The sequence below is a fragment of the Perna viridis genome, chromosome 11 (assembly GCF_037379345.1).
Source record: "Perna viridis isolate PV_CMFRI_1.1 ecotype Kerala chromosome 11, ASM3737934v1, whole genome shotgun sequence".
Lineage (NCBI taxonomy): Eukaryota > Metazoa > Mollusca > Bivalvia > Mytilida > Mytilidae > Perna > Perna viridis.
Genome location: NC_142455.1, coordinates 30,622,331 through 30,694,419, shown reverse-complemented (window position 1 = coordinate 30,694,419; position 72,089 = coordinate 30,622,331). Strand labels below are relative to the sequence as shown.

General features: G+C 32.8%; 3 protein-coding genes across 4 annotated transcripts; 2 read left to right on the top strand and 1 right to left on the bottom strand.

The window, feature by feature from the left end:
* The first annotated feature begins 29,317 nt into the window (after window positions 1-29,317).
* Window positions 29,318-31,619, top strand: LOC148603697 (uncharacterized). Its single transcript, XM_088553798.1, has 3 exons — window positions 29,318-29,402; window positions 30,387-30,521; window positions 31,400-31,619. The coding sequence occupies exons 1-3, from the start codon at window positions 29,348-29,350 to the stop codon at window positions 31,525-31,527; spliced, it is 318 nt and encodes a 105-aa protein (XP_088409924.1). The 5' UTR covers window positions 29,318-29,347; the 3' UTR covers window positions 31,528-31,619.
* Window positions 31,620-46,694: 15,075 nt separating this feature from the next.
* Window positions 46,695-49,031, bottom strand: LOC148603696 (uncharacterized). Its single transcript, XM_088552886.1, has 3 exons — window positions 48,932-49,031; window positions 47,954-48,238; window positions 46,695-47,524 (listed from the first exon to the last, which is right to left on the bottom strand). The coding sequence occupies exons 2-3, from the start codon at window positions 48,225-48,227 to the stop codon at window positions 47,280-47,282; spliced, it is 519 nt and encodes a 172-aa protein (XP_088409012.1). The 5' UTR covers window positions 48,228-48,238; window positions 48,932-49,031; the 3' UTR covers window positions 46,695-47,279.
* Window positions 48,610-51,469, top strand: LOC148603695 (uncharacterized). Of its 2 annotated transcripts, none has more exons than XM_088552884.1 (3): window positions 48,610-48,766; window positions 50,046-50,312; window positions 50,937-51,469. In XM_088552884.1, exons 2-3 carry the CDS (start codon window positions 50,048-50,050, stop codon window positions 51,203-51,205), a joined length of 534 nt encoding a protein of 177 aa, XP_088409010.1. In that variant the 5' UTR covers window positions 48,610-48,766; window positions 50,046-50,047; the 3' UTR covers window positions 51,206-51,469. The 2 variants fall into 2 exon arrangements, with proteins under 2 accessions (XP_088409010.1, XP_088409011.1); XM_088552885.1 differs by lacking the exon at window positions 48,610-48,766 and adding an exon at window positions 48,921-49,059.
* The last annotated feature ends 20,620 nt before the right edge of the window (window positions 51,470-72,089 follow it).

The window sequence follows — 72,089 nt, the reverse complement described above, 5'->3', positions numbered from 1 at the left end:
TTGCACAGTCTTATCATTAGAAATTAGGTATTATTCATTTTTTCTTTTTTTTTTTTTTTTTTTGTTAGTTGTAATAATGAGGAAAAAGATGGAGAATGGACTTTTTTTTCTTAAATTGGCATATATTCCATTGACATTAAGTGGAACTACTGTTGTTATTCAATTTTCATATTTTTCCAACATGGAAAATTTGCAAATTTCAAACCACTGCCGTTACCATGGAAACCAAACACCAATTGAAAATTTTATTGCATATATCTTAACAGTTATGTGTACTTGACATATATGCATTATATCAATGAAATTTGTAACATGACCGTGGCCGACATTTTAGGATCTTTTTGATGATTACAGAGAATTGATATTAACATGTTTACATCTTTATCGTTAAATCGCACTAAATATTCTTTATTATTGTTTCAGTGCCCTTTTCATTGTAAATTTCAACTAGTTTTAATGAAATAAAAGAATCCAATTCACAGACTTAGTCATAATAAGCCATATTACACATTTAGGTTTCGAATATTTCTAATTGTGAAAACGATGAAAAGCAATGAAATTTGCTACATGTTACTAGAATTTTGTGAAATCGATACCACGAGTGCAATAGATTTCTATGAAGAATTTACTGCGTTCATTAAAATCTGACACCTTATTACAAATACAGGTAAAACGGACCGGTTAATAAAAGCAAATATCATAAGGGTAGCTGCAGGAATTTTACCATCTATGAATGGGAAATTAACAATAGGAAAATTAAAATCATAGTTTTTGAATTTGTACTGAGATTCATTATAGGAGAAACAAGTCGAATAACTATCAACAGAATTATACAAATCTTGGAATGTTATGAAGTGTGTCTAATAACTTAAATGATTTTTATAAACTAAAAAAAAACTTATAAACTAAAAAAAAAGTTTAGGTAGCTTTGTCTTTGACAAAATCTGTTATGTTATTGTTATCTTTAAGCATATACCTATTGATTTATTTGTTGTGATTTGATTAATTTTGATTTTATGTGTATTTGTATTCGTTCGGTCTTTGTAAACGTTTTTTTTTTTAATAATAATATAATATATAATGAATTATTCGTAATATCCTTAAAATAATCCTTCCACACATTTCAGTAAAGTGAGGTATATAAGGGAAGGTATTTTTATGTAGTAGTATCTGTAAGAATCATGCAAATTCTGTATTGTGTGATACACCACAAAAAGGGCTACACATTTTTATTTTTGTTATTGTGTTTCTTTATAATTCTATATGATCTAATGTATAATTATACATTCCAATATGTCTGCTCTTATGCAATAATTCACATTGGAAATAGTTTCTATTATACTATAATTTAGGTTACAGACCACCAATTCAACCAATGAGCATTTGGAACGTACGCAAAAATAGTCCTACGCAGAAATTACCCCTGTTCCTCATAGTGCTGTGAAAAAAGTTCTCATCTTATTTTAAAAATTTAAACAGTTTCTGAAAGGAAACACATTTCTGTACATTTTATAGGTGCATTTTTCTTCTTGTGATGTGAAGCCTAATCTCCATAATGATTTTTAAATATACCCCTATCTTGTGAAAACACTGGGATTTCCCATGCTATTTATAGACCCTTCACTTCCGGTGACCAGTACTGCACTGCAAGTCTGCTAACCCCACATGCCATTCTGAGGATTGTGAGCTGACATATGTAGAATCATGCTGATATATAGTCATCTGCAGGTTAAAGTTAAGGTAAAGTCCAGAGAAGCCATTGAATATTGTGAAATTAGCATAGAAGCCTATGGGAAGTGGAATTAGTGGTTTTTAGCCTAATGTCATTTACAGTCCATTCTACATATTTTTTATCTCATAAGATCAAGGGTTGTATTGAAAAAACACATGTAAATTCCTGTTTAGTATATTTTTATTTTAACCAGTATATCATAAATAAAGAATAAGTAGGCTTTCTAATTATGAACTTCATTTTGCATGATTCTTATCTGGAGTGCTACTTAAAGAGGTAGACCTAGGGTAAGGGACATAACTTATAAAATCAGTGATATGTTTAAATCATACACAATTTCACTTAAGCCTCTCGAGCTTTCATTTGAAGCAGAATAAAATGAATCCAAGTTAATTAGATGCTTACATAAGATTGATGTAAAATGCTCAATACAAACGTTCAAATAATTTTTAAGGGTTGTTTCCCTTACCCTAGGTCTACCTCCTTTAAGTCTGTTGAAATTATCATTTGATTGATCTCTCTAATAATAGTCATAAAGAATATATTACACGCGTTTCAACAAATATTATAGTAATTATGTACTTTGAAGCTTTAACATTTTTGCTTACAAGAGAAGTATCAACTAAATGCTTGACACTGATTCGATACGTCTTTGTGATCGGCTCCCAAAATTTGTATTAAGGTCATCTTCAGCAATTAATGATTTCTCTCTCTTTTCTTTTATCACTTTTCAATTCCATCGTATTGTAAACCTTTTTTAGATTTTGCATGCTGAGTATATGTTAGTAAGATGATTTTAAAGCTTTTTCTTTTGAAATACCTGGACAATCTTGACAATTTAAAACGGAAGTGGACAAACTTTCCTTCGACTTTGATACCCCAAAATCTGTCGCGTGACCTCTTATTTGAAATTGTCACTATGTAGTAATGAACTCTACAATACACTGTAATATTTGTACCACGAGCCTCCACGTTTCTTTTTTATAACTTTTCATTTGAGAATTTTCACACAGTACAGCTGCATATGTGCAATTGTTAATTTGAATTGAGTACCAACCAAAAGCAAATTTACACAATTATGTAAATTTTCAGAATAGAATAGTCTTTAAAACGTACAAGTGAATTTTATATTCTTTCTACCGTATTTCGAAAGTAATTATTTTATCCTGATATTTAAAAACACATAAAAACTTCCTGTCTCTCACTCTCCTCTCCCTATCTCGTTATAAATGCCAATATCAATTCAAATATTGTCCGCATCTTGATTAAGAACTGCGATGCCACTGCGGTTATCACAATACCGTTTTTTTTTATAAATAATACTTACAGTCTATGGAACATTTCCGAAGAAGAAAAAAGTGCCAAACGTCAACAATAGATCCCTTGGCAACACTTTTGATGTTTCTGATGCTACATTTTCACTTACGTCAGGACACGAGGTCTTTGATCTTTTTGCATGTAAATAAAACCTTTTATTGTTTGAGGTTTAGGCATTTGACTCGTAAAAGTTCGGGATGTCTTTAAACGTTTTTGTAAATGACATAGATAGTATTTACGACGACACAAGAGGGCTAAAAACGTCGCATACTTACTCCAACAGGGTCTAATGAGTTTTAATTGTTGATCATTTTCTCTGTAAGGCTAAAAACCACTAATTCCACTTTCCATAGGCTTCTATGCTAATTTCACAATATTCAATGGCTTCTCTGGACTTTACCTTAACTTTAACCTGCAGAGGACTATATATCAGCATGATTCTACATATGTCAGCTCACAATCCTCAGAATGGCATGTGGGGTTAGCAGACTTGCAGTGCAGTACTGGTCACCGGAAATGAAGTGTCTATAAATAGCATGGGAAATCCCAGTGTTTTCACAAGATAGGGGTATATTTAAAAATCATTATGGAGATTAGGCTTCACATCACAAGAAGCAAAATGCACCTATAAAATGTACAGAAATGTGTTTCCTTTCAGAAACTGTTTAATTTTTTTAAATAAGATGAGAACTTTTTTCACAGCACTATGAGGAACAGGGGTAATTTCTGCGTAGGACTATTTTTGCATACGTTCCAAATGCTCATTGGTTGAATTGGTGGTCTGTAACCTATAACAACTTGCGTAAAATGAAAAGAAATAAAACAAGTGGAATATATCGACAAGAAATAAACCGATGAATCGAAGTAGAATAGCAATTCCGAGAAAACAAAATCCAAGCACATGGCCAAAACGTGAAAACGAAAAAACAACGAGTTACATACATATTGTAGCTATTAAGTTAGAATATAATAAAAACTAAAGTGCCTGCAGTATGAATTATCAAACAAACATCAGTTGATCCAGTGTGGCAAACACATTGCTATGAATTAAATCCGGTGTCACGGTCGTGGGTTTAAAGAGTAATCAAGGTAACCAAGGTTATAGCGGTAATCAAAAGAATGTAATCCAGAGACAAAGACCAGACATGGAAAACAGACATACACAACAAAGAACATAAAGTAACTAAAATCATACATACAAAGTAACAAAAGTAAATGAGCAACTCGGACCCCACTAAAAACTGGGATATATTTCAAAGGCTGGAGATAATGGTATATTGTAACTAAAAAGAGGTAAGTCAAAATCATTATGTTTGTCATACAGTTTCGATTTTCAAAATACAACAAAATATACAAAATCGTCCACATCTGAATAATTCAAACACGTCAAAATCCACGTACATTGTGCGTTAAAACAAGATACAGACACAATAAAACTGAATAGAATAGAAAAAATAAATTACAAGATTGAAGATAAGGAAAATAAGACGTAACACCAACACTGAATCGTAAGCAATATCACCTCCAACCAAAAACCGGTAGTGACATCAGGTGCCTTGGAAGAGTAAGCATGCCATGCTCTACCAGCGGCAAACGTCCTGCATAATCTATATATACTTTTGTTGTAGAAAGGAAGTAGAAAATGTAACGTAAGGCCATCAACTTCAATATGGACTTATTTCAAGACCTTTTGTATTTCATACAATTCATTTTGTCTTCCAAGTTTGCGTAAAAAAAGTTTAAAACATTTCGTTCCTGACAATACCACCAAAAGTAACAAAGTAGTTTGGAAATCTTTACCTTAAAATTTTGATATTTTCACAGGCAAAATAATTTAATAAAAATACATACTTACGTTGGTAAAAAGTTGAAACTTATGCATGACCCTACGTTTTATTTTTTCATTTTTCCATTTTCATGCTGTTGCATGAACCCATAATTTAATATTCAGAGCAGTTTGTTCATCAGTTTTATACTATGTAAATTCAGTATGGTTATCGTGATATTGGTCAATTTTTGATCGGAATGAAATTAAATTTACATGTAGTATTAACATTATACACAATCTTATAACTTCGTGTATTACATAGAGTCTGAGAGTAAAATTGAATTTTGAAAATTTACAAGATGTTGAGAAAGTTTGTGTGATGTCATTTTGTCAAGGCAATTTAATGCTGCGGGATAAAAAATCTGTCGTTTTTTACCGTTTATAATGAAAGAAGTATAAAAACAGAAACGAAACTGTGATTTTAGAGTCGACCTATAAACAGAGATTCAATTAAATGCGCGTTATTTGCCCCTTATTACGGTGAATATCATAAATTTATCGACAATATTCACAAAATGTATATCATGTTCGTCTTGCCGAGCACGCCAGGTTAACTACCATTTATTTATATAACATAATATAAGATTAAGCGTTAAAACAAAGAACTAAGTATATACTAGTATAATCTTGAAAGGTAATGCTGATTATTTATAATGTTTCGTGCAACCTCGATTGTTATATGAACAATGAATCATTCATTTCGGAGTTTCTTGTGATAATGGAAAAAACATACTGTTTAATTAATATTTTAATTTGATTTGTTTAATTATACAAAATGTAATAAAATACATTCAGTAAATCAGCAGTGATTACAAAATTGTTTCAGTAAAAATTGCTTATACCAAACTCCTTTTGGACTGTAAAATACGTGATTTTGATATTTGTTTGGTATATCTAGGTTCAAAATATATATAACCGATACGAAAGAGTATTTGTTTCTTTTTTTGTCAGGTTTCGGTTGCGACAGGTTACAATGTGTTTGCAAATATTCGGCAGTTTGATGAATACTTCTCTTTCAGTTATTCATTATCATAACAATTTAAAGCATGTCTTTGTAACAGCAGACACTTCGCTCACTTCCACATCGACAAAGGCCGCTGTCTGCCTTATAATACGGTTGACAAGTATCTGAACAAAATCCGTTCCTGTACTTCATGCATCTAATTGTGCCTATTGATAAAAAAAATATGTTTAGATTTTAAAATGCGTACATAAGTATCAAAGAAATCACTCAATTGAATATCAATGATACAAAACATGAAAAGACAATAATGGGCTATTAATATTTATTTTACTTAAGGTATTATAATGTTAACATCACAGTAACACATGGTGGGGTGGGTGTTCAGAACAGTTATATACGCACTATTGTCTCACATACGTATACACGTGAAAAATATATCTGAGAATCAATTGAGTTGAATGTATTCCGTGTGCTTCCGTTTTATGTATTCCTTTAACCTATTAAATAGTTTTTTATATATCTCTTTCTCATACTCACCTGCGATATAAACAATATAAACAATGTTTCTTTTTTTCCTTTTCATAGTAATGTTCATGTTACTGTGATTTAAGAAATAATTCATGGAGGGGGTAGATTTGTACTCATTTTATATGGGTATGACATTTATATTCGATTATTTAACACCGAGCGACAGGGAGGTGTTAAATGGGAATATAAATGCCAAAATCCATGTAAAAATGAAAACAAATCTATCACCGGAAGGAATTATTTCTTTTCTGACATGACAAAAATTTCACTAGACATAGCCAAAATAACAGCTTTTCCGTTACACTCACTTGTATGGAAGTTGGATTAAATGTGTATATTAATGTCATCGTATGTGTTAAATGTGTGTATTTATATAATTGATTTCAATTAGATAACCTATCAGCCGTAAATCATCGTGTAAACGGTTTTAAATGAGTGTTTTGTCTTTAAGTGACAGCGAAAGAAAAGAGACAGTGCGCAGGTGCTGAAGGTGGGGTTGTAACGACATATACTGTTTGACTATATGAACACGTCATACTATGATATCAAATTATTTTGATGTGCATTACTTACATTCTACGAAACAATTTTCGTGGAAGAAAACAATCTGAATGCCATAACTCGACAATGGTCCCCTTGGCAATTGTTTTAATGTCTCTAGCGCTACATTCTCCATTAACTGCAGCACATGACTTAAAACCTGCATCACCTTGGGTAAAAAACAATAAGCGTCCGTGCATTTTTGGGGGATAGACTATCAATACGTTAACTTCAGGGGGTCATTTTGGTTCATGACACACGAAATATGTACGATGATTATATGAAAATAAAAGAAATTCATCGACTTTTTGTCATTGTCACATCATTGACATGCTACTAAAAAGACAAAATTCCGTACATAATTAAAAACATCGGCAAAACATATGATGAAGTATCGAAACAACAGAACAATTTAGAGATATCAAAATCTAAGAAAATGGCTTAAACGTTAAGTCAGGAGAAAGAGACTCTGAACGAGTGAAACACTATGACACGTGACTTTTAATCAATAGATATTATGTCTCATTTGAAACTGCTTTTTGAAACTGCTTCTATTTTTATGTTAAGAGGCTGTTCATGTAAAAATCAGGCAGATCCTATGATATAAGTAGCACAGGGCGAAGTTTATCCCACTGAATTGTTTGGTCCAATGTCATATATATACCATATGTATATCAAAAGAGTTTTGAATCGACAATGGGTGGCTTGGTCAGACAATGATTTTAAGTGACCTAAAAAGCAAACAAATGGCTCAGATAATGCTTTTAAGTTACCTAACAAAGCAAGCAGATTTTCTCAAATTACAGTAAAGAGTTAATTTCAATGTTTTCTTTGTAATTTATTACTCTTCTTATCGTTACGTTTTTAATTTAAAACCAATAATAAAAATTAAGAAAGGATGCATTTGTGATATGAAATTGGTGAAAAAGTTTTGAAAACATTTTTTTTTTCATATGCCTCCCAGTGCCTAGTTTTTGCATGGACACCCTCTTAAAGTCTAGGCATAAAAATTACGATGGAAAAAGTCTTCATTATTGAATCAAAGGATGACATTTTGCTTATTACAATTCATTGTTGTGTACTTAATACGAAACCTTACCGTTCTGGATAAAACAAAAAAGGATCAATAAACCATAAAGTCTAGACATCCTTCCTTCTAGTCTTGATGTTTGTTCCCATATGAGTATGTTAGTTATATTTAATAAACATCGATGCACTATTTTTCAATGTTTTGCATTTTTTATTGTGTTACGGAACAAAAACGTCAAGAAGAACAAGGGATAAATAAATATTCATTAGTGAAGCAGTCATAAGAAATTGTGTAATGTTTGAGGTAATATTTAAGACAATTTCCATTATCATGCTACTGCATATATTATAAGTAAGTCATCTATACGCAAAGTTTATTCATTAGATATAGATACTGTTATATCGGTCATCTTGTAATCCAATTTGTTTAGTTAACAAGGTTTGTAAGTCCTACTACTACCTTTCATTCTACCTAAATGGTATATAGAAACCTACGATATTTGGGGAAGGTATTTGTTAAAGACTGTTGAATTGATCTCAGTAATAGTAATAATAAAGAATATATTACACACGTTTCAACTAATATCATAGTAATTATGTACTTTATAGCTTCAGTTTAGCCACTGTCAGTATTTATGCTTGCACGATTAGTATCCGTTTAAAGTTCGACATTGATTCGATACTTCTTAGTGATCGGCGTCCAACATTTGTATTTTAAGGTCCTTTTTCAGAATTAATGGTTTCTCCCACTTTTATGATATTTCCCATTCAGTGCTTGTAAGCCTGTTGAATTATGCATACTGAGTAAACATCGGTCAGATAGTTTTTCAAAGTATTTTTCGGCAAACTCGTGTGAAATACTTGGACAATCCAGACACTTTAAAACAGTTCTTCGATTTTGATACCCTGGAATTGACAATAGAAATAACGTCTTATTACCTGACTGTGGAAACAACTTATTTGCAATTGTCCCTCTTTAGTAATGAACTCTACAAAATATTTTTACCGCGAGTCTCGACGTTTTGTTTATTTTCCTTAACACAAATACTTACACAGTACACTGTAAATTTGACTTTAGTTCCATATAAAATCATATTATTTCCATTCCCGTATACATGCGTTTACATTGAAGTATTATCCATCTGACAATTTACTTGTATGCAAAACAATTTCCATATCCTCAAATTCGGGCATGGAAATGAACCTTATATTGAAGAAAAAATAATTGTCTAAAAAAAAGTAAATTAAATAATTCAATAGAACGGGTCGGGTACCCCTTTTTCAGAAAGAAAGTTTTTCTTGGTTCCTCCAAGCAAAAACTGTATACAACAACAGGCCATGGATATTGTCCGATTTTCTTTCATTTCGAGTTTCGTCAGTTAAATATAAATTAATATGCGGAAGAAGTGGTGATCATTACGATTAGTAACATGCCTTTGTAACAGCAAACACCATGCCATTTTCCACAACGGGAAAAAACACTGTGTAATTTATAATACAAAAGACAAAAATTAGAACAAAATTCGTTTCTATACTTTTGACTGTGTATAAAAACCAAAAAAGAGACCATAGTTAAAACATGCAGCGAGTTTCATATTCTAAGGGGAAAACCATTAGATTCTTAGTGGGGGGTGGCAGATTTTGAAAATAAATAATCTGTCTCTGATTACTTAGGAAATAAATAATTTGGCTTCATCATATCAGAAAATAAATATTCTAACTTTGCAATTGCTAAACAAATATAGGTATCATCATGTAGAGCCCAATGCCTCAACTTACTTTACAATGCTACAAGGAAAGTTGCGGTAACCCTTTGGGTTCTGTGATAAAATGAAAAAATACGCTACTAACCCACCGAAAAGTCGCTCATTTTTTTCATGTCAAAACCCCTAGAGTAATGACTCTCCAGTAAAAATGGCTAGTATGGCATTTTTTGTTTAGTATGATTAGAGTTAAAACTTCTGAGACCAGCTTTTTAGGGGTAGGGGTAATGATTTTAACAATTTTTGAAAATTCATCCTTGAAAATAAGTTCAAACGTATTGTGGTTTTTATGTGGAAAATTAAATTATCTGTAGAATGATACCAGATTTGAGACGTTTTAACTGAGAAATAACTTGTAGAGTCGGATTTGTGTGACGTTTTACCGGAAAATCGAAAATCCAATGTTTCGCTTTTTTGGGATAAATTCTAACTACAGAATCACCAAAAATCATCAAAAGAACCCCAGAAGTATTAATTTCGATAATACTAAACAGAAAATACCAAATACGCCATACTTTACTGAAGCATAAATACTTAAGGAATTATGACATAGAAAATATATCAATTTGAGCGATTTTTCGGTGGGGAAGGGATTCATTGTTTACATCTTACCCCAACACCCTCGCTGTTACTGCAACTTTCATGGTACCATTGAAAATCTGAGACATTGGGCAATATGCTGATATATATGTATATCAGTTTATTTCATTTTGTTGAAAGAAGTTCGAAGAATAAAAAAAAATCTTTAAAATGAATTTTGCCTCAACAAGATATAATTTTAGTTGATAAGTAGTGTACATTGGGGGGGGGGGGTCATCTCAGCCCAAGTACTACAGTTGAATATTGCAATTGTAGATTTCATTCATATACATAGAAATGCAAATCTGTGCCCTAAAAAGTCCCTCACAAAATTCTGTTCATACAGTGTTTGATTTTCCTTCATATTGCAGTATAAAATTTATATAAACACACTGCGGAACCAACATGTCTAGATAATAACTTTGGGTACATTGGATAAAATGTATGAAATGAATTTCGTCAGCATTTTGAAGGTATTTATTCTATCCTATTTAGTTCTTTACTTTAAAAGCATACAATACTCTCTTTCCCCCTCTCAGGTAATTTAATTCAAATATTGTCATTATATTTTGATAAGTGATGCCACTATGATTACCAAACATTCGTTTTGATGGATATTCTACATTTCCGTGGAATATGACAGTCCGAAGGCCATAATTCGAAAATAGTTTCCTTGGGAACACCTTTGATGTGTCAGATGATACATTCCCCATACAGCAGCGCAAGCCCTGAAACCTGAAATCTGCATTATCTTTTGTAAACAAATGTGTTTATTGAATAAATTTTAGCCAATGATGCCGGGATTGTTTAACATTTTTCTAATGACACAAGACGTTTTTACCACGTAACTAGGGGATTCAAATGTCTTAAGGACTAATCGGTAACAGTAACGAGCTACATACATAACGTAGTTAATAGATTAAAACATATCACGTATAAAAACTGAAAATTCGGAAACAAGAAAACACAATCAAAAAAGCAGTTGCGGTATGAACTCTCACCAAAAAAAAACGAAAAAAATCAGTCGATCAAAAGGAGCAAACACATTGCAAGTAAATTAAATCCGGTTTTAAGTTCGTTGGATTTAATACGATAAGACCTGATTTCAACCTGATGATATATTATTGTCTCAACTGTGATTAGAATCATTACTTCATTCCTATATTGTTATGACGACCGTTATACTTCTAAGTGGCGATATCCGATATCATCAAAGGCTTAACATACCCCTGAATTAAAAGCTTAATTGACATTATTATCTTTCTACAAGAAAAAGTCCATTTATACACCACAAGTAAGATAGTAACGAATCAACTGTTAAAATATACATCAAAGGCTGAATATCAAGGTATGTTGCTACTAAAAGGGATAATTTTACAATTGATAAGTACAAATCCGTATGTTTGTCATACAGTTTCTTTTTTTAATAAACGACACAATATATCAAATCGTCCTAATCAGGATAATTCAAACACGTCAAAATCCACGTATATGGCCTGAATTAAAACAAGAAACAGAGATGATTTACATACACAATATAGCACAATGAATAGAAAAGAAAGATTACATTACAAGATTGGAGATACGGAAAATAAGACGTAACATGAACACTGAAGCATAAGCAATATGAACTCCAACAAAAAAAACCGATAGGGACAGAAGGTGCTCTTGAAAGTTAAGCATGCCCTGCTCAACGTTAAAACGAAAAACAAAGCAAACGTTTTGTATTATATATATTTGGTTTGTTTGAAGAATGAAGCAGAGGAAGAAAAGTAAGGCCTTCAACTGCAATATGGAGTTATTTTAAGACCTTTTGTTTTCCGTACAATTCATTCTGTCTACCAAGTTTCCATAAAAAGTTTTAAAAAAAACTTACCGTTCTGGACAAAACATCCAAAATCAACAAACAGGTAGTTCGGACATCTTTACATTTTTACATTCTACACAATCTTATAACTAGGTGTACTATATAGAGTTTGACAGTCAAATAGAATTTTGCAAATTTGCGAGATGTTTTTTTTTTTTTTTTTTTGTGATGTCTTTGCTTTCTTGTCAAGACAGTTTAATGCTGTGGATAAAAATGTGTCGTTTTTTTCTGCACACAATTATAGAAGTATAAAAAACAGAAAAAAAACTGTTATCTTCACAGTCGACCTTTTAGCAGGGGTTTAATGAAATGCGCGTTATTTGTCCTCTTATTATTGTAAATATTATGATCAAGATCTTATCAAAAATATTCACAAAAATTTACATCACTTCTCCTTTTGTCTAGTCTAACACGCCGGGTTAAGTACTGTGTTTGTCTAAAAAATCATTTTAGTAAAACCGGTTTATACAAAACTCTTTTTGACTGTTATATACGTGTGTTTTTGATATTTGTTTGGTATATCTAGGTTCAAAATACATTTTACTGATACGAAAGTGCATTTCTTTTTGTTCAGGTTTCGGTTAAGACAGGTTACACTGTTATTACAATTATTCGTCAGTTCGATGAATATTTCTCCTTCAGTTTCTCATGACCATTACAATTCAATGTACGTCTTTGTAACAGCAGACACCTCGCTCACTTCTACGTCGACAAAGACCCCTATCTCATTTATAATCCGTTGGACAAGTATCTGAACAAAATTAGTTCCTGTACTTCTTGCATCTAATTGTGCCTATTCATATAAAAGACATATGTTTATACTTTCAAATGAGTTGCTCATTTGCTTTTGTTACTTTGTCTGTATAATTATAGTTACGTTATGTTCTTTGTTGTGTATGTCTGTTTTTCATGTCTGGTCTTTGTCCCTGGATTATATTCCTTTGATTACCGTTATAACCTTGATTCACTTGATTACTCTTTTAAATGATAAATAAGTATCGTTTCAAAGAAAGCACTCCATTGAATATCAATGATACAAAACGTGAAAAAAACAATAATGAGCTATTAATATTGCATCCTCCCAAGTCATGGTTTTTAGTCCACCTCCGCTCCCTCAAACCCCTAATATCACTCATTCATATTTAGCGGGTATCGTCCTGCCAATTCTGATCGGTTGCTTCTCCGGGAGCGAAGCACCAATACAAATTGATTTAACATATAATGTCAGTGGAAAGGTAAATAATAAGAGGTAATGGACGATTTGATATAGTAACTGACACTAGTAAGATGTCACAATTGATTCAATAGGAGCAAATATGATAACTGCATATTATGTTTAGAATCTTTAAAGAAAAAAATAGACGTTATGTGTACCCATTTTTGAAGTTATTATTTTTCTATTACGAGTGATTTGATTGGATGTTGGATCCGGGTTAAATTTATGTAGCTCACTAGATGGCGCTGGACGGTACCCACTAAATATAAATGAGTGATGTCATGGGTTTGATGGAGCGAATGTGGACTCTCAAAACCCTGACTAATATGGTATCTTATTTCACTTAAGTTTTATAATGTTAACATCATAGTAACACAAGGTGGGTACGTGGTCAGAACAGTATTTTTTCCGTATTTTTAAGGTATTTTTTCTATCCAATAATGTTGGTCACTACATAAGCATATATTCTTTCTCTCTTTTGCCCCCCTCCTCTCTCTCTCTCTCTCTCTCTCTCTCTCTCTCTCTCTCTCTCTCTCTCTCTCTCTCTCTCTCTCTCAAAAAAGTAAAATGACCTCCCGAAGTTTAAGTTTTTATATTCTATCTCATAAAGTACTCAAGGATTTCTTGCCAAAGGTGATGCAGGTATAAAGTCTTGTGCTGCCGTTAATAGGGAATGTAGTGCCAGAGACATCAAAACCATTGCCAAGGGGACCTTTGTCGAATTATGGCATTCAGATTGTTTTCTTCAACGAAAATGTTGACTGTAAGTACTGAACATCAAAATAATTTGATAATCACACTGGCATCAACATTACTATGAAAAGAAAAAAAACAATGCTATGGTATTGTTTATATTAGATAAACATTGGCAGATATTGCAGTAGCTACGAGAAAATAAGAAAAATTACCAACTTATTTAATAGGATAAAGGAATACATAAAACGGAAGTACACGGAATACGTTCAAGTCAATTGATTATCATGTCAATTGTTTATAGTTCTTGGTAGAAATTCCTCATACTTTGTAAGAAATAATTCCAAATCATCTTCCAAATATACAGAGGAAGATGTTTAAAAAATGCTGGAATTTTTAATCGACAACATATTTGTCCAGTGTGGTGGACGTGTTTTTCAACAAACGGTCGGCATTCCAATTGTGCTCCTTTACTTGATGACCTATTCCTTCAACATGAATTCTTTGATTCGCGGATTGATATCAAAGTTTAGTCTTACTGCCGGAAGAAATTAATTTCATAATGTGAATTATTGAAATTTATTACACTGGGAATATTCAAAGTCGATCTAACTACAAAGTGCAATTAACAGAATAAAATACATTATATTAAACATATTAAGATGAGGAAGACTAGACTGCAAGAAAAGAAACTACTTCTATTTATATGTTAAAAGGCCATTCATGTATAAAAATCAGGCAGATCCCATGATATGAGTAGCACAGGGTGAATGTTATCCCACTGAATTTTTTTTTTTGTTCTAATGTAATGTATAGACCAAATGTATGTCAAAAAGTGTAAAGTTCGTTTTGAATCGACAATGGATGGCTCAGAAAACGATTTTAAGTTTCCTTACAAAGCAAGTAAATTTGTTCAAAATAAGTAGTTTTTTCTGTGAGTAATACAGGAAACCAAGGTTATAGCGGTAATCAAAAGAATGTAATCCAGGGACAAATACCAGACACGGAAAACAGACATACACAACAAAGAACATAAAGTAACTTAAGTCATACAATCAAAGTAACAAAAGCAAATGAGCAACTTGGACTCCACTTAAAACTGGGAGCATGGACCAGGTGCACTCGCCGAGTTGTTCATAAAAGTCAAGTCCGGGGTAACCGAAAGGTGAAAGGTGAAAAACTATGACACATTGAACATGAAATTCAGTGCTTTCTACGTAATTTATTTCTCTTTTTGTCGTTGCATTTTATTACTGTGTGTAAAGAATAACAACATTGCCATAGCATATTTCACCCAAATCTCATATTTACATGTACATATTATACATATATAAATATGAACACACAAAGCACCTAAAGTTTTAAATACTGTATTTCGCCATTGTAAGCAAACTTATGTTTTTCAACAATGCTCTTTGTTTTGTAGTGAATAAATGACCGAACAGAGTGTACCTTCAACATAATACCTGAAACTAAACCAACCCCATAACTTTTTCTCATATACATGTATGAACCTTGATATTCAATGAAATTCATGACACTATATTTATAGAAAGACAAACCAGATTAAATAAACTATTTACAAAATTTACATTTTGGCAAATGGGGAGTTGCACAACTGCAGCTGAAAATACAATGTATATTTTTAATATCTCTCGTGAAAGGGAGACAACTTAACTATGAAACTTGGAAATGAGAGCAATTTTTTTAATAGTTACCAAAATTTTGAATCGACATAGACAAACTAATATATCAAAGCATGTTAAAAAAAACAAGGCAAGAATGGTAATAAAATAGGCAGGCATTAAAACATACGTAGCATGGTATGAAAACAGGAAAAAACATTTAAACATACGTAAGGTTGGTATCAAATCGGGAAAATATTTAACCATACGTAAGCAAGGTATCAAAAAGGAAAATATTTAACCATACGTAAGCATTATATCAAAAGGGGAAAACATTTAACCATACGTAAGCATGGTATCAAAACGGGAAAACATTTAACCATAAGTAAGCATGGTATCAAAAAGAAAAGCATTAAACCATACATAAGCATGGTATCAAAAAGGAAAGCATTAAACCATACGTAAGCATGGTATCAAAATGGGAAGGTAATTAGCTATATGAAGGCATAGTACAAAACGAGAAAATAAACCATACGTAAGCACGATATCGAAATAGAAAGGCATAAATCCATACGTGAGCATGGCATCAAAAAAGAGAAAAGGAATCCATTTTTTTTTTAAATCATTAAGCAAGGTTTCAAAAAGAAAAATATACAACATGAGTACACATGGAAACAAAAACATTAAAGCATAGATAAAAATCAAAATAAAGATTATTAGTCGGTAACTACATGGAAATAATAAACAATATAAGTCCCCTAAGGCACTGAGAACATGGTAAGTGGTGGGGAGGATGACGGAAAATTAAAAGAAAACACTAGTTAGGATGACCTCAATATATAGCCTGTTAACTCGAGAAGAAACTGCAAAACTGATGACGTATCCCTAACTTGACCCACTTGACCTATTACCTAATTACGAAACAGCCTCTGGGGTTATTGAATAAACAACTGGTTGTAGATAAGACACCATCAAGTTCGGTGTATTAGAGAAATAATTAATAAACTCCAATTATCAACATAATTGTTATTTTATTACTCTATTTCTGTGTAAAGACCAACAAAGTTGCCATAGCATATTTCACCCAAATTTCATATTTACATGTACATATTATACATATATAAATATGAACACACAAAGCACCTAAAGTTTCAAATACTGTATTTCGCCATTGTAAGCAAACTTATGTTTTTCAACAATAATCTTTGTTTTGTAGTGAATAAATGACCGGACACAGTGTACCTTCAACATAATACATGAAACTAAACCAAGCCCATAATTTTTTCTCATGTACATGTATGAAACTTTATATTCAATGAAATTCATGACACTATACTTATAGAATAACAAACCAGATTAAACTAACTTACATTTTGACAAATGGGGACTTACACAACTGCAGCTGAAAATACAATGTATATAATGTTTCTCTTGAAAGGGAAACAACTCAACTAACTATAAAACTTGAAAATGAGAGAACATTTTTTTAATAATTACCCAAATTTTGAATCGACATAGCCCAATACAGATGCTTGCAGCTGTAGCCCCAAGTTTAAGTTAAAGGAAAAGGACCTTTGACCATCACCTGTTGTCAGTACAATAATTTATCTTTTAACTGTTGCTACAGGTTGAGTTTGTGCTTGTTTTAAGACATCTGGAGAAGTGTGTATACATCGTGTATAGCAATCTGAGGACCATCGTCTTAAGGTCTGTACCAAATGATCCTCTAAACGAGCTTCATGGGCTGAGGTAGCAGCCCCAATTCTAAAAGAGTGACCATGAGGTAGCAGCCCCAATTCTAAAAGAGTGACCATGAGGTAGCAGCCCCAATTCTAGAAGTGTGACCATTGTAATTGAAACTTTTCAAACCAAGTTTTTCTAGAATTAATTTGACAGGGAAAATGAAACAATGTCTTGATAAAGAATTTCCTGAATCTGTAACAAATAAATGATTGAGTGCAGCAATTTTTGTACTATTTGAACAAATTTCTGAACCATTCTTAAAAATGGAATTGTTATGCCAAATCTAAAAGGATCAGTTGTAGATTTCTTTAACAAAATCTGTACACATTCAGTAGTGAAAGTGATGTCATTAAGGCATAAATTTGTTTCTGGATAAAAACTATCCAACACAGTAAATGCGCCACATCTAAGGAACCCAAAAAATGCAGTTTCTAACAATATATCTACAAAATAATTGAATACACCTTTACGTGACAATAAGGACATTTGCTATAAAATGTCAAAAATCACAGGTAAACGTTCACGCCTAGTTAAGTGAGTCTGTTTTTTTCTTTAAACCAATTAAAATAGTTCTCAAGTTTATTAATGGCGTTCCATAGACATTTTCTAAAGGATTGAAACCTCTTATTTGTAAATAGAAAAATTTTATACCACACAAGTATGATTTAATTGTGGAATATCTCAGATGCTTAGAAACATCACAAACAGCTATAAATCTGGATAACACTGTTTTTGATATAGGTGGTACATTAGACAACCATGTAATTCCCTGAAGTAATAGGAACTTGATATACTGGTCATATCCAGTCCTGTACAAAGATTTGGTCGTGCTGGCAACTGCACTAGCTTTTATATTGTCTACTGCGACATCCAGATAATCTCTTGAATGCACGGACATGGAGTGGGGGTTTTGTCCGCATCTACAACTAGCCGACGAAATTTCTTTAACTGATCACGAGAAAGACTATCAGCAATAACATTGATTTTCCCAGGTACATGTTCACTATATATCGCAAAGTTATAAGTGGCAGCACAATTACAAGTCTGCGAATAAACCTCATAATGTTTGGCTCATTAGAGCGTCCTTTCTGTAGAATTTGTACTGTGGTTTCATTGTTACAGTGAAATAAAATACGTTTACCTAACCAGTGTTTCCCCCATAAAACTGCAACAACAATTATCGGATATGGTTCAAGTAATGCCATTGATAAAGCCTTGTCTGTAATATTGTTTTAAATTTTCAGGCCAAGTATCATAAAAGAAATGTCCTTGATAGAAACCACCAAAACCTTTCGTTGACGAAGCATCTGTAAATAGATGCATGTCAGCGTCTGATGTTAATTCTAGTTCATAAAACATACTTATTCCGGTCCAGTTTGATAAGAACTGAAGCCACATTTTAAGGCCTGATCTACATTCTTTATATAACTGTACATAATGAAAGCTTTCCGTCACAGAGGACATGAGTTTGTATAAGTAGGTAACAAAGGCACCTCCAGGAAGAATAACACGAGATGCAAAATTCAAATGTCCAAGTAATTGTTCTAACTCCTATCTAGTGCAAGATTTTTTAGAATTTTAGAAAGTATCATAGAAATGTAGTCTGTTATTCTTTCAACTTTATCTACAGGCAATCGTGCCTCCATTCTAACCGTATCTAGAATAATTCCAAGATACTCCAACACACATACTATACCAATGGTCTTTTTTATCCGAGAGAGGAATTCGTAGTTTGTTAAATATCAAACATATTAAAGCTATAGTGCGTTCTCCAGTGTCTGTTGGTCTATCAGTGGTACGAAAGTCATCAAGCAAATAAAAAATAACCTCAATATCATAATTGTCTTGAGCAATCCAACAAATGGAGACGTCACAATTTGAGAAGATAATGTATATTAAACGGGTACAATAGTTTAGTTTGAGGAAAATTATGTTTTGACCTAAATATTAATTTATTCGTCTTTATCTCGTTATGTTCAGTTATAATTAATAATATTTTGTTTTGTATGTGTTCTAGTCAGAAAATGATTATAAAAATTACAAAACAAATATTTTGTGCGTTTTCTATATTTTGGTCTTATACTTAAAATGTTTACTGTACAGATATTTTTTTATATTCATCAAATTAAAAATACCTATCATACAGATATTTCAAATTTCAGAATGCGATACAAGTTTTCAAGGAGCACACTCTCATCATATAAGTATTCACTTGTTACCCTGATTCCTCCCCTGCGTATGCCAAATTGTTTGCAGCTGTTGTAGTGTACTCTACGCTGGTCAGACTATTTTACATAAACGTTTCAGCACACTCGTTTGAAATATTTTTTAAATCATATCCCCATAAAAATAGATATGAGACAGTCGGTAATTTATAGTTGAGGTCATTAGTACCTGTAAGATTTAATTTACATATATCTAAAATAATTTACAAAACTTCAGATATTGTCAAAGGAATGAGTAATAAATCAGAACAGAAAACAAATCTTTCTCACTAATATTGATTGTCGACTTGTGAATTACTTTTTGAAAGCAAATGAAGTTTTGCTGTTTTGTTTTGTTTTGTTTGCTTTTTTTTTCTTTTTTTCATTTGAGCATGAAAATAATGATACACAAATATTATTCTTTAAAAAATCCATACGTTTAATTATGTTTAAAACGATAAGATACATTGACATATGTTTTGCAGTAATGACAACTAAAATGATATTCAGTTCATTTCAGTTCTCCATGGTCATCATAACTTATGCCATGTTTTTGTAACAACAGACACTACGTCCATTCCCACAACGACAAAGTCCTCTATCTGCTTTATAATCCGATGGGCAAACTCCAGAACAATATCCGTTCCTATACTTCTTTCATCTGATTGTACCTATGGACAGAAAAAATAACCCATACTCAAAATTGCAGAAGTAAGTGTCATATTTTTCGCAGACGAGCACTTTATTGAATATCATAACGTCACAAAACATCAATCCACCGTTTACAAAATGAGAATTTTTTGTTGCAAATAACATCAAATAAGTACGAACATTTATATAATAAATAGGATAATCAATAGTATATCGTGATAAACTAAAATATAATTACTGGTGCCAAGACCAAGTTCCGCACACTCGTTAAATCTAGGCGTTCTTTGGCACACTTGTGATCATATTTTTGGTAATTTACTCTTTCCGATCACATATCCTATTATTATAAAAAAATATTTTTTTTAAATCAATACTTCCAGTCTGCAAAACATTTGCGTGGAAGAAAACAATCTGAATGCCATAATTCGACAATGGTTCTCTTGGCAATTGTTTTGACCTGAAAGCGGCATCAACTTTGGAACAAAAGTCGTAATTGAAATAAAACATCGCTATTAGATCTCTTTAGTTTGGTTTTGTTAAAAAATTGATTTGTTAAAACTAAACCATATTTTTCTAACAGGTCATACTAAATGATCAGTTTATCCTTTTCATAACTCTTGAAACTTTTGTAATAAAGGTATTTCGCTTAACTTTTCCTGTTCAAAAATTAGACACAAATTCCTTAAATGAAATTGGATGATATAGAAAACGAAACAGTTCATAAAAAACGAAAACAATTGCAAAATGAATTCCTATAAAAACAAACGTACTAACATCAAGTGGAAGGGCCCATATATACTACAAGTTATATATTTTAGATAGAATTTTGTTGAAATAAACAACCCCCGTATCCCGGATTCTTTTCATATAAATGCGTTTCACCAAATGCCTTGTAAAAAAATCATGGCTTATATTTCGGTCATCATGCTTAACAATATATTTTTTGCAAAACATCTTAAGACATTTGAATAAAAATGATTCAAGATTGAACAGAAACATTTCGGTAAAACGGAACAAATACAAAAACTGTTGCATCATAAAGACAATCCAAGTAAAAGAATGGCAATATCATTCAGTTATATTTTCTCCTATTCTATTGTTCCTTTTCAGTCTAAATTTTTTTTTAATTTAAAAAGTGAGGTACAATTACAAGTTTAGACTGACAATGTGGCCAATATGGTATCCTTGTTTTATTTTATCTGCGTAGAATTTTCACTTTATTTGTCAAAAAATCAGGACTTTCTCAATTGAAATCAGTTTCGACAAAAAATAACCCAAATAAGTTGAACACTAAAATTGAGTAAATGCGTTCACGTGGACGAATTAACATATTTGCAAATAACTAAAATGCATGAGAACGGGGCTTTAGTCTCACTTTTACATTTTTTTTTTTTTTTTTTTTTTTTGTTTTGTTTTGTTTTGTTTTGTTTTTTTTTTTTTGTTTTGATTTTTTTTTTTTTTGTATTTGTCGATGTTATAATTATATATACGGTTATAGATGAAAGTTTTTTCACGTAAATTTTGTTCTCTCTGTTTGAAAAGGGGTTTTTAACAGATAAATTAAGAGAAGATTTAAATAATGCTTTGTTTGACAAAATTAGAAAAGAATACAGAAAAAATATTTTAATATATATAAAACTCTTATTTTTCGTACTTTTCATTTTGTTGGGTAAGTTTGATTAAACGTATAGAAAGCCTTACCATTCTGGACAACACAAAACAAAAGCAATACACACAGAAGTCTAGACATTTTTAACTGTTATATTTAAGATTGTTCACTCATACATACCTTATTGAATTATTAATGACCATGTTCAGCTAACTTGCATTGGATGCATTAATTACTATGCAAACGATATATCACGTTGTGCAACTAAAACGTGATGAAGCAATTTGGTTACTAGATATGAATTACAAAAGCTTTTTTTATTTAAAAACCAGGAACTTATGCAATGTTTGGGTATAGGAAAGTGAGCATGCATTCTAATTTGGTACGATGAATATTCATTTCATTTCCAAACCTTACGGTGGTGTCTTACGTTCCGTTTTTTTTTCCCTAATAAAGCCATTTTTTTACTTTTCCTTTAGATAATAACATAACATAAATTGCCTCACAATTTTGTTTTCTACTCATTAATATGCCCTGATCTTTCAGCTGATTCATAGGTTTTCATTTTGTCATCCTGAATTGAGCTTATTTCCTTACTTGTTTACTGTAAACATTGTTATCAGCATTGTTCAGCTGTTCAGCGTTTGTCGTCATTAACAAATGTGTGTATTACAAAAATATATTTAATGTTTCTTTTTACATATATACTGCAATATAAGACTAGCAACTAAATGGAAATCGGTTCCAAGCAGAAGACCCTTATATCTGAAATATTTAAACTCTCCATGAACATTAAACAAATGAAAAAGACAAAACTTAGACTTTTATGGTATTTTCTATAGTGTGTGTGTGTGTGTGTGTGTGTGTGTGTGTGTGTGTGTGTGTGTGTTTTAAACAAAAGACCAAAAGGCTTTGGTCGGGAACTAGCTCTGTAAATGACACATAACAATTCGTTATATACTTTTTATTGCAAACCGTAAGTTAGTGTATAGATAATAACAATACTCCTTAAATGGATTTATTAGAATCTCTAGATTACATTGATTTGTTTTAATGTAGTTTGATCAATTGACCTAACGTTTAATCATAAATTCCACATGTTTTTTGAATGTGCTTACGGCTTATTTGATTTGCGATTATCTAGCTACTAACGAGAATTTAAGTATAAGTTTTTTTCGAAAAATTTTAAATGACTAAGCAGAATTGCAGTTGAACACTAGTTTTGAATAATGTTTGGAAAACGTATTTCGACGAAATTTTCAAGACTCCAAATCATTCGAAAATGACTTCGAACTAATAGGCTTCTGGAACAGGGTTATGGTGCTACAAGATTGAAGTCATCGAAAGAGAATCTCTGCGTAATATCCTTTCTAAAGGTCCCAAGTACCGTGAACCACGCGCCATAAATTGGAATTATAACTTTAAAGTTCTTATGGATGCCGTCGAGGACTATGCAAGAAAATGGATAAAACGAGAACAAGAAGACATTGATTCTCTGTCAGAGTGGTTAAAGGCCGTGTTTTTGTCTACAAAACGTTTTACCGTCTATGTACTGGATTCCTTAACTCCACAAGAATCCATACAAACAACGTTTCATAGCTGGATCTGCAAAATGTACCACCAAACCGCTTTCAAAACTTTTAACTTCTATACTCAAAACTGTCAAAGAAGGTCTACAGTCCTACCACAACACTTGTTACTCCCGTAGTAGTATTAATTCAATGTGGATCCTGAAAAATTCGAAAGATTTTTTGGAGACAATCATTTCAAGACTAATATCTGAATATAATAGCATTAAAACCTATGATTTTTCAACACTGTATACTTCTATTCCCCATACTCAGTTAAAATCCCGACTTAAAAACATTATACATCGTTGTTTTTTCCAAAAAAAGATGGTATACCTAGATACAAATATATAGTTCTTGGTAGAGATTCCTCATACTTTGTAAGAAATAATTCCGAATCATCTTCCAAATATACAGAGGAAGATGTTTACAAAATACTGGAATTTTTAATCGACAATATATTTGTCCAGTGTGGGGACGTGTTTTTCAAGAAACAGTCGGCATTCCAATGGGAACAAATTCTGCTCCTTTACTTGCTGACCTATTCCTTCACTCTTATGAGGCTGACTTTATAGCTGATCTGATCAGAAAGAAAGAAAGAATATCGTTTGGCTAGATCCTTCAATCTTGGTTTCCGCTGTATAGATGACGTATTATCTTTAAACAATCTTAATTTCGGGGATCTGATACATCGCATCTACCCAAAAGAACTTAAGATAAAGGATACTACAAACATTGTGAAGTCAGCCTCATATCTTGACCTACACTTAGAAATCGATGATAAAGGAAAACTATTGACCAAACTTTACGACAAACGTGATGACTTTTCATTCAGAATTGTCAACTTTCCTTTCATCTGTGGCAACATCCCTTCGGCTCCTGCGTATGGAGTGTTCATATCACAACTCAAACGTTATGCCAGAGCTTGCCGAAACTACGCAGACTTTTTGTATCGCGCTAGAACTCTAACAAATAGGCTTCTGGAACAGGGTTATGTTGCTACAAGATTGAAGTCATCACTACAGAAGTTTTATGGTCGTTATCATGAACTCGTGGATCGTTATGGTGTATCCATCAGCACCATGAAGACTGATTAAATCAACGGGTCATAGTTTTCCTTTCCTCGTTTGTCTACCACGGACTTGACTTTTTATGAGAAACTCGACGGGTGTTTCTAGAAACATAGGACGCATACCCTACCGGAGTACTTGGTTCATGCTCCCAGTTTTTAGTGGAGTCCGAGTTGCTCATTTACTTTTGTTACTTTGTATGTATGATTTTAATTACTTTAGGTTCTTTGTTGTGTATGTCTGTTTTCCATGTCTGGTCTTTGTCCCTGGATTACATTCTTTTGATTACCCCTATAAACTTGGTTACCTTGATTACTCTTTGTGCATGTACATATATATGTAGTACAATACATACAATGTAACAAATTTTTTTGTATATCTGTAGTTGTATAGAGAGTATTCAGCTGTGACCTTAGGTAGTTAAATGCATTGTTCATTTACATGTACATGTACTAGAATCTGCCCCAGTGCTTTTATATGAGATTTTGAACCAGGAGTAATGGGACTTTGATGTACTTTTACATAGTACAGTTGCTATCAAACACTTATTAAAGACAACTACTCAGAAACTGGTCAATGAATTTTGTTGAATATTGTTTGTACTCACCATAAGTAGTTGCTATAATTTATAATTGTGACCCCTATTCATCTCTTCTTTTCAAATATTCAATGATGAACTGTTTTCTAAGATTTTATCTACAAGTATTCCAAAGGCAATAAGGCCATTGAAGTATATTTTGCTCAAGAAAATCAACAATTAGACATGTGCAATGTACATGTATTCCACCTAATGCAGTGTTAAATTGACAGCAACATACATTTTTTGCAACTACATGTAAACCTTTCTTTTCTTATACCCTCTCCTCCTCAAACCAAGTTAAGTGATGTACAGGAGAAATGTACATACATGTAAGAATCAACACATCTGTCTGTCTATTAATCACATTCCTTATTAGCACAACTCCTTCTTGCTTTCAGAGAATTTCGTTGAAATTTTGTAAGAATGTTAGGCATAATATATAAATGTGCATGAAGAAATACATTTTTAATGTAGGACGACTCAAGCGGGAGGTAAATTAATTTCAAGGTTTCAGGTCTCACATACCTTTATACTACATTTAGTTTCTAGTCACTAAGACACCAAACTCATAATACAATGAAAACCAACTATGCAAAGACTAAACATGTAATAGACTTAGTCCAAGGCCTAATCCCTTTTGGGATTCAGCGCTCGAGATATTTTTTTTTGTTTTAACGGTGGTGGTAAAAAAAATATCTCAAGTGCCAAATCCCAAAAGGGATTATCCACGACCAAGAGCACACTCATGGCATGGGTGTTTTATTTCTAAATAGGATAAAAAAAAAAAGAACATCTTTGGCTTAGTTTCTTCATTTTTTTCTGAAAGACAATCGGCAGTCTTTTTAATTATATTTTCTTTTCAAAACCATAAAAAAACTTTTTTGGGAAGGGGGTCTGAAGGAGGGTCTGTAGGGTGACCGAAAACGTAATTGGATGGTCAATTGATTATTCCAGCACTATTCTTTGTTGTGTTTGTCAGTTTTCAATGTCTGGTCTTTGACCCTGAATTACATTCCTTTGATTTCCGCTAGAATTTAGGTTCCCTTGATTAATCTTTCAGGACAAAACGTATACATGTATGTTCAAATTTGCTCTTAAGTGAATACGAGTCTGCGTCCATACTTGCCACTCGGGCAATGCGAGTCTGTGTCCACACTTGTTAAAAAAATTCAAACCACAAAAGAAGACTGGTACATGTTTCTATTTTGTAGGCTATGACACAATTGTTTTAGATTAAGGGACCAAAATGGATCCAAAAGCAAACATTTCAGAAAATTCATCTACATGCATGTACCTCCAGTAAAAGTACAGAAAAGTCTTGGACATTGTTCCTCAATATTCTTTGCCACAATGGTCAGACTAGTACTGGGATTGAGTTAAGACTTGCACAATTTACAAATGACTGGCCACAAAAAGGAGCAGAAACATGCATTTTCATGTTGATAGATGTCCAGATAATAACTTGGCTATTTGTGAACGGATATCTTTGATATCATATCACAATTTGCTGTACTACAAAAAGAAGACAGGGATTTATTTTGGGGGATGAGATTTTGACCTCAATTGTACTTGGAATACGGGTAAAAAAGGTGCATGAAACAAGCATTTTCCTTATGTTCGGACAATGACTTGAGTAAAAGTCAATGGGTCTCATATAAAAATTACAACAATCTGCCATACAACAAAAGGAAGACTAGGATTCTTTTTTTTGGGGGGGGGGGATTTGACTTGAGCCAATTAAGAATAAGAGGCCACAAACGGGTCAGAAAAAGGAATGTTTGTTTTATTCGTAGTTGATACCTTGAATAAAAAAGGGAATGAATCTCTTTAAAATTGTATTACAAGATGCCATACCCTCAAAAAAAGTTTGGATTGATGTTGGAGGTTTTGACTGGAACCCTTGAGGAAAAATTGAACAAACAGTGACCACTTCTATTCTGATCAAATTCTTATCCTGTGTCAAATATCTAAAACTAATCAAAATCTGAAGCTGTACATATTAACTTTGAATGGTGTGTAATACTTGCCTTAAATACTCAGGGTTTGACATCTGCAGTTGTATCAAGCTGCGCTCTGCAAAGCATTTTGTTTATTTTGGAGTTATGGGACATTATTGATAAAGAGGTTTCCCATATTTGCACAATAACATGTATGATAATGCTCTAACATTTTTTCTTGAAACTGTTAAATAGTTTATTTTTATTACCATAAGATCGCTTTTGATTTTTTATACAGTTTTTATTTTATCTATTTATTTTTTTTAGTTCATTTATATAAATATCGGGCAATTTCCCATTTTTGGACGTTGACTCAAAAGCGTTTTAACCAAAGGCCATGACTTTGTGAATTGTTAATTTCTTTTGATCTATCCTTTTGATACTTTTGTATATTTTTTTCATACCCGGCAGATCCAGAAGTAAAATTCTGGGACCAATTTTATACACCCGTCTAAGAAGGGACTTATTATGGTATACCGTTGTCCTACCATCCGTCTGTCATCAATACTTCGGACAATAACTCAAAAACACTTTCACCAACTTTATGAAACTTTGATAAATTGTATTGATGTAAGCTTCCTTTCAATATTTATAAATTTCAGATTTATTGTTTCGTGTTATGAATTTTTAAACATAAAAATGGGGATTTTCAGGTTTTGGGACATTACCTCAGAAACACTTTCACCAACTTTTATGAAACTTTGATGAATTGTTCATATCTGTTGAAGTAAGCTCCCTCCCGATTTGTATAAATGTCAAATTTTACGTTTCTGTGTTTACTCTTTAAAAAAGAGGCGGAAACGGCCAAGTAAATTTATTCGTTGAAAAACAGACAATATGTTAAGATGATCGACTAATAAATAAAAAAGGAACTTAGTAACCTTGTCAGAAAAGTGTGTTTTGAACAAGATAGAAATGTATGGGTGAAAAATGAAGACAACAAACTTAGTTAAACTTGAGGTAGCCTTTTTTTGGGGGGAGGAGGGGGTAAAGCGCAGCTCTTTATTTCTAATGTATGTACATGTATTTTTTGTTTCATTATTTTTTTAATCACTCACAGAAGGAACAGCTAGCAAAAAATGTATGTTAAACCCCAGTTGAAGTGGAACCTAATAGACTCAAAGTGAGTTGTGTTAACATTGATCTCATTCACACTTTGTGTAATTGTTTAAACTTCCTAAGTCCAATAATTCCTCTTTTTTAAAATGTTTGTTCTCTTTTTAGGTCATCATGCGTGGCATGTGTGAAATTGATATAAAGAAACCCAGACATGCAGAGAATTTCCTCAGGATAATGCAAGTGCTGGTAATAATCCAACCACCAATCAGGGACTGATAACTTCAAAACAGGACAAATTATATGTGTGTAAATGTTAGTATTTAGAATATCAGTGTAATGGTGAAGCAAATACTTTGAGGATTTGTTCTGTTTGACGGCTAGTTTTAGTAAATTTTTAATCCTGATTAGTCACAGAATGCAGAATCATTTAAATGAATTAGAGTCAATCTTGTCTTAAAACTTTTTATTCTTTTTTAACTAGCCTAATATAGAACTCCTTTGAGTTAACACTATTGATGTGTTGTAAAGTAACAATTATTGACAATTTCTTTAGGATAGCTACTTACTCATGTTACTGTTAAATGTACTATAAACATCACTTAAATGAGAGGCAATAACCCCAACATCATGATATTGAATATATGATAACGTTAGGTATCTGTTAAATTTTAACGCTAAATTAACAATAAAAAAGACTCAATGATAATTGATGTTAATTTAACTCTATTTGCTGCACTGCTCCGCTGAATAATTTTTTTATACAAGAAAATTAATTATTTAACTAAGCATTATCCTAGAAGAACCATAGAAGACTAAGCACAATATATGTAGTTAAGTAGTCTGGACAATAGATCTAAATAAATATAGACCATGAAGTTAACATTTATATACCGTTCGGAATTCTTTTTTAAGAATCTGAATGATTTTATCTTGATACTGGCTCTCACGAAAAATACAATTTGATCTCATCTTCCCAGTTTGTTGCGGGAATAAATTAACAGGAATCCAATACTTCCCTTTATGCAAAGACATAAATTTTAATATTGTTAATCTATTTTTAAGGAATCGTGGTAAATTATGCTTTGATTATGACGCTTCGTCATGCGTCTAAGTGTTATTTATTGGAATATCAAATGTCACTTCTGTATAAATGGTTCGGGTGATAGCACATGTTAATCATACTTCATGATGTCAGCTGGACTCTTGTGTTTTTTCTTTTTGATTGGGAATTTGCATTACGGTAAGCTTGTCACTTACATGATAATTTCATAATAATGTTACTTTTAAATAATGTAACGTTTCGGTGGCTGTTTAAAAATGTAGAGGACGCTTACCCTACCGGTGCACCAGGTCCATGCTCTCAGTTTTGAATGGAATCCGAGTTGCTCATTTACTTGTGACCGTGCAGGTCTGGGTGTCAAAAGAATAGGCATGCAGCAGCGCTAAGCTTGTCATAAAAGGCGACTAAATAGTGCTCAGAACCCTAGCCGGGGGCTAGGGCGGTCTGCCCACAGAGCAACTGGGTTGTGTTCCCCAGGTGGTGGAATGGGGTATCCCTGGTATGTTACATGCTGGGGTTGTCAGGCTATAATACGGAAACCCTGACCGCAAACCATAGTGGTGCACCGTGTTGGGAATGATGTCACGTTCCTCGCACGTTAAAGAACCCTACTGTGGTATTCTCCCGGAGTAGGAGCCATAGGGCTCCGCCACAGGAGGCTAAATTGCCCGACCCTACCCACCTTTCCCTTTTTCCAGAGGCAATCAAAATTTGTCGACCCCATTAAGTGCACGGTGATGCGTGCGTATTTCCCTTTCTGGTCTTTGTCCCTGAATTGCTTTCTTTTGAAGAAGGATTCGAATTATTTCCTGGTGTCAGATTTTCTCCAATGATACATGGGGCGATATTGGCCATTGATAGTGCAATTTTCTAAAGTTAAATGTTGATTGATATGATAATGATAACCATGCAGTGACGATCATCCAACATTTATTGAATTAGTAATTTGAAAACAGGGGTTTTCTGCAGTATTCTTCAATTTTTTTTCGGGTTTTAATAGAGCTTATACTGGCAATAGCTGTAACAACGGACACTTTACATGTCAAGAACTTAGCGTAACTTTGGTTTTCCCATCTACTATAAAAGTGATAACATTCGATAATGCAGTATGAATATAAGAAACAAAAGAAACAGTTTCATACTTTTGTTATTCTCCATTAATAGGAAACGCTGGTCCGAGGTCATGCACAGCCATTAACGGCGAATGTAGTTATAGGGATGAGACGGACATAGCTGATGGAATCGTTGTTGAAATGTTTCACTCTGATTGTTTGCTTCCAAAGAAATGTTTTGTAGAATGTAAGTTTCGATCGAATTGTTCTTAACCTTTACCATTGTTACCAAATGTTCGATTTAAATATCTCAGCATAATTGTTAGATATACATTTCAAATAGCATAAATTTTGTTTTTGATTTCTTTATTTTTTTTTGTGTATTTTGCTGGTATGTTTGTTGTTTTTCTTTTTGTTTTTACTTTTTTTTCCCTATTGTTTTTTTTTAATTTTGTTTTGGTTTGGGTCTTAATTAATACCTTTGCCATGTAATCAAATTACGTTCTACCTCAACTTTTTTCAAAACAGAGTACTAGTTATTACAACTGACTGAATTTTGTTATAAAGTTTTATATATGTATGTCATGTGCAGAGAATTTGACTTCAGACAAAAGTGTTATCACTTCCAGGTAGACGACCTTGTTATTATATTGATCATAAGGTTAGTGGGGCTGGGAGTGGGTCAATATTTTTACCACATCGTAAGTGTGGTCGGGAATGGGTTTATTTTTACCACAGTGTAAGTGGGGGTGAAAGTGGGTTAATATTTTGACAATATGGTTAGTAGGGTGGGTTGGGAATGGGTTAATATTTTAAACGCAGTGTAAGTGTGGATGGGAAATGGGTTAATTTTTTACCACAGGGTAAGTAAGGTTGTAAGTGGGTAAATATTCTGACAATATGGTTAGTAGGGTTTGAAGTGGGTTAATAGTTTGACTACATGGTTAGTGGGACTGTGAGAAGGCTGATATTTTGATTACAGGGTTAGTGGAGTAGGGAGTGGGTTAATAATTTGGGTCTGGGAATTTTGATAGTTTTGCTGCCAGTATTTTCTAATAATCTATTTATTTCCTCAAATAACTAGGTTTATGTATGTCACAATTTGTTTTAATTTTATTTCAATAGGCTCCGTCCGATGTACAAAGTATAAAAATGGTTTCTGTGCTGATATTTGCCCTCCTGAGTATAAAGAAGAGAGGGATCTTTGTCGTTGTGGGAAAGGACGCAGTGTGTGCTGTTACAAAGATGAATAGAAAACTGAAACACAGCAGACAGTTGGAAATAATAACAAAATCACAAAGGCATAAATTATGGTTGTAATTTGTATGAAGATAATAAATAAGTATTTTTCTCCAGTTTTGTGTTTACTTTTTCTCTCTTAAATGACCAAACCAATCTCCGTAATTAAAAAAAAAACAAAAACAAAAACAAAAAACATATTGAATTGGACTTAATTATTACAGTTGCATGCTACAAAACCTTTAGTACTATTTGTAATAAACAGTTGAACTGTAATTGGCTGGAAAACAAAATCAAGATGATTTTCGTGATTTTTCTATGTCTGTTGATATTCTTGCAGTTAACAAATATAAATATATATTCATTTGTCGTTTCTGCTTTTTCGAAAAAAATATCAAGGTTTTGATGGTAATAATTTATACGAAAATTATGTGTCTTCTATACGAGAGTTCGTTTATTCTTGCGCCCTTTATGAACATCATTATATGGTGGTATTTGTAGGGAAGGGGAAAACTTTTCTATTTTCAAATCGTGTGAAAATTTGATAACCGAACAGTACTTACCATAGAATAGGATTCGGAAAACATAGCAAATGCTAGTCGGCCACTGGCAAAAAATCAATATATGATTCTTTGTAAATTTCTCAAACATTATCTAACCAAAATGAAAATAACGTTCAATCAGAACTTGTATAGGATAAAAAAAACAAACTTAATTTTTCAAAATAACGAACGCGATGCATATTCAAGTCGAGTCCAAAATAAATCTGACAAAATAGATATTACATCACCGTAATAGCTGGTACCGCAATTTTCCTGACTTGATGGAATTTCATATTCAAACTCATACGTTACACCAGTGCTTGCTGTAACTACGCAGACGTTTTGTATCGCGCTAGAATTCTTACAATTAGGCTTCTGAAACAGGGTTATATTGCTACCTGATTGAAGTCATCAATACACAAGTTCGTCATGGATCGTTACGGTGTATCCATCTGCACCATGAAAACTAATTTGTTCAACGTATCATGGTTTTCTTTCCTCTTTCGTCTACCCCGGACTTGACTTTTTAAAGCAACTCGGCGGGTGTTTCTAGAAAAGCAGAGGACGCTTACCCTACCGGTTCACCTGGTCCATGCTGCCAGTTTTTAGTGGAGTCCGAGTTGCTCATTTACTTTTGCTACTTTGTATGTATGATTTTAGTTTCTTCATTTTCTTTGTTGTGTATGTCTGTTTTTTTTATGTTTGGTCGTTGTCCCTGGATTACATTCTTTTGATTTCCCCTATATTATATTCTGATAATAATCTTGAATTGAGGGTCTCTAAAAGATCTTTCGATTTTTTCAGGATGCTGATTTTCCAGATTTTTGACACTTTCTTGCAAGGAAGGTAGAAACGGTATTATTTTAATACTAAACTTTAAAATTAATTAATTCGAAGTATTTTATTTGATTTGCCCATGCACAATGCACGTTCGCGCCAGCTACAGGCACCAAAACAATTTTTAAAAGAAGGGCTTGGTCGTGCATGTTCATATATTCATTTTGTAATTTACTATATTTTCAGTTACTTTATTGTTTTTATGCTTAGTCGGTGTGTTAAAGCATTGACCGTCATTCATTTTAGACACCAACGATTCGATAAAGAGTGCAACGGTCAACGTTTTCAATTATAAAGACATTTCTGGCGAAAATTGCTCCTTGTGGAACGAGAACACGAGTTACTCGTGCCTGTATGTATCCCATTGGTCAATTATTGATTAATGGGTGTTGTCAATTCATGTTATAACACCGCTTTCTGCGTTATCCAAATTTGAATATCTCGTATGACCGTGCTATAAATATAACCTATTTTCTACTGCCTCGTAAATATCACATATTAAAGAAACACAGTCAATATAATTGTTTTCAGTTTGTTCTTAACACCATCTGAATATACGACGTGGAATATGCAAGTCAACTATTTAAAATTAAGTAACACATTTTAGTGCAACAAAACAAAGCTTTTTTTATTCCATTGTTTATTTTTGCATTTATTGAGTTTTAATATGCAAAACAAAATCAGATGCATATTTTGACAGTATCAATCACACAATTTCCACAAATCAACTGGATAGATTCGTGTTAAAAAGAACAAATAGAACAATAAAAATACCTCAAAATTGTCCATGGTGTTTTTAATTATTTACTAGGTAAACGTTTTGTTCACAAAATGACAAGCTACAAAATAAGCATAAAAAACAGGTGACATTTTAGGAGCTGGGACAAATGCTGACGTTCTCCACGGTAAAGGAAAAATGACAGAAGATTTCAAGATTGACAACGCCTACAAGGATGATTTCGAGAGGATCAATTGGACGCGTTGTCTGTCTAGTCAACGACAAACATCCCAGAAGTTATAAGGATTGAGTTATGGAGAGATTCAGGAGGAGTACTCAGCAGTTTGTTTGTAGATTACATTGAAGTTACAAATTTGCTTACTACATTTCACGTCCATATTTCCGACAATGCGGTGGATTCAACCAAACAAACGATATTTTATCAACAATATCGATATTTGTTTACCTCAAGATAATAATTTTAAGGAAATCCGACCCTAGAATTGAGAGACATTCAAAGAAAATATCAGGTTGATGTTAAAATACCAGGAGGGCCTGCGCAGGTTTGTTAATTAACTATTATGAAATCAATCATTGACAATACCGATTATTTTAAAGCATCTTTTTATTTACCTAACTACAATTACAAGCAAAGGACCTTCAAGAAGTTGAGTCATATAAAATTGCATGTGAATAAAGATTTGAATGCATGAAAACAAGCACTTGTGTGTACGTTTTGGATGTCGTTGTATATAATTATGACACATATTCAACCGATACTAAGAATAGTTTGTTCAAACTATGATCATTCATTTCTTTGTTGGATTAAACAGCTCGTTACAAAGCTACTAACGACAATTCCTTAACAATAATCAGACGTCGATCCTAGTATGATCCAAAAGTCTACAGGTCACAAAGGGAAGCCCTAATACACCCACATGCAAAATTTATTGGAATATAATTTCAAGTTGCTTTAATGGTGCTAGTTAGCAAAACTGCAGAGTATGAAATGTGTAAACAATGAAGAGTGGTAGCTGTAAGGTTTTGGGAATTTCAGTATTAAAGTTAGTAAATTTTCAATTATTTAGCAAAACAACGAAACGTAGTATAACTGATAAAATATAGAACCAATATAGTTCTAAAAGTATTTTTTCAATAATTATAACAATTATTAAGTAGTCGTCGTTTTAAGAATCATGCAAATTCTGTAATATGTGATACAGCCAAAAAAATGCTACACATTTCAATTTATGTTATTAAGTTGCTTTATAGGTCTATATGATGAAATGTTTAATCATTTATTCCAATCTGTCTGCTCTAAGAAAACAATCTTTATAAAAACAATTAACAGTGTCTATTGTATTTTTAGTGTCATTTAATGAGTTATCTCACTTAATTTAAATTCTATAGCTATATTCTATATAATTGTTTATTTGTTAGGAACAAGGGTTATATGAAAAGCCATATATTAATTTCTGTTTACTATAACATTTAAAACAAAATCAAAAACAAAAATATGTAAGCTTTTCAACCCTGAATCACAGTTTATATGATTCTTTTCTGGGGTGCTACTTGAATATATTAAATTTCATTATTTATTAATTTGAGAAATAAGGTAAAGCACAAAATTAAGTAAGATGACAGAACAACAAAGTAACGCACAACAAAAAACATAAAAAAACCAAAAATAGTATATACAAATCAACAAAAGAATAAAGGCAACTTAGACTCAACTAAAATAGCACCCAAGTTTTATTCATAAGGATTGTTTACGCAAACGAATGGTAATAACAAAATTACCGAACTAATAAAATGTAGGTAATGGTCCAAAGGACTAGAAGGAAAGCGTTTTTTGTTTTTAGTTTATTTCGGATAAAAGTTTAACAGTGTTTATTTAACTTAAAACGTTTTTTAAGTGTCGTATACAATGACACAGTTTCATAGAAAGATTCTAGAAATTATTTTTTTCCCCATATTTTTCAGCCCAAACCCACTTGATGATGGAAGCAATAGCTGTTTTGTGTAACAGACAGTTACTTTCTCGCATCCGATTTTTAAGCTGCTGAAACCACATTTTATGTACATTAAATCTATCAATTCGTGAGTAGCTGCTACCTAGAATTGTTTTTCCAAACTTTTTGCTTCGATGTTATCGTTTTTTTTTAATTGTTGACATTGACAAATGTACACTTCTTATTTAGTTAATTCCGATATACATAAATATAGAACCATTTGTTGGTAAGAAAAAAAAGTAAATTATGTAAGTTTCATGCATTCTATTATTTTTATTTTTATTTCGTTGATTTTATTTCCATGTTTTTTTTTCCAAATCATCTTCCAAATATACAGAGGAAGATGTTCACAAAATGCTGGAATTTTTAATTGACAACATATTTGTCCAGTGTGGTGGACGTGTTTTTCAACAAACGGTCGGCATTCCAATGGGAACAAATTGTGCTCCTTTACTTGCTGACCTATTCCTTCACTATTATGAGGCTGACTTTATCGCTGATCTGATCAGAAAGAAAGAATATCGTTTGGCTAGATCCTTCAATCTCAGTTTCCGCAACATAGATGACGTATTATCTTTTAAAAAAATCCTAATTTCGGGGATTTGATATATCGCATCTACCCAAAAGAACTTGAGATAAAGGATACTACAGACACTGTGAAGTCAGCCTCATATCTTGACCTACACTTAGAAATCGATGGTAAACGAAAACTTTTGACCATACTTTACGACAAACATGATGACTTTTCATTCAAAATTGTCAACTTTCCTTACATCTGTGGCAACATCCCTTCAGCACCTGCGTATGGAGTGTTCATATCACAACTCATACGTTATGCCAGAGCTTGCCGAAACTACGCAGACTTTTTGTATTGCGCTAGAACTCTAACAAATAGGCTTCTGGAACAGGGTTATGTTGCTACAAGATTGAAGTCATCACTACAGAAGTTTTATGGTCGTTATCATGAACTCGTGGATCGTTATGGTGTATCCATCAGCACCATGAAAACTGATTTATTCAATAGTTCATAGTTTTCCTTCCCTCGTTTGTCTACCCCGGACTTGACTTTTTTATGAGCAACTCGGCGGGTGTTTCTAGAAAAGCAGAGGACGCTTACCCTACCGGTGCACCTGGTCCATGCTTCCAGTTTTTAGTGGAGTCCGAGTTGCTCATTTACTTTTGTTACTTTGTATGTATGATTTTAGTTACTTTATGTTCTTTGTTGTGTATGTCTGTTTTCCATGTCTGGTCTTTGTCCCTGGATTACATTCTTTTGATTACCGCTATAACCTTGGTTCCCTTGACTACTCTTTATCTACTACTTGATGTCTCATTTGGATTGTAAAAATATTCACTTTCTGCGATTATAAAAACACTAATATTAATTATCCGGTCATTCGGACTTTTCTCGCTTTTTAGGAGGATTTATTTTTATTTATTTTTTTTTTTATTTATTTATTTTGTTTTTGTCATGTGAAATTTTTTTACATATATGTCCACAAATTATTCTTTAAATTTTATTCGTAAAGAGTTCGGAAATCACTCTTAATCATCGTAAGGCATCGATCAACGATCGCAAGAACTGTTTGGTTTGCTACGATTTTTTTACGATTGTTTTACGATTCATTTAAGTATGATAGCGAGTAGTTTACGATAGTCACACGAATTCAAGGAAACACTTTGCGAATATATATGAACACTTTGCCAGTTAGGAAGAGAGTTAGGCTGTCGAAGTTGGCGAAGAAGTCGAAAGCTTTTGGGTATATTATTGACAAATTTCACTCGTAAAACATATCAAATGTTACATTGAAAATGCATGAGGCTGTATGGCTTGATTTTAAATGCTTAAATGTTACACCATTGAACAATCCCGTATGTTTACGTTGCTCGTATTAAATCGCAATGAATCGCGAACTGCTATCGGTAAACGCATCACATTCATTCTTTGTGAATCGAAAAGTAACCGTTCATACTAGCAACCAATCATTAAGCACTCGTAAATCACCCGTAAATATGTCTTACTTCGAACGGATTCGTGTTGGCTTTACGAATATTGTAAATTTCGGAGATTCGTGATCATTTGTAAGAAAAATTCGTGTATGTGAAGGAGCAAGTGTATCGAAGGAGTTTATGCAGTTGCCAGTTGCGAGAATTCTTGTTCACAGAATTCCAAATTTTTTTTTAAAGTATTTGCATACTAAATATATTTTATTTTGCATTATCAGGAGTACATAATTTAATAAATAATACTTTACCATTGTTTAATGGATGTTTCGCCTGACATGGTCCTAAGCGGATGTCATGGCTGGTGTCCTGCAATCAACAGGAACAAACTGCTTACCATTTTGAACATCTTATTTTATCATGTTCATAAGTTTCTTTCATTGCTGCTGGTTTTTGTGTGCACTTATTACTCCCTTTTTATGTTTAAACATTACTTCGTTTGTTTTCTTGTTACTATTTCGGTAATGTTTATTTATAGGTTTTCTTAATTTACATTTTCTACTTTCTCTTTCTCCATATTTCTCCAGAATGGCTCTTTCCAACTTGATCTCACCCGGAGGTTAAGTTGACAAATCTTCAAATAGAAGGGTGAATGCTTCATTTTTGTTGATGAAAAAGAGGTATTTTTCTTTACTTTGATTTAATTTATCATCGTGTTGATGTATCTTGAGTATTCATTGATCATGATAAACGCGATTTAGTATACTTAGAATGATTTATAATTTACATAAACTATTTTACAAATATACTTGTATTTTGAAAAAAAAGGCTGTTTACTTGTTGTACTTGTTGAACGGTACATTCAATCGTGTGAGATTTCAGGAATGTTTCTTATAATTTGTTCTAATTGGAAACTTTTTAAAGAATTAAAAACACAAATTTTTTAAAAAATTGTTTCATGTTCAACACGTCACTTTGTTTGGATGACGTCATAGTATCAACGGAAGCTATTAAAATGATCTCGTTTGCTCAAAGAAATCCGGAGACTCGAAAAGCTTGTTAGAAATCAAAATGATTATAGTAAAATATAATAAAATATAATAAAATGCTTTTAATACTTTTAATTTCAATAGCTTATAAAAAACCTAGTCGTTCTGCACAGTATCAGCTCCGTTTTCGTCTATTGGCTGGGTTTTTCTTCGACAACTGGTGATTCACTGATTGCGTTGCCAAGTATTAATTTTTTATTGCAGTTTACCTCCTCACAAACATGAAATGCGGCACTAAATATTGAGTAAAAAGAATTCTTTCCATCTACTGTTTTAGCATTCATGCCAACTTTGACATCATATTGGGAATATATTAAGTACAAACATGCAAAGGTTGTCAGCTACAATCAAACCTCGTGATATGAAGCATTGATTCTATGAAAGTAGTGCTCAATAAGTGATAAGTGCTGCTCAGTTAGAAGTTACGACCCTCCGTATACTGCAATTGCAAAGAGATGTCAATACAAAATGTTGCTAGAACCTTTGTATGCAATGGCACAATGCATTCAGACAAACCTTCACTTTTCCTTATAAATTCAAAAGGAATTCAAATAAATCTAACTTTTTCTACGTTGCTGTAAGATTTACATGTATCATCAAAAAGTCATGTAATAAATCCTGTCAATAAAAAAGGCAGAGTCACTAAAGATTTCATCAGTGTCATTTTGTACACAATAGGATATTAATATGCTAATTTTGCGTCTTAGAACTGAAGCTTTCAAATACAGTATTTTGGTTGCTTTTTTTCTTTACGCGGACATTCGTATTTTTACACATTCTTTTTTTACTTGGCGTCTGTCGTCGTCGTCGTCCATCGTCGACGTCGTCTGTCGTCGTCCGTCGTCCGTCGTCGTTAACAATTTTTCAAAAATCTTCTCCTCTGACACTATTTAACCAATTGATACCAAACTTGGTATGAATCATAGAACTGACGTGGGGATTTTTGATCCGTCGAAAAACATGGCCGCCGTTACTAAAAATAGAACTTAGGGGTCAAACAGTAGTTTTTCGCATATATCTCCAAAACCGTTAGGTTTAGCCAAATTCTGACATTGTTCAGCATGATGAGATGTATCTGTGGTCAAATTTTCATTTTAATCTGTTAAGCCATGTTGGAGGTATTGCCCTTTTTCAACGATTTTTGCTGTTTTTAATGTTATTTCTTTCAAAAATCTTCTCCTCTGATACTAATTGACCAATTTAAACCAAACTTGGTATGAATGTTCCTTGGGGTATCGTTCATATAACTGATGTGGGGATTTTGTTCCGTCGAAAAACGTGGCCGCCTTTACTAAAATTAGAACAAAGTGGTCACACGTCTCCAAAACAGTTAGGTTTAGTATAAAATTATTTCTATAGCTGACACTTATTATAAGGCCTTCAAAAGTTTTCAGGGATCAAAAATGTCAGGTGACCCCTTGTAAGAGTTATTGCCCTTGAAAGATTTTTTTTTTTTTTTTTAAAGTTTTCAGCCCATATCTTGAAAACTATAATAGACAGAAAGAAACTCTCTATCGCTGAAATGATTCTTTCGATAGTCCTACCAAAGTCCTCTTGAGTCAAAATTGTTGGACAACTCCTTGATAAATTTGTTGCCCTTGAAAACAAACTTGAACCAGGTGTGCGATTCAGGCTCTTTGGAGCTTCTTGTTTCACCTTTTAAACTGATAGATCTGAGTGCCTACGACAACGTGAAAAAAGACTTGATACAAAGTTTGACTTTCGCTGACCATGGTTTACATCAAGAACTGTGTTGTCTCCGAAATTTCTATGAAAAAATGAGTTAAAGTCTAAAAGACGCGTATTTGAATAACTTGTCTGTATGCAGAAAGGGCTTGTATTTTTCTAGCAAGAGATCTTTTTTTCAGAACGAACAACTCTACACTTATAGATTAGATAAGTTTCGTGAATGGTACACGAACATGTTTTCATTTGATTTTTTTTCCATTCTGTATCACGCCAAAGTTATACTGTATTTTGAAATACAAATGAATGCGATGGAGTTTCCGATCTTTTAGTATAAAATGCAAGACGACCCATTGTGTGTTAGGTATTAGATATAGTCAATTGGTTTGGACATGTACCCAAAAAACAACAAAGAACGTAAGGTGTCGTTTACTTGTATGAGTCCTGCAATAACTTTTGTGATGCCTAATTTTGTTTGAAGGAATGTCATCGAATTGATCAAATTCAATAAGTAACATTCTATATACATCACCTTTCCTGCCTTAAAGTATTTATAAATGTTAGGTATATTTTATCAGTTGATACGCGGCTAGTTTCTGCTGTGTGACTTTTTGGCATAAAATACAATGATGCAAAATTATGGGCTTTGTATACGTTTCGGAGGCGGAGTATGCATTCAACGGGACTGAAACTCGATCATGATGCGCAAATATTATGTCTTTTTTTAAGAAATATTTACATTTACACAATGAATAAAACTAGGCCGGGATAAACACGAGAAACAATCCGAAAGACAGCTCCATTGCTATTTATTTTAAAGGCTTGTAAAAATATTAATTGATCTTCATTAATAAATAAGAAAAGGCAATGCAAATTAACGATATGAAACTAAAACAAGGAAATGGAATAAAATTGGGGGTCTGGCAAAAAATCAGTAAATCGCTTAAATGCATTCGAAATAAGATTAAAGAAGACTTATGAATGTTCTAATAGACTGATAACAAATCTAAAGTAATGTAATGTTTTTTGCTGTTTTATGGGGGGGTCAACAATAATGTCGTGGCATTTGATTATTTATAGTTTATTATTATTTTTTTTAAGAGTTTCTCCCTTTATCTTCCTATTAAGAAGGAAAATAATTCAGCATCAAAAGTTTCAAAATATATTGCATTGAATCTCACTGTATCATTACAAGCTTTTCGACATATCTTTGATTTCGCGTGATTTTTAAGAAACGTGACCACGGAAAACTTTTACGACCAATCAAATCTTAAGCTACGATGACTTTTCTTTCAATCCATACCAAAATTAGCCATGTGTTAGGTAGGAGCATTAAAAACCTTAACGGGAGCCTTTTTCCCAAATTGGCACTCTCCTATTATAATCTATAACACAGCAATCATTCATCACTTTCATTTTTATTTCTAATCGATTAATTAGTAATTTCCTTATGTTTGTATTTAGCTTGAAATTTTGGAGATTTGATGTTCGTTGAAACTTGCCAGAGAATTTGAAAAGTAGACGGGTAAATAACTGTGTTATTGATGTGTCTATGAAAAGCGTTTAGAATAATGTTAAAAACTGGAAGACAAAGTCAGATCTTTGAAAAAGAAAGATTCAACAATAAACACACAAAACTTTCACTATCAGACAAAACTATTGAAAGAAAGTAAGTTGACTCAAACAACAGATGAAGCTCACATGTGAATTAATGGGTATGATGCCGTCTGGTACTAAAGAACAGCATACAAGGACGGTCATTACACTGTCATAGAAAGCTACTCATGCTGATATCATTTATTTATTCTAGATTATTGTATTGTTTAGCGGGCAATTGCGTTACCTGAAAGGTTAATTGATCATTGCATATACCAATTGTAACATACAGATTAACAAATTCATAACTAAACACTTTAGATATGAATTTGTTCATTTCATTTTTTTTTTTTTTTTTTTTTTTTTTTTTTTTGCCATTTAAAATAACGTTTACATAACTGATTTTTTAGTTTTTCTCACCACAAAAATGTAAGGCGAAATACTGAAGTTAACAAAAAATAATCAAAGAGAAGAAATCCATTGGCAAAAAACGCACTGGGAAATACATCAACTAGCAAGATCAAAAATAAAAAATACAGAGATGAGCAGCAAAATTGGTATTCAAATCTTTACACGCAAATCTCAATAAAAATTACATTACTGTTGGAATGTCATAACCCACAACGGCAAGAGCAGTTTCCTAAAGCTTTTTGCAGGTATTTGTCCAAATAGTATTATCGGAATCGTATCATACCAGAGACGACGCAATGTTGACTTATGACGCAATCCAACGTATGTTGGACAATACGTCAGACGCTATTACGGTATGTATGATTTGCGGATGATTTTTACCAAGAAGACATTTTAAATTGTGAATACCATGTCCATGCCATATGCAGTTAAAAACGATATTCAATATGTCGAATTAAAGAGCTTCCCAATGTCTAGAATAAATATATTGTCTAGATTGACCAAAGCTTTCTGTTGTTGATAGTGGCGAGTCGATAATTAAAGGAGAATCTTAAAAATATAATATTTCAAATCGTCATTTACTGCTTTGAATTATTTAATATTAGTGACTCTGCTGACCTTTAAAAATTCCTGTAGCGAGTAAGGGCTCCCTGACAGCTATTATGAGATACAGGCATGGGGAGAAGAAATGGTTAGATCTAGGGACGATGGAGGAGTTGGCTTGCTAGTATGTATTACATTTACATTCATAACCCACATTGGGTACGGTTGTTTTTCGTTCAGCCGTTTTTGTACGATGATCTGTTCTTTTTTTGTCTGTTGATTCCTGTTTTTCGCCGATGATGTTTTGCATTTCATATCATAACATAAATGTTTTCTTCCAAATGATTAAATTTGGTTTTAAAATTCGATGTGTAAACAAAAGAAACAATTTTGGAACTTTTGCACCATGACGGAAATTAACATTTGTTCTTGGTTTTCACTGGTGAACAATTTTATCCGCAGTGATCATGTTTTATTCCGATGACTGAAAGGAATAATAGGTCACCAAAAATGAATAATTTCTAAATGTTTTTGGTTTATTTATTTTATTTATTTATTCGATCTGTAAAAATTGCTGTTAGTTTTTCTCCAGGCAATTCATCTGAAATTGTACATTTTAAATATGCAAAACCTTTTACTATTACAGAAACATGCGTAAGATATACACCTTTGAGAGGTTTAATTTCAAAACATTTGTTCCATGCGTATTGCAAACTTATTTTGAAGACAAAATTTTCATTTATGAACATTCCCTGGAAAATATATAAAATATGCAGATCGGCGTTACTATTGATTCATCGGTCGTTGAAGGACATTTATGTGTATTCTTGTCGTTATTTAAAGTTTACTTTGAAGTGTAAGCATCCAAGGATTTTATTACTTTTGTTGTCGGGGCCTTTCAGAGTTTAAGGGTTTACACTTGTTGAAGACCTCTTGGTGATCTCTGTAAGTGTTTACTTTATCTATAAAGGTTATATGATGGTGCATTTGTACTGTATCTTTTCCTTTTTTGTATTGAATGATTTCCGAATTTTTTTTAAATAGAGAACACCCACGTATTATAACCTATTTGATATATGCATTATGTTTGCAAATGTTAGTATTGGAGCATGTTCATCAATTTAAGTCACAAAAGTATATCCAAATTGACCGATAAAGTATTAATTATCTTTGTGATAATAATACGCACTTACATAAACAATTGAAATTAAGTAGTTCTCCAGCGAGGAATCATAAAAATGTGATACATGGTTGGAAAGCCTACATATTTTTAATTTTAATATTTTGATTTAAAGTTAACAGAAATTGACATGTGGCTTTTCATAGAACCCTTGTTGATAAGAAATATAAATTATATAAATAGTACTGTAGAATTCAAAATTAAAGGAGATAACTATAAATGACACTTAAATACAATAGAAACTTTCACAATTTCAATGTGAATTAACTCCTCAGAGAAGACAGATTGGGATGAATAATAATACATTTCACCGTATTGACCTATAAAGGAACTTAAAAACAAAAATGAAAATGTATAGCCTGTACTCTTTTACCAAAATTTGGAATATATAAAGATTTTCAAATTCTAGTAGCCTAAATTTTGATTGATATTGCCTCTTTTAATCCATATATTGAGACAGATCAAATATAACACGTCTCATGAATGCATCGATCTTGACAAGGACAGATTCTTATTACTTATTAAAAGCTTGTTACAATTACACATTTGATCGAAAGAGTAATCACGAGGACTAAGTTTATAGGGTATATATATAGGGTAATTAAAAGAATATAATCCATGGACAGACCAGACAGGGAAAACAGACATACACAACAAAGAACATAAAGTAACTAAAATCATACATACATAGTATGGTTTCTACGAATTGCTAAACCAACAAGATACCGTCAATGTCTTACATTAAGACATTTTTTAATATTCAGATATTTTATAATCGTCGAACTAAAACATAAACGCGTTGAATGAAAACAAAAACATTAGAATTCAATTTTCCTGAAATACACAATTATAAAAGAACTTTGTGTAAACGAAGATGATGATACGCCGTTTTTTTTTTTAATTACTTTAGTGATCTATAATAAAAATACCACAATCATATGATTAAATATGATAAGTCATCACATGGTTCTGTGCTGTGAATTCGTAACATTTTTCACCACTGATATGACAAACAGAAGTTTGAACTCTCATTTCTGCTCATGTAATGAATAAATATTTTAAACCTATTATTTCATATTGCGATATATATTGTAGTTAACTAAGGATAAAAACATCCGTCTGCAAATTACCTAGAATTAAATCTTCAGCGAAAAACAAGAATCATCGGACAAAAACAAATACGAAACGTATTTTTGCTCAAGCAATCATGATTACAAAGAATGCATAATTACGGCAATTAAATATAACTAAAAATAAAATAATAGAAAATAGGAAAAGGCAATACAAATTAACATGAACGATATGAAACTAAAACAAGGAAATGGAATAAAATTGGGGGTCTGGCAAAAAAGGTGGGTTGGGGGTAACGTGAGAGATAGTCATTTCATATAAATATGTAGTATTATTTAGTTCGTTTGATAAAATGAAGAACACAAGCAAAATTATCTGTGCTTTCTTCATATGTAAGAGTATGTTTGGAATGGTCGCAATCGACTTGGAAGTGGTCAGATATCCCATTTCAACACTCGTTTTCTTTTTCAACGTTCGTATCAACATTCGCTATTTTAAGTCGCTTGGAGTTTGAAATGGTCGCAACTGAAATCCCACTTCAACATTAATTCATATTTCCGTTTTCAATCATTTTAATATTCGTCTTTGCATGGACATTGGAATGATCGCGATGGACTCGGGAGGGGGGATCAAAGATCTCATTTAGCATTCATTTCCATGTTCTTTTTCAAAGTTCACTTTTTTATTCGCAATTTTAAGTCGCATACAGTTTGGAATGTTCGCAATCGACTATGCAGGGATAAGAGGTTCCATTTCAATATTCATTTTAATATTCGCCTTTGTATGTTGCACAGCCATTGGAATGGTCGCAATATACTCGGAAGGGGTCAGGGATCTCATTTTAACATTTATTTCTTTTTTCAACGTTCATTTCAATATTCGCCATTTTAAGTCGCATAGCTAGTCAGTTTGGTCACAATCAACTTGGGATGAGAGGGTGGGTTCATAGATACCCATCTGAGGGGGTGGGTTCATAGATACCCATCTCAGGGGGTGGGTTCATAGATACCCATCTCAACATTTAATTCTAACATTCATTTTAATATTCTCCTTTGTATGTCGCTTTTGACTCGGGAGGGGTCAGAGATCTCATTTCAACATTCATTTACTTTTTCAGCCATTTCAATATTCACCATTATAACTCGCACATATAGAGTTTTGAATAGAAACCCCATTTCGACATTCGTTTCTTTTGCTTTTCTATTTTCTTCATTCATTTTAATATTCGCCCTTGCAAGTCGTAGACTTTGTAATGGTCGCAAATGACTCGGGTTGTGGGGGTCAAAGATCTCTTTTCAACATTCATTTTCTTTTTTAACGTTCATTTCATTCAAGTCATATAGAGTTTGGAATGGTCATAATCGACTTGGGATTGGCCAGAAATTCCATTTCAACTTTAAATTTCCTTTTGATATTTGCCTTTGTATGTCGCACAGACTTCTAGCAATATTTCAGTTGAGACTCGGTACATGTGTACGCTAATCCATGCGATGTACAAAAAGTACAAGAGTGCGTTTTGCTTTGTTAACTGTCCCTGTGATATAAAGTAAGTCAGTGTGAAGCTGGCTATGAAATCAATGAAACATTTCTCAACAACTTCAAAACTTTAATATGAAACAATGAGAAATATTATTGCAAAAAAAATAGTGATATAACAGATAATATGGAAAAAAAACAAGATAGGTTGATAGCAAAATAACAAGATCGACATGGCTTCATATGTCTGTAAATTAAAATGACACATTAACTTACTATTTAATAAGTTCCAACCCATCCTACTTTTCTTCTGCATGTCTTGAAATTTACAAACTGCACGCGATCGAGTGCTATCAAAAGGTAATACTAGCCATAATCATACCAATATAACAAATATTGTTCTACACACTTTGCCTCAATTACTTGTACGCAGGCAAAACATTTTACACGAATTTCACCTGAATTTTGCAAATAAAATTTGTAACAAGAGATTACATTTAATTCATGTGAATCGACCCTTTACATGACATTCATTTAAAATTTCACGTGACCTTCATTCGAAATTCGTTTCACGAGAATTTCATGTCAACCAGTGTTTAAAAAAGCTTCGGTTTGAAGCATTTCATTATTACAGGCTTAATGCGAATTTACTCTTATCTTCAGTCATAGTATTAACACAAGATCTTCACTAAACAAGTCTTCTACTTTTGCACCATATTGGGATTATCTGTTGCATGTTTAAATTTTATCCAGTCCTCTTCGTTGTAAAACAATAATGACTCTCGTGGAATTCCTGGACTTTCTTGTTCACGGAACCATTTGTTTACTGATGGCAAAAAATATCCAGATCCATTCCACCGGCGATTCCAAGCTGCCGTTTGACCCGGAAGTAATGTAGGCACTGGAACTCCAGTGTACCTCGTTGGGACCCCTGACATCGATATACCTATTTTACCAAAAATAGAAACAACATGTTTATGCATATTGTATGAACATATCAAAAGGCAGTACGATTGATAAAAAAATTAACTTTCTGTTGATTCATGTTGATTTATGTACTCCGATTTGACACCTGAACATGTCCAAGTCCTATTAAAAATGACCAAGATGTGCTGAGCTTAGCTTCAGTTAAACGTCTTTATTTTTTCAGAGTAACAGAGATCATACTACATACAGAATGAAACCACTTCATGTTATGTGCAGTAATTGATTAACTTTATTTAAATTGCGATTTACAACGATTTCGTACCTGAAATAATGTTGGCCAAAAAATGTGATCCTTGATGAAAAATACATATTTGACTTCAATAAAGCAAGCCAATATTTATTTTAACTACAAATTCAATTTTTTCATGGATTGCATATTAAAACATACCAGATGGAGGGTGTTCTGCGTCTCGTTTTCTCTGAAAAGATACCCAATCATCCTCAGATTCGAACAACATTGCGTCTCTTCTAGTCTCTCTCGGTAGGGACCTGTATTCATGGTATGCCATCCATCGATTTTCTGAAGGTACGTAGTATCCCGGGCCTCTATATACATGTGATTTTCCAGTGCCGCTTAGGTAGTTGTAGAAGGGTGTAGAATCGTGTGGCCCTCTCTCCCGGAGATTTGTTCCAGCGCTGACACCAAACTCAGCCCTATACATGACTGATATGTCTGTAAATAATTATTAATAAAACAATATATTTTTATGAAACATACTAAATGAAATAACGTTTATCGTATCATACGGTTGTATCATTAATTACATTGTTATTCTTGGAATGGAAGTTTTTTTTCTCTGAGAATCCTGAATAATTCTAGGCATTGCAAATTTGTAATGTCAAGTTATAGATTTTATTACAGTTTAGTACTTATATCGAATAAAACTATTTGGTTTTCCGTAACAGTAATGGTCAATAAATTGATATGGAAATATTGGAATGGTTAAATCAATTGATCGATTAAATGTACATGTACTAATACGAATTCCATTTGTAAGCACGTTGTGTATCGTGTAGGATTCATACGCAATTAGTTAAGTAATAGTTAAAACCATGGCGACGTCAAGATACGTCAGAAACGGTACGCATGGGATTCTGAACGTTCAGATACACCACAACGAAAGGGTATAGTCAAGACACTGCTACAACTGCTTAAAGTGTGTTTTCAATCATACATACATTTATCAACCCTTTATATCACGTAAGTATCATATATGAATTATTTAAATGTCTATACATACATATGTACACAGTGCATTTAATTTTTAAAGGAAATATGACTAACTTGTAGCTGTGAAATGCAAATGAAATAGAAAAAAATGTTCAAAGTAAATGTGTTTTTCTTCACATAAGATGTCTATCGTACCTCCTTAAAGTTCGGTGTTCCTTCAATAGTTGATTGGTTTTCTGTACGGCGGATGTTGATATTAAATGGTAACTAATGTACACTTATTAGCGCCACCTAGTGATAACGACAACCGTTCACCTGTACAGGTAGGACTTTTTTGTTTTGTTGTCTCATTTCATACTAATAAACCATCTATATTCAGAGTTGGTTGCAGAAGCATTTTCAACATTAATTCTAAGTTAACAGATTCATATGGAAAATGATTTCGACCTATCGTTTCCCTCAAGTATACAATTGCCTTAGTTTATTTTTAACGAGCTCAGAAAAATATTGATTGATATGTATTAAAGGGATAGTAATGTACTGCAAAGCATGACAAAATAAACGCGTTTATTTATAAATGTACCGTCTGAATTTTGCTATCCAGAAGTTCGGGTTGTTTGGTCTAAGAAGGGTTGGTCTGATTTCCTTTTTTTCTGAAGCTAGTTGATCCCCCCTATTGGGTTGTACATAACATAAATTCGAAAAATATAATGGTCAAACTTCAGACTCACTGTCTCTTTCAGGGGGGTGTAACCATTTGATATGCATGATGATCCTGGGCCAAATTTTAAGATGAAACAAACCATGGCAAAATTTACGGCAGTTAGATAAGACAAAGATTGTTAGTTATTATTGTTTGCTGGGCGTCTACATCTCGCGTAGAATGCGATATAGTCAGGATCAAAAGTTTATATAAAAAACTAATAACAGAAACAAGTCAGAATTTTTTCCCAGCTACTCCGCCTTTTCATGGTATAATTGTTCCCTTAGGGCACGATTATCGTCGACATACGACGATGTCAGTAATTCGACAATCTTGTTTAGAATCAGCAACAGGCTCAATCAAAGTCACTGTGCAAATGATTTAAACTGATTTTAAGTTGGACTGTGGAATTCTGGCCAGATTTTGAACGGTTTATAATAGTATAATACATAAGCCTTGTGAAGTGAAATCCGATTATACGTTAAACGGCATATAAACATCGACTTAGTTTTTAAAGAAAATTCACTTTCGTGTGTTAATATTTAAAAAAAAATGTCTGTTATGTTTTTTTTAAGAAAAAAGGTCAACATTTTCTTTTTTTTGCAGACATGCATCGAACAGAATTTGGAACCAGCGGAGGAGTTAACCTTTTCGAACGTGGCCCTCATAATCCCATTCCCACGCACAACTATCTTAGTGGGGATGGAAAGTCAATGATTTATATGGGAGCCGCCAATTATGTGCCATCGGAAAGAGACTGGATCAAATATCATGAATATAGATCTCTGCCACGTGACACAAAACGTGACGCAATAGATATGCAGTCAGAAGACCAATGGGTATCTTTCATGAGAAACAGAGACACACCTGGTGGTATGTACTCCTGGCTTTTGGAATAAAAATCATTTACGAGTCCATTCTGCCTAGTAGTTGTTTTTGGAAGAAGAAAAACAACTGCAGGTAAACCTGATCCAGAAATTTTGGATAGCAATATCAGCATGTCTATACTAATCCAAGACACGTAGAAATCGTGCATTCATATAAATTCACCCTTACTACTCCTTTAAATATGAAGAACTAAGTTGTTTTGTACATGTTACATGTTACATGTTACATGCAATCAATGATATGGTCAAAATGTTTTGTATCAAGTGTGAACATTAAGCAATTATTATACCTGTCAAACAATGCATTTTATACTATATTTGTTGAAAAATCCAGATTTTAATATGCAAGGACTGGGTGAAATGAATTACGAAAGTATTACCACAGCAGAAATTAGTATTACAATTGTATAAACACGATACAAGTTAAAGTTATATGTTGCAACAGTACAAAGCCCTTTAACCATTTCAGATTGTGTTTGTTAATCAAACTTGTTCTATTGTTGTAAGTAATCTTATGTATACACAGTCATTCATTAGGGGTTACCACTGACCAATCTTAGGCAGAAATAAGTTGTTTCACTCTGTCTTAATCTGTATTTTCTTATTTCAGCATATTATCATAAAGACGTAAGTTTGAAACAGTCAGGCATTCCAGAACTTCGGCTCGGTGGATACACACGAAACTTGCCAACAATGCCCCCAAAAGACGTGTTTCAGGATCCCTGGCCTAAATCTGATCAATGGGCTCCTCCCCAGAGAGCAGGCAGAGGAGACTACTATGGTTACTATCACGAGGCTATTGAGGCCGAAAGGGAACGAAGAAAGAAAGAACTTCCATATAATATGAGAGTCGAACCTAGAGATATTCCGAAACTCTGATTTTTTTTCTGTTTTATGACTTTGTGTTGATATGTTTCTCCAGTATTATATTGTTGTTATTTCTAAGTTATAATGTTACAACTGTGATATAATGATAACTAGTATTGACTTTGTTTATTTCTTTATCTAAAATCACGTCTCTCAGACTATAAATTTTCTTATTTCAAAATTTGCTTGGATATGTTAAATTGAATGTGCCAAGTTGTCACTGTTTACGCAAGGAATTGACATATGTTCAATAAAATGAATTTATTCATTCATTCATTCATATCTTTAATTCCTCTTTGAGATTCAATGATACAAATTATGACATATTATTTAAATATAGAGTTAAGTGAGAACAATATAACATTATGTATGCAAATCAATCATGTTAAAGATTATATATATATATAACATTCACAGTACACAAGGCAAATGTAGGCAATGTTATAATAGAAAAGTGTGTTGCTGATGGTATTTCATATACTGACACGTACTGAAGATCTATTACACTCTGCGACACATTGAACAATATGAGGTTGATTAAGCTTTGAAAATTCTTCAGTTTATATCGTCACTAAAATTTGTCATGATTGATTGTTGGGGTTTAACGTCCGAGCAGCAATATTTCAGCTATATTCAGACGATGAACATGAAATGGATGATAAAATGAACTTGAAATGATGATAAAATGAAAAAGGGATGGGACACAAGGATGATGGGGTCGACAAATTTTTATTGCCACTGGAAATAGGGAGTGGTGGGTAGGGTCGGGCAATTCAGCCTCCTGTGGCGGAGCCCTATGGTTACTACTCCGGGAGAATACCACAGTAGGGTTCTTTTCTCTTGAGATCGATACAGAATACAAACACTTTAACAAATAGGACAAAAGACAATAAGCTGTACTTACCTCGTACTCGCTTTTTCTGTAAGCTAGTTCAAAATCAAAAACAACAGATAGGCACAACAAGTTCACTCAAACAAAAATATCAATAAAAACACGTCCAACAGGATTAGTAAAAGTGTATCATAAATTGTCTAAGTAAATCAAGGTGTGCAAATGCTAAGATAAAAAGCTTATTCAAGTATTTTCCAGACTAAAAGGATTCTGTTTAAACTTCGAGCTCTATTTCGCCTGGATATAGCTGAAATATTGTCCCTCGGGCGTTAAACCCCAACAATCAATCAATCAATCGAGCTTTATTGATATCGTTCATATAACGCGGGATTCGTTAATCAACGCTGTCGGCATACTAGGAATACAGAATCTACGTATGGAGTTATAATCAATATTTCATTTATTAACAAGCGAGTCAATGTTAGAACCAATAAAAACATAATTCAAAGATATAACAATGATACGGTGAAAATAACCCTTACGGATAACTTCATTCAAATATTTTCCAAACGAAAAGGATTCTGTTTAAACTTTCGAGCTTTATTTGTTACAGAACCATAAAAACAAAGACGTGGAATTCGCTTAAATTGCGACTAGTACAACCAAGCTTCAGCATCATTTTTTTATATTTAAGGAAAATTTGTAGTGACAGTAACTTTGTTTGAACAATTCCCGGTAGTGCAGACATTTCATTCATTCATTAAAGTCTAAAACATCGCTACAAACACGGACATATCGAGAGATATATCTACACCGTATGAAGGAGCCAGTGGAACGTCGCCGTCAAGAAAGGAAAAATTAACAAGTGGAAAAGAAAAAATCGTCCTTAGGTCTCTTGTCATTAATTTTAATTTTGAGCTTACCTTATGAAATAAAAATCCAAATCAGGCAAAGGACAATTAAAACTGTCCTTATTACATGTAGCTTCATTTACCGTAAATTCCTCAGGTAAATTTCAGTAGTTGGTCTAAGGCTGGTACAGCACTACATGCTATACATAAATACGCTGCACTACTATATTTGGACTTTTTATTTTTTTTAAATTGTTTTCCACAGTTAATTTTTACTTTTAATTTTGATAACAAGACCCTCTTTGTTATATTCATTCAGGCTCCTTATCACTTGCTTATGTGAGCCTTTGATAAAAGTACAATCACCCACAGCGTACGCGATTCAGCTTCTGAATCTGTTTTGATCTTGAAGTTTGTGAGTTTTATGCTCGTGAAGTTTTGTGAGTTTTATACTCATATAGTTTTATGAGTTTTATGCTGCAGATGGATATTAGTTATCCGAAATATTCAATTAAAATTTTACCATTTTCTGGTGATGTTAAACATATTTAGACGTTTATTCAATTTATTGTTATGTTTCGCATTGTTTTTAACGATCCGTCACTCCGTAAGAGTGATTGTTGACTCTTATTTAGACGATTAATTATATATATATGTCTAAGAATGTGACGACTCCATTCGCTACACTGCTACATACAGGGAAGATAACGTAAGCATAGAAGGGTCTGAACAATTCCCAACGATGTTAGAACTGTCAAATTTGCAAAGCAAATTTTAGGTCATTCCCTCCGCGGGACTCGAACTCGTACCGCTGTGGCATCAATGGCAACACCGCCTGCACTAAGTCCAGCGCCCTCGACCACTCGGCCAGCTAGGCTACACCGCCTGCACTAAATCCAGCGCCCTCGACCACTCGGCCAGCTAGGCAACACCGCCTGCACAAAGTCCAGCGCCCTCGACCACTCGGCCAGCTAGGCTATCTATGGCACCAACGCCTGCACTAAGTCCAGCGCCCTCGACCACTCTGCCAGCTAGGCTATATAAAAATATATCTTTCGCTGGCCGGGTCATTCCTCCTCGTAGGATTAATCTAGTGTTGTAATTTAGTAAATGATGTGTTGTGGTACGGGATAGCTCATCTAGGTACAATCCCACAATAATCCTACGAGGAATTCGTTGGGAATTTTTCAGACCCTTATATTCAGTGATTGTCATTGACAAGCGATTTTCTGTCGTGTAATTCTTGTCTAGCTAACGTTAATGATCGTATGCAGAACCTTGGTTTGTGGTTCTTCCTGTTATTTTTACAAACGTTTCTTTGGTAATAGTGCATGCAGATTTACCAATGATTCAACTATTTGGGTTATCGCATAGACCTGTTTAGTTATAGGTCTAGATGATTTTCGGAACGATTTCAGTATACTTTGAGGCGCTTACTCTTGTTTTCTCTGTAGTCTCTGATCAAACGCTTACCGGGTATGGTCTAAAATATGTAACCCGTACCCGTACTAACTTTTCCCCGTACCCAAATGGACCCAAATGTACCCGTACTAACTTTTCCCCGTACCCAAATACTATTTTGTCAATTTCTTCATTATTATATGATATTTCCGGCTGAAAGTTGGTAAATATTTACAAAATGGTATGATGATTAGGATAGATTTAATGATATTTAAAATGTTTGTCGAAAAAATTGATTGTATTCTATTTTCTTTTTTCAAGAGGTCTATTTAAATGTGTAACCGAAGTTCCCGTACCCAAAATCAAAGTCCAGTATTTTTTGTTATCTGTACAATTTTAATGCATATTTGACATTAGAACATCATGATATTATCATAATTTTCATTGACGATAAATTAAAATCGCACCAGACTCTGTTTACGAGACTTTGTTTTTCACTCTGAATAACCTATGATCGTATCCATTCTTTGGTCACACTAACCACTTCCGATCAAATGGCCACCCCCTATGTAGTACCAAAAACACACTGAACCTAGACATATGCATTATAAGTGCATTATTTGTGTGTATTATGGTTAAAAGTAGTCAAAATAAAGCTAAGCATGTGTACTTTAAAATCATATATGTAATTAATTACAAAAGTGTATGAATATTGTTTACATGTGTGAGTAATTTGCCTCCATGTTGTCAATTAGCAGAACAGGTAAAATGTGGATTTTCAGTATTATTTATTCAAGTAAATTTTGTGAAGAATTTCTACTATCATCGTACCATTAGCATAATGATTTTGGAAGCCTTACTTTCCATGCTTCGCAACGGTATGCAACTTTAAGATGTCATTTGTCCTGGGAAATCACAGTGAGACTTTGAAAATTACTTTTTTTAACATGTAAAGTAATGGAAACGTTAGAAGTGGTTAGTGAGACCATAAATTAAATTATGGCATATTTCAGAGAAATGCATAATTTGAGGAAAATTGCATTTCCTGGTCATTATTTCCATTTTCCCATAAAATCAGTATAGTGATATTGGTAAACTGGCTATATTTTAAGCGGTGCGTTGTGCAAGGTATTTTAAAAAACAACATAGCAACAAGATTTTTATCAGTAACAGTGACTCATAACTTGATGTCATCCATGAAATACACAACGTCACTGCTTGGGATATTCAAAGTACTCAAATAGTCACACAGCACAGACTTAGAATCACACAGTAGTGAAATAGGTATGATATAAATTGTTGAATTCTGTTCTTTTTTCATAATGATAAATAATATTTAATATTACAACTTCTTGAATTATCATAGGTATCAATTTGGTGTGACAAGTTAGTTAAAATTGTAATTTTTTAGTAATTTAGGGGAAATATCACTGAGGGGCATGATATAAAAATGACCATTTCTTTGTAGTCCTATGTCTAATTTTGATAGTTTTGGTCTTATTAGACTCACAATACCACAAGCTTTCATAAAATGTAAAAAAAAAGAAAAACATAAAAACTCATAAAATGTTTTTAAGGTCACACTAACCACTTCCGGATCAAATGGCTACCCCCTATGTAGTACCAAAAACACACTGAACCTAGACATATGCATTATAAGTGCATTATTTGTGTGTATTATGGTTAAAAGTAGTCAAAATAAAGCTAAGCATGTGTACTTTAAAATCATATATGTAATTAATTACAAAAGTGTATGAATATTGTTTACATGTGTGAGTAATTTGCCTCCATGCTGTCAATTAGCAGAACAGGTAAAATGTGGATTTTCAGTATTATTTATTCAAGTAAATTTTGTGAAGAATTTCTACTATCATAGTACCATTAGCATAATGATTTTGGAAGCCTTACTTTCCAAGCTTCGCAATGGTATGCAACTTTAAGATGTCATTTGTCCTGGGAATTCACAGTGAGACTTTGAAAATTACTTTTTTAACATGTAAAGTAATGGAAACGTTAGAAGTGGTTAGTGAGACCTTTGCTGGTACGGGGATTGACGCTAGGTACGCTGCGGAATTCAAACTCGATCACTTCTTTTTTATAAATAACATCAAATCTTTCAAAACTTTACTCAAAGTCTTAAAGTGGAGTTTTAACCTCTTAATGATGTTAGAAAACCGTAAAATTTACATAGGAAAGTGAAAAATAGTCAGTAATTAGTTTGATACGGTAACTTCCGGTTACACATTTTAGACCTTTTGACTTCAGAAAACCGATCAAACAAGAAATATTAGAAAAACATACATCATTTTCTTGACTAGAAATGAATTGAAACGGACTTTTCCACATCTCATGCGATGTTCAGTTCTTAACATGCCGTAAGAACGAATATTTTAGCAAAACATTATTTGGGTACGGGGAAAAGTTGGTACGGGTACGGGTATGGGTTACACAATTTAAACCATACCCGCTTACCGGCGGATTTGCTCGACATTTTCTTTCAAATATCGTCAACGGTCCCTGTGCGTTTTCTAAAATATCTCCTAAAATTTAAGTTCTAAGCCACTAGGTTACAGACCACCAATTCAACCAATGAGCATTTGGAACGTACGCAAAAATAGTCCTACGCAGAAATTACCCCTGTTCCTCATAGTGCTGTGAAAAAAGTTCTCATCTCATTTAAAAAATTCAAACAGTTTCTGAAAGGAAAAACATTTCTGTACATTTTATAGGTGCATTTTGCTTCTTGTGATGTGAAGCCTAATCTCCATGATGATTTCTAAATATACCCCTATCTTGTGAAAACACTGGGATTTCCCATGCTATTTATAGACACTTCATTTCCGGTGACCAGTACTGCACTGCAAGTCTGCTAACCCCACATGCCATTCTGAGGATTGTGAGCTGACATATGTAGAACCATGCTGATATATAGTCATCTGCAGGTTAAAGTTAAGGTAAAGTCCAGAGAAGCCATTGAATATTGTGAAATTAGCATAGAAGCCTATGGGAAGTGGAATTAGTGGTTTTTAGCCTTAAGCTGAAGCCATGGCAAAATGATAAGTTTCTTGGAATAGCTTTAAACTACTTGAAGATCTTGTAAACTTTGCTATGAGAGGAATACACTACAAAGATCCTTCAAAATATGCATTTTTTTAAGTTATAGGTCCAAATTATGGAAAATTGGTCTTTTTGGCTGAATTTTATGTCCTATCTTGTGAAAAGTGTAGAAAATTTAGTAAAAATATCAAATATTTAACTTTGAGGGCTATATTTACTTAAATATGGTGGTAAATCAGCACTTGAAATCAAGTTTTGTGTAAATTTGAGCAAAAATTTGATTAGAAATGAGGAAAAACTCACTTTCATTACTGCGGTTAAGGACATATAAGCATTTCCCTATGGCAACATGGAAAATGCATTTTTGAGTACTTTTTTTGCTTTAGGTGCCCTTTACTTGTCATGTTTTATTGTGAAAACACTGTATTTACAAATTTAAAGCCAAAGATATCACCTTTTGCGAAAATTTAAAGATTTAGGGTTTTTGACATGTGATCAAGAAAAAGGGGGAGGCATGTCAGACATAAATTTAAAAAAATAGACCAATTTTTCAGAAAATGACTACTTTTAAAGGCTATCTCTTTATTAATATTGTTAAAAAACAAGTTGTGATTGATTTTTTTTATTTGCATTGTCAGAAAAAGTTCTTTGCAAATATTTAATGCATTTAAGTATGGTAGAATATTGTCACTTTTTTGCTCGCGCAACTTGGTTACCCTATATTTAAAAATCAAATATTTAAAAAAGTGCTCGTCACATTTCACTGAAACTTTGCAAATGCATTCAGTATGTGTATAGGAAGATACTTGTATAGTTATTTATTTTTTCTAAGACAGAAAGTGACTGTTTAGGTTACAGACCACCAATTCAACCAATGAGCATTTGGAACGTACGCAAAAATAGTCCTACGCAGAAATTACCCCTGTTCCTCATAGTGCTGTGAAAAAAGTTCTCATCTCATTTAAAAAATTCAAACAGTTTCTGAAAGGAAAAACATTTCTGTACATTTTATAGGTGCATTTTGCTTCTTGTGATGTGAAGCCTAATCTCCATGATGATTTCTAAATATACCCCTATCTTGTGAAAACACTGGGATTTCCCATGCTATTTATAGACACTTCATTTCCGGTGACCAGTACTGCACTGCAAGTCTGCTAACCCCACATGCCATTCTGAGGATTGTGAGCTGACATATGTAGAACCATGCTGATATATAGTCATCTGCAGGTTAAAGTTAAGGTAAAGTCCAGAGAAGCCATTGAATATTGTGAAATTAGCATAGAAGCCTATGGGAAGTGGAATTAGTGGTTTTTAGCCTTAAGCTGAAGCCATGGCAAAATGATAAGTTTCTTGGAATAGCTTTAAACTACTTGAAGATCTTGTAAACTTTGCTATGAGAGGAATACACTACAAAGATCCTTCAAAATATGCATTTTTTTAAGTTATAGGTCCAAATTATGGAAAATTGGTCTTTTTGGCTGAATTTTATGTCCTATCTTGTGAAAAGTGTAGAAAATTTAGTAAAAATATCAAATATTTAACTTTGAGGGCTATATTTACTTAAATATGGTGGTAAATCAGCACTTGAAATCAAGTTTTGTGTAAATTTGAGCAAAAATTTGATTAGAAATGAGGAAAAACTCACTTTCATTACTGCGGTTAAGGACATATAAGCATTTCCCTATGGCAACATGGAAAATGCATTTTTGAGTACTTTTTTTGCTTTAGGTGCCCTTTACTTGTCATGTTTTATTGTGAAAACACTGTATTTACAAATTTAAAGCCAAAGATATCACCTTTTGCGAAAATTTAAAGATTTAGGGTTTTTGACATGTGATCAAGAAAAAGGGGGAGGCATGTCAGACATAAATTTAAAAAAATAGACCAATTTTTCAGAAAATGACTACTTTTAAAGGCTATCTCTTTATTAATATTGTTAAAAAACAAGTTGTGATTGATTTTTTTTATTTGCATTGTCAGAAAAAGTTCTTTGCAAATATTTAATGCATTTAAGTATGGTAGAATATTGTCACTTTTTTGCTCGCGCAACTTGGTTACCCTATATTTAAAAATCAAATATTTAAAAAAGTGCTCGTCACATTTCACTGAAACTTTGCAAATGCATTCAGTATGTGTATAGGAAGATACTTGTATAGTTATTTATTTTTTCTAAGACAGAAAGTGACTGTTTAGGTTACAGACCACCAATTCAACCAATGAGCATTTGGAACGTACGCAAAAATAGTCCTACGCAGAAATTACCCCTGTTCCTCATAGTGCTGTGAAAAAAGTTCTCATCTCATTTAAAAAATTCAAACAGTTTCTGAAAGGAAAAACATTTCTGTACATTTTATAGGTGCATTTTGCTTCTTGTGATGTGAAGCCTAATCTCCATGATGATTTCTAAATATACCCCTATCTTGTGAAAACACTGGGATTTCCCATGCTATTTATAGACACTTCATTTCCGGTGACCAGTACTGCACTGCAAGTCTGCTAACCCCACATGCCATTCTGAGGATTGTGAGCTGACATATGTAGAACCATGCTGATATATAGTCATCTGCAGGTTAAAGTTAAGGTAAAGTCCAGAGAAGCCATTGAATATTGTGAAATTAGCATAGAAGCCTATGGGAAGTGGAATTAGTGGTTTTTAGCCTTAAGCTGAAGCCATGGCAAAATGATAAGTTTCTTGGAATAGCTTTAAACTACTTGAAGATCTTGTAAACTTTGCTATGAGAGGAATACACTACAAAGATCCTTCAAAATATGCATTTTTTTAAGTTATAGGTCCAAATTATGGAAAATTGGTCTTTTTGGCTGAATTTTATGTCCTATCTTGTGAAAAGTGTAGAAAATTTAGTAAAAATATCAAATATTTAACTTTGAGGGCTATATTTACTTAAATATGGTGGTAAATCAGCACTTGAAATCAAGTTTTGTGTAAATTTGAGCAAAAATTTGATTAGAAATGAGGAAAAACTCACTTTCATTACTGCGGTTAAGGACATATAAGCATTTCCCTATGGCAACATGGAAAATGCATTTTTGAGTACTTTTTTTGCTTTAGGTGCCCTTTACTTGTCATGTTTTATTGTGAAAACACTGTATTTACAAATTTAAAGCCAAAGATATCACCTTTTGCGAAAATTTAAAGATTTAGGGTTTTTGACATGTGATCAAGAAAAAGGGGGAGGCATGTCAGACATAAATTTAAAAAAATAGACCAATTTTTCAGAAAATGACTACTTTTAAAGGCTATCTCTTTATTAATATTGTTAAAAAACAAGTTGTGATTGATTTTTTTTATTTGCATTGTCAGAAAAAGTTCTTTGCAAATATTTAATGCATTTAAGTATGGTAGAATATTGTCACTTTTTTGCTCGCGCAACTTGGTTACCCTATATTTAAAAATCAAATATTTAAAAAAGTGCTCGTCACATTTCACTGAAACTTTGCAAATGCATTCAGTATGTGTATAGGAAGATACTTGTATAGTTATTTATTTTTTCTAAGACAGAAAGTGACTGTTTAGGTTACAGACCACCAATTCAACCAATGAGCATTTGGAACGTACGCAAAAATAGTCCTACGCAGAAATTACCCCTGTTCCTCATAGTGCTGTGAAAAAAGTTCTCATCTCATTTAAAAAATTCAAACAGTTTCTGAAAGGAAAAACATTTCTGTACATTTTATAGGTGCATTTTGCTTCTTGTGATGTGAAGCCTAATCTCCATGATGATTTCTAAATATACCCCTATCTTGTGAAAACACTGGGATTTCCCATGCTATTTATAGACACTTCATTTCCGGTGACCAGTACTGCACTGCAAGTCTGCTAACCCCACATGCCATTCTGAGGATTGTGAGCTGACATATGTAGAACCATGCTGATATATAGTCATCTGCAGGTTAAAGTTAAGGTAAAGTCCAGAGAAGCCATTGAATATTGTGAAATTAGCATAGAAGCCTATGGGAAGTGGAATTAGTGGTTTTTAGCCTTAAGCTGAAGCCATGGCAAAATGATAAGTTTCTTGGAATAGCTTTAAACTACTTGAAGATCTTGTAAACTTTGCTATGAGAGGAATACACTACAAAGATCCTTCAAAATATGCATTTTTTTAAGTTATAGGTCCAAATTATGGAAAATTGGTCTTTTTGGCTGAATTTTATGTCCTATCTTGTGAAAAGTGTAGAAAATTTAGTAAAAATATCAAATATTTAACTTTGAGGGCTATATTTACTTAAATATGGTGGTAAATCAGCACTTGAAATCAAGTTTTGTGTAAATTTGAGCAAAAATTTGATTAGAAATGAGGAAAAACTCACTTTCATTACTGCGGTTAAGGACATATAAGCATTTCCCTATGGCAACATGGAAAATGCATTTTTGAGTACTTTTTTTGCTTTAGGTGCCCTTTACTTGTCATGTTTTATTGTGAAAACACTGTATTTACAAATTTAAAGCCAAAGATATCACCTTTTGCGAAAATTTAAAGATTTAGGGTTTTTGACATGTGATCAAGAAAAAGGGGGAGGCATGTCAGACATAAATTTAAAAAAATAGACCAATTTTTCAGAAAATGACTACTTTTAAAGGCTATCTCTTTATTAATATTGTTAAAAAACAAGTTGTGATTGATTTTTTTTATTTGCATTGTCAGAAAAAGTTCTTTGCAAATATTTAATGCATTTAAGTATGGTAGAATATTGTCACTTTTTTGCTCGCGCAACTTGGTTACCCTATATTTAAAAATCAAATATTTAAAAAAGTGCTCGTCACATTTCACTGAAACTTTGCAAATGCATTCAGTATGTGTATAGGAAGATACTTGTATAGTTATTTATTTTTTCTAAGACAGAAAGTGACTGTTTAGGTTACAGACCACCAATTCAACCAATGAGCATTTGGAACGTACGCAAAAATAGTCCTACGCAGAAATTACCCCTGTTCCTCATAGTGCTGTGAAAAAAGTTCTCATCTCATTTAAAAAATTCAAACAGTTTCTGAAAGGAAAAACATTTCTGTACATTTTATAGGTGCATTTTGCTTCTTGTGATGTGAAGCCTAATCTCCATGATGATTTCTAAATATACCCCTATCTTGTGAAAACACTGGGATTTCCCATGCTATTTATAGACACTTCATTTCCGGTGACCAGTACTGCACTGCAAGTCTGCTAACCCCACATGCCATTCTGAGGATTGTGAGCTGACATATGTAGAACCATGCTGATATATAGTCATCTGCAGGTTAAAGTTAAGGTAAAGTCCAGAGAAGCCATTGAATATTGTGAAATTAGCATAGAAGCCTATGGGAAGTGGAATTAGTGGTTTTTAGCCTTAAGCTGAAGCCATGGCAAAATGATAAGTTTCTTGGAATAGCTTTAAACTACTTGAAGATCTTGTAAACTTTGCTATGAGAGGAATACACTACAAAGATCCTTCAAAATATGCATTTTTTTAAGTTATAGGTCCAAATTATGGAAAATTGGTCTTTTTGGCTGAATTTTATGTCCTATCTTGTGAAAAGTGTAGAAAATTTAGTAAAAATATCAAATATTTAACTTTGAGGGCTATATTTACTTAAATATGGTGGTAAATCAGCACTTGAAATCAAGTTTTGTGTAAATTTGAGCAAAAATTTGATTAGAAATGAGGAAAAACTCACTTTCATTACTGCGGTTAAGGACATATAAGCATTTCCCTATGGCAACATGGAAAATGCATTTTTGAGTACTTTTTTTGCTTTAGGTGCCCTTTACTTGTCATGTTTTATTGTGAAAACACTGTATTTACAAATTTAAAGCCAAAGATATCACCTTTTGCGAAAATTTAAAGATTTAGGGTTTTTGACATGTGATCAAGAAAAAGGGGGAGGCATGTCAGACATAAATTTAAAAAAATAGACCAATTTTTCAGAAAATGACTACTTTTAAAGGCTATCTCTTTATTAATATTGTTAAAAAACAAGTTGTGATTGATTTTTTTTATTTGCATTGTCAGAAAAAGTTCTTTGCAAATATTTAATGCATTTAAGTATGGTAGAATATTGTCACTTTTTTGCTCGCGCAACTTGGTTACCCTATATTTAAAAATCAAATATTTAAAAAAGTGCTCGTCACATTTCACTGAAACTTTGCAAATGCATTCAGTATGTGTATAGGAAGATACTTGTATAGTTATTTATTTTTTCTAAGACAGAAAGTGACTGTTTAGGTTACAGACCACCAATTCAACCAATGAGCATTTGGAACGTACGCAAAAATAGTCCTACGCAGAAATTACCCCTGTTCCTCATAGTGCTGTGAAAAAAGTTCTCATCTCATTTAAAAAATTCAAACAGTTTCTGAAAGGAAAAACATTTCTGTACATTTTATAGGTGCATTTTGCTTCTTGTGATGTGAAGCCTAATCTCCATGATGATTTCTAAATATACCCCTATCTTGTGAAAACACTGGGATTTCCCATGCTATTTATAGACACTTCATTTCCGGTGACCAGTACTGCACTGCAAGTCTGCTAACCCCACATGCCATTCTGAGGATTGTGAGCTGACATATGTAGAACCATGCTGATATATAGTCATCTGCAGGTTAAAGTTAAGGTAAAGTCCAGAGAAGCCATTGAATATTGTGAAATTAGCATAGAAGCCTATGGGAAGTGGAATTAGTGGTTTTTAGCCTTAAGCTGAAGCCATGGCAAAATGATAAGTTTCTTGGAATAGCTTTAAACTACTTGAAGATCTTGTAAACTTTGCTATGAGAGGAATACACTACAAAGATCCTTCAAAATATGCATTTTTTTAAGTTATAGGTCCAAATTATGGAAAATTGGTCTTTTTGGCTGAATTTTATGTCCTATCTTGTGAAAAGTGTAGAAAATTTAGTAAAAATATCAAATATTTAACTTTGAGGGCTATATTTACTTAAATATGGTGGTAAATCAGCACTTGAAATCAAGTTTTGTGTAAATTTGAGCAAAAATTTGATTAGAAATGAGGAAAAACTCACTTTCATTACTGCGGTTAAGGACATATAAGCATTTCCCTATGGCAACATGGAAAATGCATTTTTGAGTACTTTTTTTGCTTTAGGTGCCCTTTACTTGTCATGTTTTATTGTGAAAACACTGTATTTACAAATTTAAAGCCAAAGATATCACCTTTTGCGAAAATTTAAAGATTTAGGGTTTTTGACATGTGATCAAGAAAAAGGGGGAGGCATGTCAGACATAAATTTAAAAAAATAGACCAATTTTTCAGAAAATGACTACTTTTAAAGGCTATCTCTTTATTAATATTGTTAAAAAACAAGTTGTGATTGATTTTTTTTATTTGCATTGTCAGAAAAAGTTCTTTGCAAATATTTAATGCATTTAAGTATGGTAGAATATTGTCACTTTTTTGCTCGCGCAACTTGGTTACCCTATATTTAAAAATCAAATATTTAAAAAAGTGCTCGTCACATTTCACTGAAACTTTGCAAATGCATTCAGTATGTGTATAGGAAGATACTTGTATAGTTATTTATTTTTTCTAAGACAGAAAGTGACTGTTTAGGTTACAGACCACCAATTCAACCAATGAGCATTTGGAACGTACGCAAAAATAGTCCTACGCAGAAATTACCCCTGTTCCTCATAGTGCTGTGAAAAAAGTTCTCATCTCATTTAAAAAATTCAAACAGTTTCTGAAAGGAAAAACATTTCTGTACATTTTATAGGTGCATTTTGCTTCTTGTGATGTGAAGCCTAATCTCCATGATGATTTCTAAATATACCCCTATCTTGTGAAAACACTGGGATTTCCCATGCTATTTATAGACACTTCATTTCCGGTGACCAGTACTGCACTGCAAGTCTGCTAACCCCACATGCCATTCTGAGGATTGTGAGCTGACATATGTAGAACCATGCTGATATATAGTCATCTGCAGGTTAAAGTTAAGGTAAAGTCCAGAGAAGCCATTGAATATTGTGAAATTAGCATAGAAGCCTATGGGAAGTGGAATTAGTGGTTTTTAGCCTTAAGCTGAAGCCATGGCAAAATGATAAGTTTCTTGGAATAGCTTTAAACTACTTGAAGATCTTGTAAACTTTGCTATGAGAGGAATACACTACAAAGATCCTTCAAAATATGCATTTTTTTAAGTTATAGGTCCAAATTATGGAAAATTGGTCTTTTTGGCTGAATTTTATGTCCTATCTTGTGAAAAGTGTAGAAAATTTAGTAAAAATATCAAATATTTAACTTTGAGGGCTATATTTACTTAAATATGGTGGTAAATCAGCACTTGAAATCAAGTTTTGTGTAAATTTGAGCAAAAATTTGATTAGAAATGAGGAAAAACTCACTTTCATTACTGCGGTTAAGGACATATAAGCATTTCCCTATGGCAACATGGAAAATGCATTTTTGAGTACTTTTTTTGCTTTAGGTGCCCTTTACTTGTCATGTTTTATTGTGAAAACACTGTATTTACAAATTTAAAGCCAAAGATATCACCTTTTGCGAAAATTTAAAGATTTAGGGTTTTTGACATGTGATCAAGAAAAAGGGGGAGGCATGTCAGACATAAATTTAAAAAAATAGACCAATTTTTCAGAAAATGACTACTTTTAAAGGCTATCTCTTTATTAATATTGTTAAAAAACAAGTTGTGATTGATTTTTTTTATTTGCATTGTCAGAAAAAGTTCTTTGCAAATATTTAATGCATTTAAGTATGGTAGAATATTGTCACTTTTTTGCTCGCGCAACTTGGTTACCCTATATTTAAAAATCAAATATTTAAAAAAGTGCTCGTCACATTTCACTGAAACTTTGCAAATGCATTCAGTATGTGTATAGGAAGATACTTGTATAGTTATTTATTTTTTCTAAGACAGAAAGTGACTGTTTAGGTTACAGACCACCAATTCAACCAATGAGCATTTGGAACGTACGCAAAAATAGTCCTACGCAGAAATTACCCCTGTTCCTCATAGTGCTGTGAAAAAAGTTCTCATCTCATTTAAAAAATTCAAACAGTTTCTGAAAGGAAAAACATTTCTGTACATTTTATAGGTGCATTTTGCTTCTTGTGATGTGAAGCCTAATCTCCATGATGATTTCTAAATATACCCCTATCTTGTGAAAACACTGGGATTTCCCATGCTATTTATAGACACTTCATTTCCGGTGACCAGTACTGCACTGCAAGTCTGCTAACCCCACATGCCATTCTGAGGATTGTGAGCTGACATATGTAGAACCATGCTGATATATAGTCATCTGCAGGTTAAAGTTAAGGTAAAGTCCAGAGAAGCCATTGAATATTGTGAAATTAGCATAGAAGCCTATGGGAAGTGGAATTAGTGGTTTTTAGCCTTAAGCTGAAGCCATGGCAAAATGATAAGTTTCTTGGAATAGCTTTAAACTACTTGAAGATCTTGTAAACTTTGCTATGAGAGGAATACACTACAAAGATCCTTCAAAATATGCATTTTTTTAAGTTATAGGTCCAAATTATGGAAAATTGGTCTTTTTGGCTGAATTTTATGTCCTATCTTGTGAAAAGTGTAGAAAATTTAGTAAAAATATCAAATATTTAACTTTGAGGGCTATATTTACTTAAATATGGTGGTAAATCAGCACTTGAAATCAAGTTTTGTGTAAATTTGAGCAAAAATTTGATTAGAAATGAGGAAAAACTCACTTTCATTACTGCGGTTAAGGACATATAAGCATTTCCCTATGGCAACATGGAAAATGCATTTTTGAGTACTTTTTTTGCTTTAGGTGCCCTTTACTTGTCATGTTTTATTGTGAAAACACTGTATTTACAAATTTAAAGCCAAAGATATCACCTTTTGCGAAAATTTAAAGATTTAGGGTTTTTGACATGTGATCAAGAAAAAGGGGGAGGCATGTCAGACATAAATTTAAAAAAATAGACCAATTTTTCAGAAAATGACTACTTTTAAAGGCTATCTCTTTATTAATATTGTTAAAAAACAAGTTGTGATTGATTTTTTTTATTTGCATTGTCAGAAAAAGTTCTTTGCAAATATTTAATGCATTTAAGTATGGTAGAATATTGTCACTTTTTTGCTCGCGCAACTTGGTTACCCTATATTTAAAAATCAAATATTTAAAAAAGTGCTCGTCACATTTCACTGAAACTTTGCAAATGCATTCAGTATGTGTATAGGAAGATACTTGTATAGTTATTTATTTTTTCTAAGACAGAAAGTGACTGTTTAGGTTACAGACCACCAATTCAACCAATGAGCATTTGGAACGTACGCAAAAATAGTCCTACGCAGAAATTACCCCTGTTCCTCATAGTGCTGTGAAAAAAGTTCTCATCTCATTTAAAAAATTCAAACAGTTTCTGAAAGGAAAAACATTTCTGTACATTTTATAGGTGCATTTTGCTTCTTGTGATGTGAAGCCTAATCTCCATGATGATTTCTAAATATACCCCTATCTTGTGAAAACACTGGGATTTCCCATGCTATTTATAGACACTTCATTTCCGGTGACCAGTACTGCACTGCAAGTCTGCTAACCCCACATGCCATTCTGAGGATTGTGAGCTGACATATGTAGAACCATGCTGATATATAGTCATCTGCAGGTTAAAGTTAAGGTAAAGTCCAGAGAAGCCATTGAATATTGTGAAATTAGCATAGAAGCCTATGGGAAGTGGAATTAGTGGTTTTTAGCCTTAAGCTGAAGCCATGGCAAAATGATAAGTTTCTTGGAATAGCTTTAAACTACTTGAAGATCTTGTAAACTTTGCTATGAGAGGAATACACTACAAAGATCCTTCAAAATATGCATTTTTTTAAGTTATAGGTCCAAATTATGGAAAATTGGTCTTTTTGGCTGAATTTTATGTCCTATCTTGTGAAAAGTGTAGAAAATTTAGTAAAAATATCAAATATTTAACTTTGAGGGCTATATTTACTTAAATATGGTGGTAAATCAGCACTTGAAATCAAGTTTTGTGTAAATTTGAGCAAAAATTTGATTAGAAATGAGGAAAAACTCACTTTCATTACTGCGGTTAAGGACATATAAGCATTTCCCTATGGCAACATGGAAAATGCATTTTTGAGTACTTTTTTTGCTTTAGGTGCCCTTTACTTGTCATGTTTTATTGTGAAAACACTGTATTTACAAATTTAAAGCCAAAGATATCACCTTTTGCGAAAATTTAAAGATTTAGGGTTTTTGACATGTGATCAAGAAAAAGGGGGAGGCATGTCAGACATAAATTTAAAAAAATAGACCAATTTTTCAGAAAATGACTACTTTTAAAGGCTATCTCTTTATTAATATTGTTAAAAAACAAGTTGTGATTGATTTTTTTTATTTGCATTGTCAGAAAAAGTTCTTTGCAAATATTTAATGCATTTAAGTATGGTAGAATATTGTCACTTTTTTGCTCGCGCAACTTGGTTACCCTATATTTAAAAATCAAATATTTAAAAAAGTGCTCGTCACATTTCACTGAAACTTTGCAAATGCATTCAGTATGTGTATAGGAAGATACTTGTATAGTTATTTATTTTTTCTAAGACAGAAAGTGACTGTTTAGGTTACAGACCACCAATTCAACCAATGAGCATTTGGAACGTACGCAAAAATAGTCCTACGCAGAAATTACCCCTGTTCCTCATAGTGCTGTGAAAAAAGTTCTCATCTCATTTAAAAAATTCAAACAGTTTCTGAAAGGAAAAACATTTCTGTACATTTTATAGGTGCATTTTGCTTCTTGTGATGTGAAGCCTAATCTCCATGATGATTTCTAAATATACCCCTATCTTGTGAAAACACTGGGATTTCCCATGCTATTTATAGACACTTCATTTCCGGTGACCAGTACTGCACTGCAAGTCTGCTAACCCCACATGCCATTCTGAGGATTGTGAGCTGACATATGTAGAACCATGCTGATATATAGTCATCTGCAGGTTAAAGTTAAGGTAAAGTCCAGAGAAGCCATTGAATATTGTGAAATTAGCATAGAAGCCTATGGGAAGTGGAATTAGTGGTTTTTAGCCTTAAGCTGAAGCCATGGCAAAATGATAAGTTTCTTGGAATAGCTTTAAACTACTTGAAGATCTTGTAAACTTTGCTATGAGAGGAATACACTACAAAGATCCTTCAAAATATGCATTTTTTTAAGTTATAGGTCCAAATTATGGAAAATTGGTCTTTTTGGCTGAATTTTATGTCCTATCTTGTGAAAAGTGTAGAAAATTTAGTAAAAATATCAAATATTTAACTTTGAGGGCTATATTTACTTAAATATGGTGGTAAATCAGCACTTGAAATCAAGTTTTGTGTAAATTTGAGCAAAAATTTGATTAGAAATGAGGAAAAACTCACTTTCATTACTGCGGTTAAGGACATATAAGCATTTCCCTATGGCAACATGGAAAATGCATTTTTGAGTACTTTTTTTGCTTTAGGTGCCCTTTACTTGTCATGTTTTATTGTGAAAACACTGTATTTACAAATTTAAAGCCAAAGATATCACCTTTTGCGAAAATTTAAAGATTTAGGGTTTTTGACATGTGATCAAGAAAAAGGGGGAGGCATGTCAGACATAAATTTAAAAAAATAGACCAATTTTTCAGAAAATGACTACTTTTAAAGGCTATCTCTTTATTAATATTGTTAAAAAACAAGTTGTGATTGATTTTTTTTATTTGCATTGTCAGAAAAAGTTCTTTGCAAATATTTAATGCATTTAAGTATGGTAGAATATTGTCACTTTTTTGCTCGCGCAACTTGGTTACCCTATATTTAAAAATCAAATATTTAAAAAAGTGCTCGTCACATTTCACTGAAACTTTGCAAATGCATTCAGTATGTGTATAGGAAGATACTTGTATAGTTATTTATTTTTTCTAAGACAGAAAGTGACTGTTTAGGTTACAGACCACCAATTCAACCAATGAGCATTTGGAACGTACGCAAAAATAGTCCTACGCAGAAATTACCCCTGTTCCTCATAGTGCTGTGAAAAAAGTTCTCATCTCATTTAAAAAATTCAAACAGTTTCTGAAAGGAAAAACATTTCTGTACATTTTATAGGTGCATTTTGCTTCTTGTGATGTGAAGCCTAATCTCCATGATGATTTCTAAATATACCCCTATCTTGTGAAAACACTGGGATTTCCCATGCTATTTATAGACACTTCATTTCCGGTGACCAGTACTGCACTGCAAGTCTGCTAACCCCACATGCCATTCTGAGGATTGTGAGCTGACATATGTAGAACCATGCTGATATATAGTCATCTGCAGGTTAAAGTTAAGGTAAAGTCCAGAGAAGCCATTGAATATTGTGAAATTAGCATAGAAGCCTATGGGAAGTGGAATTAGTGGTTTTTAGCCTTAAGCTGAAGCCATGGCAAAATGATAAGTTTCTTGGAATAGCTTTAAACTACTTGAAGATCTTGTAAACTTTGCTATGAGAGGAATACACTACAAAGATCCTTCAAAATATGCATTTTTTTAAGTTATAGGTCCAAATTATGGAAAATTGGTCTTTTTGGCTGAATTTTATGTCCTATCTTGTGAAAAGTGTAGAAAATTTAGTAAAAATATCAAATATTTAACTTTGAGGGCTATATTTACTTAAATATGGTGGTAAATCAGCACTTGAAATCAAGTTTTGTGTAAATTTGAGCAAAAATTTGATTAGAAATGAGGAAAAACTCACTTTCATTACTGCGGTTAAGGACATATAAGCATTTCCCTATGGCAACATGGAAAATGCATTTTTGAGTACTTTTTTTGCTTTAGGTGCCCTTTACTTGTCATGTTTTATTGTGAAAACACTGTATTTACAAATTTAAAGCCAAAGATATCACCTTTTGCGAAAATTTAAAGATTTAGGGTTTTTGACATGTGATCAAGAAAAAGGGGGAGGCATGTCAGACATAAATTTAAAAAAATAGACCAATTTTTCAGAAAATGACTACTTTTAAAGGCTATCTCTTTATTAATATTGTTAAAAAACAAGTTGTGATTGATTTTTTTTATTTGCATTGTCAGAAAAAGTTCTTTGCAAATATTTAATGCATTTAAGTATGGTAGAATATTGTCACTTTTTTGCTCGCGCAACTTGGTTACCCTATATTTAAAAATCAAATATTTAAAAAAGTGCTCGTCACATTTCACTGAAACTTTGCAAATGCATTCAGTATGTGTATAGGAAGATACTTGTATAGTTATTTATTTTTTCTAAGACAGAAAGTGACTGTTTAGGTTACAGACCACCAATTCAACCAATGAGCATTTGGAACGTACGCAAAAATAGTCCTACGCAGAAATTACCCCTGTTCCTCATAGTGCTGTGAAAAAAGTTCTCATCTCATTTAAAAAATTCAAACAGTTTCTGAAAGGAAAAACATTTCTGTACATTTTATAGGTGCATTTTGCTTCTTGTGATGTGAAGCCTAATCTCCATGATGATTTCTAAATATACCCCTATCTTGTGAAAACACTGGGATTTCCCATGCTATTTATAGACACTTCATTTCCGGTGACCAGTACTGCACTGCAAGTCTGCTAACCCCACATGCCATTCTGAGGATTGTGAGCTGACATATGTAGAACCATGCTGATATATAGTCATCTGCAGGTTAAAGTTAAGGTAAAGTCCAGAGAAGCCATTGAATATTGTGAAATTAGCATAGAAGCCTATGGGAAGTGGAATTAGTGGTTTTTAGCCTTAAGCTGAAGCCATGGC

Excerpts from the sequence above, each read along its gene's own strand:
- LOC148603695 (XM_088552884.1), top strand. The coding sequence starts at position 50,048 with ATGCATCGAACAGAATTTGGAACCAGCGGAGGAGTTAACCTTTTCGAA. Across the intron at positions 50,313-50,936 it reads AAACAGAGACACACCTGGTG|CATATTATCATAAAGACGTA; the intron begins GTATGTACTCCT and ends TTCTTATTTCAG.
- LOC148603697 (XM_088553798.1), top strand. The coding sequence starts at position 29,348 with ATGATGTCAGCTGGACTCTTGTGTTTTTTCTTTTTGATTGGGAATTTG. Across the intron at positions 29,403-30,386 it reads GATTGGGAATTTGCATTACG|GAAACGCTGGTCCGAGGTCA; the intron begins GTAAGCTTGTCA and ends CTCCATTAATAG. Across the intron at positions 30,522-31,399 it reads AAAGAAATGTTTTGTAGAAT|GCTCCGTCCGATGTACAAAG; the intron begins GTAAGTTTCGAT and ends TTATTTCAATAG.
- LOC148603696 (XM_088552886.1), bottom strand. The coding sequence starts at position 48,227 with ATGTATAGGGCTGAGTTTGGTGTCAGCGCTGGAACAAATCTCCGGGAG. Across the intron at positions 47,525-47,953 it reads CGCAGAACACCCTCCATCTG|GTATATCGATGTCAGGGGTC; the intron begins GTATGTTTTAAT and ends TTGGTAAAATAG.